General features: G+C 37.1%; 1 non-coding gene across 1 annotated transcript; it reads right to left on the bottom strand.

Annotated features, from left to right (window-relative positions):
* Positions 1-71,887: 71,887 nt before the first annotated feature.
* Positions 71,888-71,994, bottom strand: LOC131615299 (small nucleolar RNA R71). Its single transcript, XR_009287722.1, has one exon. It is a non-coding gene; the product is annotated as a small nucleolar RNA R71 (small nucleolar RNA).
* Between the last annotated feature and the right edge of the window lie 95 nt (positions 71,995-72,089).

The raw sequence follows: 72,089 nt of genomic DNA on the forward strand, positions 1-72,089 counted from the left end.
TGGATTCAACACTTTCCCACTTTTTAATAAAAATGGTCAATTATATTTATTTTCAATCCAATTATGGATGCATATCCCTTGAAGTTATTGTTGCACACATTGACACGTATGACATACACCCTCCGTCCCATATTATAAGCAAGTTTCATCTTTTTAGATTCATTCAATAATTAATGTATATAGTCTATATATAGTCCAAATATATTAATTATTGAATGAATTTTAAAAAGGTGAAATTTGCTTATAATATGGGACGGAGGGAGTAAATTTTAATTTCAAATAATAATTTAAAATATAAAATTTAAATTTAAATCATTCGATCAAACATTTAGACTATCTCCAATGGTGCAATTCATTTTTGAGTTCTTTATGGATCCCACCAGCCATATCATCTTAAACTAATTTATTTAATTTTTATTTTATTAGTGTAATTCTAATGGGTCCCACAACTTTACCTGATAACTTAATTTGATTGGGAACCACAATTGTTTACTAGTTGCATTGCAATGCAACTGTACTATGACATGGCAAAATGTTTTAATATTTAATTATTATATTGATGTCCAGCTGGAGAACTCAAAAGAAAATATTACCATTGAAGATGCTCTTACGTTGCTGCAAGGAATATGCATCCACCTGTTGTCTAGTAGAAGTTATTCCAATATGTTTTTTATTAATTTAAATAGTAAGTTTAAAATCAAATAATTTTTATAAAATATTCGATTAATTATTTTAATAAAAATAAAATCACATAATTTTCATAAAAGATACATTTTTAAAAGAGAATTTCTTTATTGACCCCCCATGGGGTGAACCCCAGCAAAATTCCCAAGTTGCCCCTGCTTCGGAGATGTATCTCCGAAGTATTTTTTTTAAAGATTTTTTCAGACTTCGGAAATGCACTTCCGAAAATGTCAAATGGAGGGTGTTTTCGGAGATGCACTTCCGAAAACACATTTTTCACATTTTAGGGGATTTTCAGAAATGCACTTCCAAATTATGCAAAAATTGTGTTTTTTTCATGTTTTTCTTAACAGTCTCGTATTTTTAATTAAACGAAAAAATGTCGAATAAAATAAACGACATATGAACATAAAATACTAATATAATAAATACAATCCGAATAATATATACAAGCCGAATAAAATAGTAATAGTGTGCGAAATACAAGTCGAATACAAGAAAAATAATCTGGAACCCCTACTGTGTATGCCTTACCCTATCTCCCTGGGACCTTCTCTGCCTCCTATATGCCGCCGCACGGCCCGCATCACCGACCATCTTCTCCATCACGGCGACTGCCTCTGGACTGCCTTGATCAATGATACCTCGCTCCAATGCATCCCGCCCAAGCATCTCTATCCGCTGGCATATCAACAGGACATCAATGGCATGGTCATCCTCGGCCTACTGGTTCTCCAGGATCTCTTCATATGCTGGCCTAAGAGCGTTGGCTGTCATCAGAGGATGTGAATTCCGATAGAACCGTGTGACGTATCCCTCTACATAATGCCAGTCTTGGGTGGCCTGAATGCGAAGATACTCCTCCGGGACCACATGACATTCCCAGTCTGCAAATATGACAGTGAGCTCCACTCGGGTAACTGTGTCGGGAGCAGCCTCAAACGGTGACCTCGGTATCATCTACGCATGTCCAAACTGCCGCATGCACCGCTCAGGGAGATACCTCACCATGGTGTTGGTCCCGCATGCCAACCAGCCAGAATATAGCGCGATGCGATCAAAGGGGACAACAGCAGTGTAGTCACTGAATGGCCTCCAACGAATGTCATCGTGAGTTGTGCGGTCGAGGTACCCACGATATGGTCTCACTGCATTGTTCCCCCTTTGGAGAACGTATCGGGCAGCCCTAGGCATGGTGTCCTCGTACGCAGGATCAATGGCAAAGCCGTGGATGTGGGGGAAGTAGGGGATGATCCAGCCCTGAAACACAAACACGATAATGTATTAAAAATAAATACGAACCATAAATAAATGTGAAACAATTAAAATAAAATGTACCTTCAGGAGTGTGGCGGATCCGGTCATCTGCCTAGTTCTCTAGAAGGAGACTTCATTCAGCTTCTGGTATAGGTATACCGGAATAGCTGACCCCCAGTTCCACTGGTGAATGGTAGTCACATCCATGAAGTAGCAGAGGTAGGTCACGTCGACGTATCTTGCACTCTTGTCCACAAAGAGTGCAGTTCATACCAAAAACATGAACCAGCACCGGAGAGCGCAGGCACGGTGATACTCCATAAATAGTACGTTACCCGCGTCCTCGGAATCGGCCGCCGCCACCAAGTGGTGGTCATACTGGTCACTCAATATGGAGAACCGGATATGAGGCCCATTTGTCGTCCGACACACAAAATCATCCATATTTGGGTCTATACCCAGATAGATCGCCATCCACTCGATCGCATCGACCCTCTGGATCCGGGAATGGTTCAGTAGCATCCCCCTAATCGGCAAGTGGAGAAGACAGTGCACATCGTGCAAGGTGATCGTCATCTCCCCAACCGGTAAGTGGAAAGAAGACGTCTTCCTATGCCACCGCTCCACAAAAGCCCCCTGCATGCCGTGGATGATGGTGGTATACCCGATCATGCACAACCCACCTAGCTCAGAAGCAGTCATCGCATCATTAAACCACTTCTCCTCTGGTTTAAAGAGACAAAAAATCTTCTGCGCGTGGTTCACCATTTTTAAAGTCGGCCTTTCCTGTTACAACAAAAACAAAAACAAAAAACATTGTTAATTAGACCGTTAAGAAAATATGAAATAAAAAGCTAAATAAAAAACGGTTAAATAATGAAGTCAGATAAATTATAAAAAATACCTCTCCCTCCCAGACACGTCAGGCGACGTGCTCGTGGTAGGAAATCAGCACGGACGTGTTCCTAGGCCCTCCCGGGTAGCCCTCATCCTCCTCCTCCTCCCTGTGTGGAGGTTCAGCATCAGGTATCTCCTCATCTGCCTCCTAGTATGTCACCTCTTCCTCCTCTCGTACCTCCTCCTGACGGGAAGAAGATACCCGAGTCAGCCGACTCCTCGATCCAGACAAGGAACCAGACTCATCTGTCTGTACGGTTTCTCGTACTCCATCATGTCCCCGTGTCGATGCAAGTTGCGCCGCCCGCTTGCGTCTAGCCGACGCTGTCTGTGTCTCTCTCCCCTGTCTGATACGTGCTGGGTTGCCTGCCATATTCCTGAAATAATTGAAATCTATAAGAATGCAAAAAAATTAAGAAAATAAAAAAAAACTATAAAAATAATCATAGTAAATAATCAAGAAAATAAAAAATGCAAATAATCAAGAAAAATAAAAAAAATACAATTCTGACTCATTTCGGAAGTTCATTTCCGAAACTGGTGAGGGAGGTGTTTTCAGAAATGAACATCCAAAATACCCCTGCGAACACCATTTCTGCAGGTTTCATGGCAGACCCCAAAACACTTCAAAACCAGTTTTTATGCTTCTAAACAACCCTAAAGACTACTAACAGCCTACCCCTATATAACTTTTCTAATTTGTAACAACCCTAACATGCATTTCAATCATAGATCTAAAGTTTTAGAAACTTACAAATTGAAGGTGATTGAGATGCTTTTGAATGTAGTAGAACAAGTAGATGGAGCCTTTGATGTAGCCTTGGAAGTTGGTTTGCATAAAATCTCAGAGAGGTTGAGTTTGAAATTGGTTTAGGGTAAATGATTTTGGGGGTGAGGGGGCTGTTTTGTTTAAACTGCAAAACGCGCAGTATTTCGGAAATGCACTTGTGAAATGGTGTTTTCGGAAATGAATTTCCGAAATAAGAAAAAATGTGAAAAAAAAAGCGTTTTCGGAGATGCATCTCCGAAAACACCTTTTTTATACTTCAGAAATACATTTCCGAAGTATAGGAACATTTAAGAATTTTCACCAAGGATGACCAAGAAGATATGAGTAAATAAAGAAATTTCCTTTTAAAATAATTTCATGAAATACAATTCACAATAACTTCAAATTTTAACGATATTTAAAAAATTTAATATAACCAAAGGACAAAATAATTTTTATTTTTTTAAAAGACTTTTAAATTTATTTTTTATTGGAAATTCTTTGAAATTCTTTTTTAAAAAATAAGCAAAACATTCTAGCCATATTAAAGAAAGACTACATATAGTATATGGAAGGAGTCACTTTAATTTCAGTGCCTTGTCTATGGAGGATGTTGTCTTCTATCTCTAACTTTCATTAAGTTTAGTAATTTTAATAGATGATTGTGAAAGAAAAATTAAAAAAATGGTATTTGAAAAATTTATATGAATAAATGTATGTTTAATACATTTATTAGGTTTTAATATATTTAAATGTAATTAGATATTTTTTGAATTGTAATAAAAAGAAAATAAAAACATTATAAAATAAAATAATACACTATTGTGGTATAATCCAATTTAAGTAATTCAAGTTCAAATTTAAATTAATGAGAGTTTGTTAGTTAGTTAATTTACAAGTCATATATATATATATATATATATATATATATATATATATATATATATATATATATATATATGCAAAATACCATTTTTTGTCCCTTATGTTAACCTCAGGGTTCATTTTGTTCTATTAACTTCAAAAAGTGTCATATTGGTCCCTTAACTCCTCAAAAGGTGTCATTTTAGTCCTTTTTGTCATATTAGCGACGGAAAAAAAAGGGACAAAAAAAGGGTATTTTGCCTATATATATAGAGAAAGATAAGATAAGAGAGCGACAAAAGGCAAGGCCGAAGGATCAAACCTTGCACGCCAAGATTCAAATGATTCAGATGATTTTATGGTTATGGACGCAATTGCAAATGACCATGTTGTAGCGGTGAAATTTCTGAGACTAAAGTCATGGGAAAGACTAAGCTCATTTGTTTTAAACAGAGTCGCCACCGCATTTTATTGTTTCCAAAAAGGAATGGGAGAAAGAGAAAATAAAACCCACAAAAGTTTTTTAAATCAAAACTAATAAACTTATTAGAGATTTGGGTAAGGGGGTTTGTTATACAAGGAGATGGTTTTAAGCATCCCTCATATCCATGGTATCCCATGGGAACCTTTTTAAAAATTGTTATTGTTTTTGTGTATATTAATTTGTTTAAAATGGATATGTGAATTTGTTTAAAAAATATGAAAGTCAGAGCTTTTGTAGTTCTTATTAAAAGGAAAAATAAAAGGGCCAAAATGGTCAAAATCTTTTTGGGTGTTAAGATTTAACAATACTTAACAAGTTTTTAAAATGTTAAGCTTTAACAATGCTTAACAAGTTTTCTTTTAAAAGGTTAAGCTTTAACAATACTTAACAAGCTTTCACAATACAAGGTCAATGGACTAAGAGTAGTTTCATCGGGAATAATTCTTCTCTTAGTACCAAGGTTTTAAAACAAAGGAGTGGTTGAGATTTAACAATACAAAACCAAAAAAAAGGGACCAAGCTTTATCAATACAAGGTCAATGGACTAAGAGTAGTTTTACCTGGAATAATTCTCCTCTTAGTGCCAAGGTTTCCAAACAAAAGGTTGATTGAGCTTTAACAATACAAAACCAATGGTGGGTTTAAAATGGTTGAGCTTTAAAATACAAAACCATTTTTAAAAAGTGAAAAGATTTAACAATACTTTAACACAAAGATAAAAGAGATTGGAGAATAGGTTGAGTATCTTGACAATTTTAGTCAATACTATTCTCATTCCTTTGGATTTTCAACAAACAACTTAAGAAATCAATAAATGGATACCTCTAGTGTGTGTGTGTGTGTGTGTGTGTGTGTGTGTGTGTGTGTGTGTGTGTGATAACATATGCCACTAAATAAAAACAATTAAGTATGATAATCATCAATGATAATGAACAAGGATGTTTATACCTTTGGATGGATTCATATATGAATGAATGATGGATGATGAATATGAAACTCATGCATATGGTTAGATGAACAAGATATATACAAAGATAATATAATGGATACAAGTACAAAACACAAAGATGGAAATCAACAAGTATATGTACAAGTACAAAAGATAATTATCGAGGTAAACAAGTTCATTTAACATGGATAAACAAAGATCAACCTGTTTTTTGAATTAGGGTTTTGAAATTAGAGTTTTAAAATCAACACATAATCCTAATTAATTTTTTAATGATTAAATACCAAATTCTAAAGGAGAATTTGTTTAAGGGTACATGTTAAAGTCAAGGACATGTTATCCTAACCCTAAAATATATTCACAAAAATACACAAGATTGATTTGAAGAAAATATTCAAAAAAGAAATGATTTTTGTTGATTTTTTAACACTTAAAAGAACATGTCTTAATTAATTTTTAAATGGTAAACTAATAAATATTTTTGAGTTTTTTAATCATAATATTAAAATAGGCCACATAAATAAACCATACAAAAAAGAACAAGTTAAAAAAGTTAAGTTTTCTATTTGTTATGATTTTTCAAATTTTGGTTAAAATCAAAATAAACAAGTTATTAAAAAAAATAAGGTTTTGTGGCTTCTAAGGCCTGAACCCACGCCACTGAACTTACCACACAAAACTTACACCACTGGGCCAGCGCGCCATAAGTGATTATAAGGTGAGCCCAACTCAATATGAGAGAAAAAAAGTTGGAAAAGGAAAAAAATAAAAGAAACAAAAAGGTATGGGGCAAGGGGGATTTGAACCCCCAGACTTGAGGGTCACACATAATACACACACTTTAACCAACTGCGCTAGAACGATGTTTCAGAAGCATGTTAATGACTTGGATAGCTTCACTAACTCCCAATGAAGCTAACTGAATGCTCATAAGGGCCTGTAAATGCTTAGAACTTCAAACCTGATATCACCTAAAACACAAGCAAACAACATTGGTGAATGGTGATGGAGAATTTACAGATGCTATCTAATGATCTGGATAGCTTCTATAACCAATATATGAGGTGTTTGAATGTTTGGTTTGGATTAAAATGGGTTGTATGGCTTAACACAACTTCAAGTGCAAGTAAGGTGTGAAAAAGTGGAAATGAGTGTTCAAGGGATTACAGGTCTTGAATGAATGTTTGAATAGCTTCTATTTGATGTATAAAATCTACCTGAAGTGATAATTTGGTTGGTTTGTGTTTGGTTTATGTTTTGGAAGGTTAAGGCTTCAAAAGTATGTTAATGGAGCTGAAAATGGTGATTTTAGGTTATGGGTGTTTTGGGAGGTGGTGGAAGTGATAGACAGCTTCTAAATGATGTTTGTAAGTTGTTGGAAACCTTGGTTGACACCCAAAATTGATAGAACTCAAAATCACTAGAAAAATGCAAAGAAGGAAAAATGGAGAATTTCAAGTGAGGAGTGACTTGGAGAATTTTGGTGTGTTTGATCAAGGGAATGAGGCCCTCTTTATAGGCGTGAATTAGGGTTTGTGGAGGGAAAAATCTCAAAATTTGGAGATCACATGTGAGAGTTGTACCACATTGCTTATTCATGAATAAAGGAGAAAATTGTGGTTCCAAGAGCAAGGTACAACTTCAAGCATGCTTCCATGACTTTATTCTGAGTATGGAGAGGTTGCTTGTGGTATTTGAAATGCTTTTGCCGCAGAAGAAACATTGTAGTGGCTCAGGAGAAGAGTTGTTATGATTAAAGCCTCCTTTTCAAAATGGAAGTGTGATCTTTATGCCAAAATGAATAATGCCTTAAACACTTGGATCATAGCTCAAAAGAGAGTGTAATCTTCTGAGTTTGGTGCCTTGAACAAGTTAGAGGGGTTGTCCTTTGAAGATTCTTTCAGATTTGAAGCAAATTCAAACTTTGTTCTTCATGTTCATCTTCATTTTCAAGTGCCATGGAGCCATATTCATAAAATCATATCTCATAGCTCAAACCATGGAATTTCATGCTAATGGCCTCTTTGGAAAGACCTTGCTACATACTTCAATTCAAATTTTAAAAGTTTTCTCAAACTCTTTTGGGATCATGGAGAAAAATGGCCACAAAATTAGAAAAAATTCAAGTGAAAACACTTAAAATTTTCCATGTTTTTTGAACAGAATCTTCATAGTTCCATATCTCTCAAAATAATCATTTTTTGTTGAAATGAGATTAGTGACAAAGGTGTTTATTTTATCAGGATCTACAACTTTCATGTTGGGAGATTTTTGAGTTTGTAGGTGAAATTTGAAGTTTCCAAAATGAGATCAAAATCACTTAAAAACCCTAATTTTAACTTTTGTTGACTTTTTGATTCTTGATGAATTCTCTTGATTTTCTTTGGTCAAATGTATTCAATAATCATATGTTGATAATTTGAATCCTTAAAAGTTCATAGTTGGCCATTTTTCTCAAAAGTCAAAGGTTGACCTCCACAATTGACTTTTTCATAATGAACTACAGTTTTGTGGATTCCATATGAATCAAGTTCTCCTCTTCAAATGAATGATGTGAATGAATTATAATTTTGGTTTGGATGCCCTTGAATCATGGTTTGATTCTTGGAGCCATGTCTTGATTAAAAGTCAGCATTCCAGTTGAATTAGGTCAAAACCCTATTTTGGGGCCTCAGGTGATCTTGAGAGTGGTTGATCTTGAATAGGGTCATCTTTGGACTTGGATATTGATGAGAGAACCATTTGAACCATAGGAAAATTTTGAACTTCCTTGTGGGCCTCAAAAACCCTAATTTGCTCATTCTCCTCTTTGATCAGTCTCCTGTCTTGGGACACAAGCAACAGGCAACAATTTTTTTGTATTTTTGGTTAGAAAATGATATACGCATGATGATAATGATGATGATGATCGTGCTATTTGGGATATGGTGGAATCTTAGTGGTCAAAAATTGGGGTATAGCTGATCGGTAAAATAGCAAGTGTACTATTTTGCCTCTATAGTAATAAAGGGAAAATTCCCCGAATATCGATCTCAAGGACTGCGTGATATTATAGAGTTAGTAGGAATTCAATTAAACAAAAAGCCTTGGGGGTTTTTGGTTTGGAAATTATACTTGCAAATAAAATAACAGTAAAAGATGTATTTGGCCAAATATGAGTAATCTGCCAGGGTAGGTGTGTGCATTAACATGTAACAATTCTGAACCCTTGTTTCATAACAAAATTCAACTATCACTTACCAGTTCTTAAGGGTGTTTGCTCCTAAGTCCTTAGTGGGCAAACCTTTGAACATTCAATCCTAATCCCAAAGTCCTTTGATATTAGTGATGAATTCAAACATTATTATTATTATCAAGAATGTTCTGGTTACTATAGGGTATCCCTAGTCCTAGGTGATATCTACTATAGTATAATGGTATAAAACCCTAACAATGGAGGTTAATCCTAATTGTCAGTCATAAATCAATGCAGTTGGTCCGACGAGGAAAGCATTAAAAACCTTATACCATTAAATTAACGTAAAAGAGAAATATGTTATTGAAATTCGGAATTCAAAATCATCACAAATGTTAATCAGGGACACCCCCTAGCATTGGGGGGTTTAGCTACTCATATTATCCAAAGAAATTACAAAGATATCAAATAAAGACATTACAATAGAGATGATGAACTTTGATCTTCAATGGCTTCCGCTCATGAGAAGTCTCTACTCTTCTCCAATTGCATATGCTTCTTCTCTCGATCCTCCAATTCTTCGTGTGGCAAAAAGATCCCTAATTCATCTTGAAAACTCTCCTAAATAGTGCAGACTCACTTAAGTTGGTTGGAAATCCCGAAAACACCCTTGCAGGCCAACCACTGAACAAAATAATAAAAATCACTGAAATCAGCGTCATCACCCAACACGGGCCGTGTTGAGCAACACGGGCACCCGTGTTGGTCCCCTGTTATTTATTTTTCATCATGAAGTCCCAGGCTTAGCAACACGGGCACCCGTGTTGCACCAGTGTTTTTCCTTTCTTTCCATACTTCGTACCAGCGCTCTTCCTGACACGGCCCGTGTTGAGCAACACGACCATCCGTGTCAGGCCTCCTGAATCATGCTTTCTGAACTTCCTCAAAACTCTGAGTTTTGCACTGATTTATTACGATTTATCCATATGAGCCTGAAAACATTAAAACACACAACCAAAGCATAAAATGACGAAAAGTAACATAAAACACTAAATAAAATAACTTGAAGATACTTAAAAACAACGGTAAATATATGTATGAAAACCACTGATCAATAGCACATGCCGACTCCAAGATCTAGTTCCTTGACTCAGACAACTCGAATCACATGATTGGTCAAAAAGTGTGGTTAATAGATTTCGATGAGTCGAAGAAGAGTAAGGTCAAACTTGCTGATAATAGATCATTGCAAGCAGAAGGTACTAGCGACATGGTTATTCAAAGGAGTAATAAAGTGAAATCTATGATCAAAGATGTACTCAATGTACTTGGAATAAAGTGCAACCTGCTAAGCGTTGGAAAAATGGTGGAAAAAGGTTTTTTAATGTTCTATGAAAGATGGATGCATTTAAAGCATGCAAATTGTATACGCTAGTGAAGGCAGTGATAATTATAACATCAAAAATCAATGTTGGTGAATGCAGGTCTGACATTAAAGTGCAGCTCTCTAGCATTTTATATGGGACCTGGACATGCTGTATTTTTAATATTCTAGGTAAACAATCTTGATATTCTACAAAAAATTGTTTCATACAATGTATTTTTGATATTTTGGATAAACAATGTAACCATATTTAAAATAACCAAATACAGTAACCCATCGGTTATAGTAAAATAATTTTTTTTACAAAAATGGTTACATTGGTTATCCAAAATATTAAAAATACATTGTATGCAATAAATATTGTATGGGACACGAACATGTTGTAATTTTAATATTATGGATAAAAAATCTTGATATTCTACAAATATTTATTGTATACAATGTATTTTTAATATTCTGGCTAAACAATGTAACCATTTTCGTAAATTTATTTTTACTCTATCCCCTCGGTTGTTTTAGAAACTGAGATGATAGTTAAGTGTTTTTTTCACTATTTTTAATCAACGACCATAAAAAAATATTTGTCGTGCATTTAAAGGTTATCAATGCTAAAGAATCCACCGTTAGTGATCCGCTTGAAACCTAAGGAAACTTGGAAAAGTTTTCTAGGATGAATTGCAAGAGCAGAAAATCATCTGGATTCAAGGTTTGTTCTTTTAATCTTTTATTTATACCGAAAATATTTTTGATTATTTATATTAATTACCTTACCCTTTTTTTCACCACAAACAAATACATGCAAGATCCATAGGAAATATCCTTTAACTAACCCTTTTGTTTTGTTTTGAGAAAAGAGTTTCCTAGTATTTGATCTTGTCCAGAATATCAAGGAATTGAAGATCCAACATATGAACTTCATGGATAATTAATGTAATATTCTGGCAACACATTGTAACGAGTTTTATTAAAAAATGAAATATTATGGTAAACACTATAACGAGATTTATTATAAATAAAAAACTAAGGACCCCTCGGTTTTTATGATAAACCGAGATAAAAAAAGGCGCTAGTTTTTGTAAATAATAAAAGTGCAGAAACTAGGGTTCAAACCCTTGCGATAATAAATCTTTACCTCAGTATTTTAATCATTAAAGTGAGAAGACTTTACATTTGATGATGACCTTATTTACCCCGCTTCTATTGCCGAGGTAAATCGCATTTCACATTTGATGTTAGAAGCATTATTTGTAGTACTGACAATTTTTATTTGATCCTGAAATTGAAAGAACCGCATGCAGAAACATCAATAAGAATATAAAAAAGAAACAAAATCTCAAAAGGCTAGATCTAGTAGAGCCTACTATCTCAAAACCAAGATGATGGTTGAAGTCGACAACAACAGTAACAACAATGGTGGCACGCCATGTGACAATAGTCCCAGACGTCTAGCTAATCTAGCTAAAATGCTATGGAATATACGACAAAGTGAAATGAGAATGGACTTATTAAAAATAATGTATTCTAACCCTTTAGTAGGTTTTGATCATGAAGATTCATACACATAACTCATATAGTTTTACAAAGTTGTTGGTACGGTATGAGATTGTTAGGAGTGAATTATTAGTATTTTTATGTGTTAAAATAACTACCTTTTGATATGAAGTTGAGCTTATTGTATGATTTTAGTGATTTTATGGTTAGAATTGAACTCTAAAAGTTTGATTCTGATTGTAGAGCAAATGGAATCACTTTGGGTGTTATTGGTGCAGGTATTAAAGCTGAAAAGTAAGGATGAGGAAACATGAAGGCGTAGGGACACTAGAGACGCAAAATCACAAAGAAGTAGGATAAAACAGAGGCCGAGCCGCAGCAGAATTGGGCGAGATGCGCCAAACCTTCTGGTCTCAGTTCGCGCCTCGCTACTCCGTGCCGCACCGCGCTTGCTTCGTAAAAAGAAATAGGGCTATAAATAGAAGCTCTAATCCTCATAAGTGATATATCTTTGGTGAGCGAAATTCAGAGAGCATTCATATTCCAGAGCTGAAAACAACATTTGACAGAGAATTCAACATCAATCGAATACATTCCCTTGATTAAGATAAATCCCTCTATGAAGTTTTGTGTGTTCTCCATGTCTATGGAGAGCTAAACCCCATTGTGTTGAGTTTAATGTAGTAGTTAACCTATGAAGATGCATTAACTTTGATTAATTCATGTGAACAATTGTTTAAGTTTTATTATCAATAAAGAACCTTGCTTTTATTTTACATCATTGTTGAACTATCAATCGAGAGATAGGGTTCATACTTTTGCCCTAGGTTTTTATATTGACTTGTTCTTAATTTTCAGAGATGGGATTGTGAATAAGTTTTCATAGATCATTATGTTTAATTCCATTTATCTTTATAGTTATTTTGAGAGATCGAATATAATACCGGTAGAGGTGGCTCTAAATTGATCTTAGACATAATATCTGTTTTGAGGATGAATGAAGATAATAGCATATATAATGGTTCACTTTGAAGGATAGAAAAACACTTAGAAAGGGGGGGTTTGAATAAGTGTAGTTTAAAAACTTGGACGATAAAAATAAATTGCACAGTTATTTTTATCCTGGTTCGTTGTTAACTAAACTACTCCAGTCCACCCCCACGGAGTGATTTACCTCACCTGAGGATTTAATCCACTAATCGCACGGATTACAATGGTTTTCCACTTAGTCCGCAACTAAGTCTTCTAGAGTATTCTGATCACAACTTGATCACTCCAGGAACAACTGCTTAGATACCCTCTAAGACTTTCTAGAGTTTCCTGATCAACACGATCACTCTAGTTACAACTGCTTAGATAACCTCTAAGACTTCCTAGAGTATTCTGATCAACACGATCACTCTAGTTCCTTACAACTTAATGTAATCAAATAAGAGTATTACAAATGCTTCTGAAAAGCTATAATCACATATGTGATATTTCTCTTAACGTTTAAGCTTAATCTCACTAATATATTACAACAGCAATGTAGTGAGCTTTGATGAAGATGAAGTTTCTGAGCTTTTAGTTGAACAGCGTTTCAGCAAGTCTTTTTTGAATATTTTCGTTCAGAGTTGTTAACCTTGCTTCTCATCAGAACTTCATACTTATAGGCGTTTGAGAAGATGACCGTTGGATGCATTTAATGCTTTGCGTGTTCCGTACAGCATTGCATTTAATGTTTCACGCTTTTGTCAACTACCTCGAGCCTTGTTCACGCTGTGTCTACTGACGTTGCCTTTAATAGCTTCCAACGTTCCTTTTGTCAGTCAGCGTAGCCTGCCACTTGTACTTTCTTCTGATCTGATGTTTGAATATAATATTTGAATATCATCAGAGTCAAACAGCTTGGTGCATAGCATCTTCTTGTCTTCTGACCTTGAAGTGCTTCTGAGCGTGATACCATGAGAACTTCAATGCTTCTGCTTCTGATCTCAAGTTCTTCTGATGCTTCCATAGACCCATGTTCTGATTCTGCCTTGACCATCTTCTGATGTCTTGCCAGACCATGTTCTGATGTTGCATGCTGAACCTTCTGAGACAAAGCTTCTGAGCGCTGATTTGTGCATACTCTTTATATATTTCCTGAAAGGGAAATTGCAATGTATTAGAGTACCACATTATCTCACACAAAATTCATATCCTTGTTATCATCAAAACTAAGAATATTGATCAGAACAAATCTTGTTCTAACAATCTCCCCCTTTTTGATGATGACAAAAACATATATAAATGATATGAATTTGCGATCAGAAAGAGCAGACGACTAAAGACAAATTACACAGCTATAGCATAAGCATGTGAATATGTCTCCCCCTGAGATTAACAATCTCCCCCTGAGATGAATAATCTCCCCCTGAAATAAATACTCGAAGAACTTTAATAATAAAAGACTTCCCTGATTATTTCAGTAGAGACGATCACATAAGCTTCTGTCTTTTGATAATTCATAGCTTCTGACTTCTGCTTCCATTGGACAGCTTCAGAACTTGAATTTCTTTAGACCCCTAGAACACTCACAGCTTCTGATTCCTGCTTCCATTTAGGACAGCTTCAGAACTTGAATTTTCTGGATCTTTAGAACATTCACAGCTTCTGATTTCTGCTTCCCTCGGATAGCTTCAGAGCTTTGAATTTCTTCTTACATCACTTCATGCTAGATTGTATCAGAACATTGTTGAATGTACCAGAGCATCATCAGAGCATCTCTACATCCTGAAATGTTACAGAACAAATCTAAACGACAAAAGTCAGCATGAATGAGTTAGAACATAAATTGCTTTTATCAGAACACAAAATATGTATCAGAGCCATATAAGCCATATAGAATATATCAGATCCTTTAGACAATGTATCAGAGCAAATAGACAATGATTTGGATCATATTCTATTATCAGAATTTCTGATCATTCTTCCTTCTTGCTTCTGATTCTGAAGCTTCCTAGCACTCAGCTTGCTTCAAGAATCCAAGAGCTTGATTCATTCTGTTGCTTCTTATGTTGATCTTTAATCTTTGATTCCTGCAACAACACAACTTAAAAACATAGAACTTTGCAAGTTCTGTTAGTAAACGTGGAGCCTTTTTACTCGGTAACTGATAGTATTAATCAGATCATTTATCATATATTTTCTCCCCCTTTTTGTCATAACATCAAAAAGCATAAAAGATTCAGATGCAAAGCAAGAGACAAAAGGAAAGAAACATAAATAACTTTTCATTGATTTCAACAAGAAGGATTACAAAAGGTGTATGCAGAAAACAGATGCAACAAGGAAAGAAAACTACAAAGACCAAAGGACTAAGACCCTAGCCTACGCAAAATTCGCGCCAGAACATCATGAATCCCGTCAGTGCTTGTAGCTTGCCTTGCCATGAAAGAGCGAAACTCAGCATTGGCTGCTTCTTGCGCGTCCAAACGAGAAGCCAGCATAGCTTGATTCTGATGAAGAGCTTCCAAGGTCTCCATCAGAGCTGAGGTTTCACCAGAAGAAGAGGCACCAGAATTTCTGCCAAAAGGGACAGCAATCTCAGCAGGGCGATCTTCTGGAAGGTCTTTAGCTTGTGCATCTTCCATCTCCATATCTGAGTCAGACTCAGAAGTAGCCTTAGCATATTCTGGTTCAGGCAGCTCAGAAGTTCCAGCTTCCAACGCTTGAAGAATAGCTGCAAGGTTTGTTGGAGGAGTAGGACCAGCAACTTCAGCAGGATAAACCACTACTGGAAAGACCATGTGAGGTGCTTTTTCAGAAGGGTTCATTCTGAACCAGTTAAACAGCCACTGAAAATCTCCAGTCAGCACAGGATACCATGGTCTCCACACCACGATGTCTCTGCAGGGATTTTCTTCTTCCAACTCATCTGCAGGTATCCTCTCTTCAAGAACTCTTCTGTTCCTGATGAGATGGTGATAGCTGCTTTCACCAACTTCCAACCGAAGACCACGAACACCAGGTGCTTCAGACATGATCCTTCTCTGAATGTCTGTAGCCCTAACCAGAAAATCCTGACGAAAGGTATCCCAAAGGTTGCATGTAGCATACTCATCCAGATGGTTGAGATGAGCAGCACCCAGAATCTCCAACCAGATATTTACATCAGAATGTAAAACCTCTAGAAAAGATTGAGGGGTTGGTGTTGGAGGGTTGATGGTGAATCTGGAGTCAGGAAACACAAAGCTGTATGGGTTAGGTGTTCTGGTGGGAAAAGGGTGTGAGAGAGATGAGGAGATATCTGTGGGATGGGTTGAAGGGGAGGAGATATCTGATGGTGAAGATGGTGGTTCCAGAGAGGTAAGAGAAGAGAAGGATGTGTTGGAGGTTTGTGAAGAGGGAGGTGATACAGGACTACCATCAGGGGGTTGGTACACACGTCTAGAGTAGTTTCTGGTCATCATAGCTTCAAAGGGGTTCACCTTGACAGGATCGTAGGTGATCTTCACTTTCTTTGGTTTGATTTCTGGTTCATCAGTTGCCTTTCTCTTTTGTTTACGATCAGATTCTTGATTTTGAAAACTTGACGAAGGATTCATGATGAAGTTGCAAAAATGAAAACCGCTAGGGTTTAAAAAATGAATGCAAAGAGAGAGAGATAAAAAAGAAACTGAATTCAAGAGAGAGGAAATATATAGGAGGGAAAAGAAACGTTTGAAGAATATAAAACGAAAAAAGAATAAACTGAAAAGGATTAAAAAAATAAACTGAAATGATGGATAGCATTTAATGTTACGTGACGGATGAGAGATAATAATGACAAAGGAAGTGATTAGCACAGTTACCTAAGTAGACGTCCCCTCAACTGCACGCATGCTTGTCCAGAAATAGTGAACACGTGTTTACCATCTGGATAGCCAGTTACAGCTGTTTTGCTTTTAAAAAAGATTCTGAATCAACTTAGACAATGAAACGTTAGTAATAACTGAATCACAATTTCTAATTGATTTCAATCAGAACTTCTTAAAAAAAAATCCAATATCATTTCAGAAGATACTCATACATAAGATCTTCTCATCTTTTCATTCTGGGCATAAATCCATACTGATATTCTTCAGAATGAACTTAAACCTATCTTCAGCAAGGGGTTTAGTAAAGATATCAGCCCATTGATGGTCTGTATCCACAAAGTTTAAAGATATTACACCCTTCTGAACATAGTCCCTTATGAAATGATGTTTAATCTCAATATGTTTAGCTTTTGAATGTAAGATAGGATTCTTAGATAAACATATAGCAGAAGTATTATCACAGAAAATAGGAATGTTACTCTCATATATCTGATAATCTTCCAGCTGACTTCTCATCCAGAGCATTTGTGTGCTACAACCAGCAGCAGCAACATATTCTGCTTCTGTTGTTGAGAGGGCAATAGTAGCTTGCTTCTTGCTGTACCATGAGATCAGATGACTTCCAAGAAATTGACAACTTCCAGAAGTACTTTTCCTTTCAATTCTATCTCCAGCATAGTCAGCATCACAGAATCCTACTAAGTTGTAATCTTTGGATCTTCTGTAAACTAAACCAACATTAGTAGTACCTTTCAGATACCTCAGAATTCTCTTAACCGCAGTTAAATGAGATTCTCTCGGATCTGATTGGAATCTAGCACACAAGCAAACACTAAAGAGAATGTCAGGTCTAGAAGCAGTTAGATATAGAAGAGATCCAATCATACCTCTGTACAACTTCTGATCTACCTTCTTACTTACCTCATCCTTACCCAGTACACAAGTTGGATGCATAGGAGTTTTGGCTTCTTTGCTTTCAGAAAGGTTAAACTTCTTCAGAAGTTCTTTCACATACTTCGTTTGATGAACATAGGTTCCATCGGAAGTTTGGTTGATTTGAATCCCAAGGAAATACTTGAGTTCTCCCATCATGCTCATTTCAAATTCAGCCTGCATAGACTCAGCAAACTCCTTTCCAAGTGTAGCATTAGATGTTCCAAAGATAATATCATCAACATATATTTGACAAATTAAAATATCCTTTTTAAATGTTTTACAAAAGAGAGTAGTGTCCACTTTTCCTCTAGTGAAATCACTTTCCAGAAGGAAAGAACTCAAACATTCATACCAAGCTCTGGGAGCTTGTTTCAATCCGTATAATGATTTCTTTAATTTAAAAACATGATTTGGAGACTCAAAGTCTTCAAAACCAGGAGGTTGATGGACATAAACTTCTTCATCTATATAACCATTTAAGAAGGCACTCTTAACATCCATCTGATAAAGAGTGATGTTATGTTGAGTGGCAAAAGAAATTAATAGACGAATAGATTCTAACCTGGCCACTGGTGCAAAGGTTTCTGTGTAGTCAATCCCTTCTTGCTGACTATAACCTTGAGCAACCAGTCTGGCTTTGTTTCTTACCACTTCTCCTTTCTCACTTAGCTTGTTTCTGAAAACCCACTTAGTACCGATGATGTTAAATCCTTTTGGTCTAGGAACCAAGTCCCATACGTCATTCCTTGTAAACTGATTTAGTTCTTCTTGCATTGCAATTATCCAGTCAGGATCTTCTAGAGCTTGATCAACAGAAGTTGGCTCGATCAAAGAAACAAGACCTAATTGACATTCTGCATTGTTCTTAAGGAATGCCCTTGTTCTGATGGGATCATCTTTCTTTCCAAGGATCACATCTTCTGAATGAGCTGAAGCAAGTCTAGGTGATCTTCTGATAGTTGGTTCTTCAGAAATCCTAAGATTCTCTAAAGATGCAGCAACTTGATTTTCTGATCCATTGCTTCTGAGACTGCCAGCTTCTGCAGCATTGCTTCTTGGTTCTGCTGCTTCTGATATATCAATATCAAAATCTGCAAAATTCTCAAACTGCTTTGGTTTTTCAAGACCAAGCTTATCATCAAACCTGATATTGATTGATTCTTCTACAACCAATGTTTCAGTGTTGTATACTCTGTAGCCTTTAGAGCGTTCAGAATATCCAAGAAGGAAACACTTTTGTGCTTTAGAATCAAACTTACCAAGATGATCTTTAGTATTCAGAATAAAACATATACATCCAAAAGGATGGAAATATGAAATGTTGGGCTTTCTGTTCTTCCACAATTCATAAGGAGTCTTATTTAGAATAGGTCTGATAGAGATTCTATTCTGAATATAGCATGCAGTGTTAATTGCTTCTGCCCAGAAATGCTTAGCCATATTGGTTTCATTGATCATGGTTCTGGCCATTTCTTGTAGAGTCCTATTCTTTCGCTCTACAACTCCATTTTGCTGTGGAGTTCTAGGACAAGAGAAATCATGGGCAATACCATTTTCTTTGAAGAACTCCTCAAAGAGTCTGTTCTCAAATTCGCCACCATGATCGCTTCTGACCTTTATGATTTTACACTCTTTCTCAGATTGAATCTGAGTGCAGAATTCAAAGAACACTGAATGAGACTCATCCTTGTGTTTCAAGAACTTTACCCATGTCCAGCGGCTATAATCATCAACGATGACTAATCCATATTTCTTCCCTCTGACAGATGCTGTTTTGACTGGGCCAAACAGATCAATGTGCAAGAGTTCTAACGGCCTTGAGGAAGAAACAGCATTCTTAGACTTGAATGCAGGTCTGGAGAACTTGCCCTTCTGACATGCTTCACAAAGAGCATCTGATTTGTATTTCAGATTAGGGAGTCCTCTGACCAGATTTAGTTTGTTAATCTGAGAAATCTTTCTCAAACTAGCATGTCCTAATCTTCTGTGCCAGACCCATTGCTCTTCAGAAACAGACATAAGACAAGTCACCTTCTGATTCTTAAGATCCTGAAGATCTGTCTTATAAACGTTGTTCTTTCTCTTGCCTGTAAATAGGATTGAGCCATCCTTCTGACTTACAGCCTTGCAAGACTTTTGATTAAAGATTATGTCATAACCATTGTCACTTAATTGACTTATGGACAATAAGTTATGCGTTAATCCTTCAACAAGAAGTACATTAGTTATGGAAGGAGAGTTACCAAGACTTATGGTTCCAGAGCCAATGATTTTGCCCTTCTGATCTCCTCCAAACTTGACTTCTCCACCTGGTTTAAGCACCAGGTCTTGGAATGTAGACCTTATTCCCGTCATGTGTCGCGAGCACCCAGAGTCCAGGTACCATGACATTTTGCTGTTTGTCCTCTTTTCCGCCAAGGATATCTGCAACAGAAATTATCTTCTGCTTAGGTACCCACAATTTCTTGGGTCCTTTTTTGTTAGTTCTCCTCAAGTTCTGATTGAACTTGGGTTTAGCAAAATATTTAACAGGAGGAACCGTATGATACTTCTTATTCTGAGTTCCATGATATTTCTTAGGTTGTGTCACATGCTTCTTGGTGTGTGTTATGTGAAAACTTTGTGCATGTGATGTGTGCTTAATATCATGGGAGTGGCCAAATTTAAATTGGTTATACAGAGGCTTGTATGATATTTTCATATCATCCACAGATTCAAGCTTGTATGGGATTTCACCCTTATAACCAATGCCAACTCTATTGTTTCCAGACACAACATATATCATAGAAGCAAGTTGACTTCTGCCTATGCTTCTAGATAGAAATTTTCTGAAGCTCAAGTCATATTCTTTCAGAATATGATTTATGCTAGGAATGGCTTTTTCTGTTTCAGAAGGAGATCCACTATTTTTGGATAGATTTAAAACTTTTTCCTTCAGTTCAGAATTTTCCAATTCCAGCTTCTTAGTTTCAAATTCAAATTGCTTCTTCAGCTTTTTGTATTTGATACTAAGATGAGCTTTGAGTTCCAGAAGTTCTGTTAAACTGGAAACTAACTCTTTTCTAGATAGTTCAGAAAATACCTCTTCAGAATCTGATTCTGATGTAGATTCTGATCCATCATCTTCTGTCGCCATCAGCGCACAGTTAGCCTGCTCATCTTCCGAGTCTGATTCATCTTCTGACTCATCCCAGGTTGCCATAAGACCTTTCTTCTTATAAAACTTCTTCTTGGGATTTTCCTTCTGAAGTTTTGGACATTCATTCTTATAGTGTCCAGGCTCATTGCATTCATAGCACATGACCTTCTTCTTGTCAAATCTTCTGTCATCAGAAGATTCTCCACGTTCAAATCTCTTTGAACTTCTGAAGCCTCTGAACTTCCTTTGCTTGCTCTTCCAGAGTTGGTTTACCCTTCTGGAGATCATGGACAATTCATCTTCTTCTTCAGATTCTGATTCTTCAGGATCTTCTTCTCTAGCCTGAAAAGCGTTAGTGCATTTTTTGATATTTGATTTTAATGCAATAGACTTACCTTTCTTTTGAGGCTCATTTGCATCCAGCTCTATTTCATGATTTCTCAAGGCACTGATAAGCTCTTCCAAAGAAACTTCATTCAGATTCTTCGCAATCTTGAATGCAGTCACCATTGGACCCCATCTTCTGGGTAAGCTTCTGATAATCTTCTTTACATGATCAGCCTTGGTGTAGCCTTTATCCAGAACTCTCAATCCAGCAGTCAAAGTTTGAAATCTTGAGAACATCTTCTCAATATCTTCATCATCCTCCATCTTGAAGGCTTCATACTTCTGGATTAGAGCAAGAGCTTTAGTCTCCTTGACTTGAGCATTTCCCTCATGGGTCATTTTTAATGACTCATATATATCATAGGCAGTTTCCCTGTTAGATATCTTCTCATACTCAGCATGAGAGATAGCATTCAGCAAAACAGTCCTACATTTATGATGATTCTTGAAAAGCTTCTTTTGATCATCATCCATTTCTTGCCTTGTAAGCTTTACACCACTAGCTTTCACTGGATGTTTGTAACCATCCATCAGAAGATCCCATAGATCAGCATCCAGACCAAGAAAGTAACTTTCCAGTTTATCTTTCCAGTATTCAAAGTTTTCACCATCAAATACTGGTGGTCTAGTATAACCATTGTTACCATTTCCATTGTACTGCTCAGTGGAGCCAGATGTAGATGTGTGTTCATCACCAGCCATCTTTTACTGAAGCGTTTTTCTCTTCCTGAATCTTTTCTAAACACGGTTAAGTGCTTGCACCTTAGAACCGGCGCTCTGATGCCAATTGAAGGATAGAAAAACACATAGAAAGGGGGGATTTGAATAAGTGTAGTTTAAAAAACTTGGACGATAAAAATAAATTGCACAGTTATTTTTATCCTGGTTCGTTGTTAACTAAACTACTCCAGTCCACCCCCACGGAGTGATTTACCTCACCTGAGGATTTAATCCACTAATCACACGGATTACAATGGTTTTCCACTTAGTCCGCAACTAAGTCTTCTAGAGTATTCTGATCACAACTTGATCACCCCAGGAACAACTGCTTAGATACCCTCTAAGACTTTCTAGAGTTTCCTGATCAACACGATCACTCTAGTTACAACTGCTTAGATAACCTCTAAGACTTCCTAGAGTATTCTGATCAACACGATCACTCTAGTTCCTTACAACTTAATGTAATCAAATAAGAGTATTACAAATGCTTCTGAAAAGCTATAATCACAACTGTGATATTTCTCTTAACGTTTAAGCTTAATCTCACTAATATATTACAACAGCAATGTAGTGAGCTTTGATGAAGATGAAGTTTCTGAGCTTTTAGTTGAACAGCGTTTCAGCAAGTCTTTTTTGAATATTTTCGTTCAGAGTTGTTAACCTTGCTTCTCATCAGAACTTCATACTTATAGGCGTTTGAGAAGATGACCGTTGGATGCATTTAATGCTTTGCGTGTTCCGTACAGCATTGCATTTAATGTTTCACGCTTTTGTCAACTACCTCGAGCCTTGTTCACGCTGTGTCTACTGACGTTGCCTTTAATAGCTTCCAACGTTCCTTTTGTCAGTCAGCGTAGCCTGCCACTTGTACTTTCTTCTGATTTGATGTTTGAATATAATATTTGAATATCATCAGAGTCAAACAGCTTGGTGCATAGCATCTTCTTGTCTTCTGACCTTGAAGTGCTTCTGAGCGTGATACCATGAGAACTTCAGTGCTTCTGCTTCTGATCTCAAGTTCTTCTGATGCTTCCATAGACCCATGTTCTGATTCTGCCTTGACCATCTTCTGATGTCTTGCCAGACCATGTTCTGATGTTGCATGCTGAACCTTCTGAGACAAAGCTTCTGAGCGCTGATTTGTGCATACTCTTTATATATTTCCTGAAAGGGAAATTGCAATGTATTAGAGTACCACATTATCTCACACAAAATTCATATCCTTGTTATCATCAAAACTAAGAATATTGCTCAGAACAAATCTTGTTCTAACACACTTGTGGATTAATTGATCATTGCATATGAATAGGTTTATGAACTCTAGAACTCAACATATTCATCACCATTGTTACTCATTCTTTAAGCTTTCAGTCGATTAATCATTACTTTCTTATACGCACTTTTAGACTAAATAATCAAAACCAATGTTGTTTACCACTCATTATAATTTGACTATAGAACGACAGTACTATTGACTCAGTCTCTGTGGATATGATATATTAGAAAATATTTACCCAAAATAGTTTCAACAAATCGGCGCCGTTGCCGGGGACTTGTGTCAATATCGCACGCATTGCAATAGTCATATTATTTTTAGTTATTTACTTAATTTTAGATTTTTTGTTTAGTTACTTAATTTTAGATTTTTTGTTTAGTTACTTAATTTTTGATTTTTAGTTTAGTTCCTTTATTTTAGATTTTTAGTTAGTTACTTTATTTTAGATTTTGTTATAGCAATAGTCGTTTAATTTTGATTTTTTATTATTATTATTTTTTTATCTTGTTATTTCACTTGTTTGCTAGTTTTGTAGATTTTTGTTTGTCGGAATGTTGGACCCAAATATAAATGTTGCAATTCATGCTCAAAACAAGATCCTAACTCAACAAATGGAGTATCTCCTTCAAAGTGTGTCACAGTTCACATCTCAAGTTAATTAGTTTCATGATATCGGATGGTGCACATCAGAAGATGCGATGGAGTATCATATGGCTAACCATGATTATCAACAACAAAGGCTTTCACACTATAATCAAGGTTATCAAAGAGGACCCTCTGATTTAGAGGAAAAAGTAACAAAATTCCAAAAGGCTAGATCTAAAAGAGTCTATTGTCTCAAAACAAAGTTCCTGATGCCTTTAAGGAATCTCAAATAAGGAATAAGTTAAGTGAGATCGAGAGATGTTAGAAAATACATTTTCTATGTCTGAGTCTGATTCAAATTCAACTCCTGGATGGATCTCTTCACCGAATCCTCTAATGTTGGCCATATGTGCCACATTACCTTGTTCTTATTTGGAGTCATCTTATGAAGAATCAAAATCATCCCATGTTGTCATAAGCCCTTTCTTTTTGCCTTTGAAGAACTTCTTCTTTGGATTATGTCTTCCGGAGCTTTGGGCACTCGTTCTTGTAATGGCCTGGCTCTTTGCACTCGTAGTAGGTAACTTCTTTGCTTCTACCAAACTTCCTTAGCCCAGAAGTAAACTCGAAGCTACCACCTGCCTTTCTAGCTCCTATGAACTTGTTTCCTTGTTTCCTTTTCCAAAGTTGATTAACTCTTCTGGAAAGAAGAGATAGTTCATCTTCATATTCATAATTATTTTCCGATGAATCTTCTTCCTCTTCATTTTGAAGAGCATCAGTCTTTTCAGACTTTCTAGCATACTTAATAGCAACAAATTTCCCTTTTTTCCGAGGTTCATCTTGTTCCAGCTCTATCTCATGACTTTTTATAGAAATAACAAGTTCTTCAAGTGATGTGTTGCTCAGATCTTTGGCAAGCTTGAATGCAGTTACCGTTGGCCTCCATTTTGTTGGCAAGCTTCTAATAATCTTCTCCTCATGATCTAAAGTAGAATACCTTTTGTTCAATACTTTAAAACCTACAGCAAGAGTTTGAAACCTTGAGAACACATTCTCAATAGTTTCATCGTCTTCCAATCTTGAAAGCTTCATATTTTTTAATCAAGGAAAGAGCCTTTGTCTCCTTTACTTGAACATTGCCTTGGTGAGTCATTCTCAAAGAATAAAATATAGACTTAGCAAAGTCTCTATTTTTCATCTTTTAATATTCCGTATAAGAAATCGCATTCAACATAATGGTTCTAGCTTTGTGATGATTCTTATACTCTTTCTTTTCATGGTCGTTCACACTTTTTCTTTCGACCTTGTTTCCTCTAGCATCAATAGGATGTTCGTAGCCATCAACTACCATATCCCATAGATCAACATCACAACCAAGAACTAAAATTTCTATTATGTCCTTCTAGTAATAAAAATTTTCTCCATCAAAGACTAAAGGTTTAACATTGTAGTGTTCTCTTTCATTGATAACTAGTGACGGTGGTGGTGTTAGATAGGCCATAGTGTTTCACAGAAAAATTCTGGATGTTTATCTGACACGGCTAAGTGTTTGATACTAGAACCAGAGATCTGATACCAATCAAAGCTGTGTGATGTAACACTCAATTTAAATATTTAGTCATTGTGTATTTGTTTGTGAATTATATGGCTTAATTTAGGGTATGTGGTAAGGGTGAGTGTGAGGACTTAATCTTAATGGATTAATTTTTAAATAAAAATTTTAGAATAATATCATAATAATAATATAGTGAATAATAGTATATTATTATTATTATTAGCCTTATTATTATTATTATTATTATTATTATTATTATTATTAGTAATGTTATTGTTAATATTATTATTAGAATTAAGGAAAAAGAAATATATTGAGAAGTTAGAAGGGATTGAGGAAAAAAGAGAGAACACATGAAAAGAGAAACAAAGAGAAGGAAGAAGATCTAGGGAAAGAAGGAGTCTAAGGATTTCTACCATTCTTGAAGGATCAAAGCTCAAAACTAAGGTAAGGGAGAGAATTGATTCTCTTAATGGTGATTGAACATGAAAGGGTAGTGAGGGTTCCTTCTCCTTTAAGGATTTTGGTATTTTATATGAATTCTGAATTTGTATGTATTTTTTGTAAAATCAATTGATGAAATTCTGAATTGGATTGCATGACTATAGTGAATATGCTGTTGAATGGCAAGTGTATGATTTTTCATCTTGATGTGTTTGAATCGATGTGTGTATGTTGTAAAGAATGATGAAATTGATGTGTGAATGTATGTTTGATTGTTTTATGTTGATAAGGAATAGACCCACAATTCAAATACGTATTTTAACCGAAAGGGATTTGAATTTTTGGGTCAATAGGGACTATTTTCGTATTGGAAATTATGCAAAAAATGCCCCTGGCATAGTGTAACCGGTTACGAGTTTTGGCGTAACCGGTTACGAGTTTTGGCGTTGTCATACCCTAAATTTGTCCTACCCTTTAATTCCTAACTGGCTTAGACTTATGCATTTCACAATCTCATGTACATACCTCCCATTAGGTCATATAACGCATCATGCATCCAGTCATCAAATAAACATATACATCGCATGGGATTATTTCCCTGGTCATTTGAATCAAGACCTTTTAATTAGGGTTTTGAGCTCGAGCGCACTTCATCAAGTCTTTTGTTACAATGGTCATACAATATTTCAAGACTTTGACTCTCTCGGGGAGATTGCTTCTATTACAAGTGTTTGGTTTGATTTTAAAGGGTCAAAGAATAAATGGATTGAGTTTCTTAATGTGCTTGTTTGGAAAGGAAATATAGTCATACAATTGAGTCCCTTGACTTAAGCCTCGAAGATTTCTATCTCAAGCACAAGTGTGGCCACTGATACATTGATGAAAAGAGACGTGGAGATTATATGCGAAATTGCCGATTCTTAGTCAAAGTCGGTCATGTGTGGTCGACTTTTTGGACAAAGAACATAGTAAACTACCTTGAGTTGTCATCTCATTGATGTTATGAGATTTAATATTCAAATTCAAAAGAAGAAAAGGAAAAGAAGACTTTGAAATTCAAATTATTGCAAAAAGGAGTAAACTGCATTTTTGAACCCAAAGCCAAGGCATGTCATCATGTGTTGTTTCAAATTCACCTTACAAACTATACCAATGTCCATTCTTTTCATACTTTTGGAACATGGAACAAAAAAGAAAAAGAGACATCATAATTTATTGCTAAACCTAAAAGCTCTAAGTTCCTAAACTCCTTTGAGCAAGCTTTATACTTTCAACTTTGCTTGGCCTTCATTAGGTGTTAGAAGCCCATGAGATATTTGCAATAATGCAAACAGCACCATACCTGCATAAAAGGAAACCACAGATCAACCAAACAGTTTCAAAACAGTCCCTGCAGAAAAACCATACACACAATTAAAATCCAAACCCAGCCTCACACTTCGATTTACTAACTTCTAGAACCATTCCTTATTGTCAAAACAAATACACATTCAATAGAAAACCAAATCAGTCAATCATAAGGTGCATAGTCTACCGGTGGCAGATTTCAAGTGAGTTAACGCACCGGTTCGGATGTGGAATCTTCATACCATAGCCTTGTATTAGTCAATTCCAATGCTGCATATAAGAAGGACCCTGCAGCAGTTCGAAGAAAGAAGTCGGTTCAGAACTCAGCACACCTACATAACAGAACTAACCACCATGTTCTTATTTTTCTAACCACCAATCAATTCTCGAAACAATTCCCTGCATCACGAATAAAACAGCCCTGCATCAAGTAAAGAAAAACAAAATTCTGCATCATAATCAATTCAGCCCAGCATTGTTCATCAACAAAAATAATCCCTCAAAGACCACAACCTAACCAGTCAGGACATGTCCCAAACAGAGGAAAATGACCCGAGTCTTTACCGAAACCGTACTCCAAAAAGCATTGAAAACAGCCACTAAACATTGTCCTAGTTATTTCCTTAACCTACTGCATTCAATTCAGTCACCAAAACAACATTCAAACAGTTTCTAACTATTAACCCCTGCAATATCTAAACCCCACATTCATACCTACAGCTATTAACAACTTCTAACAATTTCAAACTAGTTCAGTTAACAAAAATTTTCCATCCTAACTAACTTCACGAACTAACTTTTTCCCCCACCTTTCAATTTCAAACTATCAGTAACTACCTCCAAACTTCTATAACAGAAACTAACAACCTAGTTACAAATTCAGTTACAAACCTAACCGATTCATAACAGATTCCTAACCACCACCCTAACCACTTAACTAACTTAACAGAATAAAAAATAACTCAAAAACAAACTTCAATCCTCACCCTCCAATTCATAACCGAAAGTCATCATCTAATGGCTCAGAATCACCTCCCTCTAACTGAATTCAACTTCTCTCTTCAACCTATATAACTGAACCTCTCTCACTGATTCAACTTTCACGCCATTTTCCACAACTCACTCTTCATCATTCATCTTCCTCATTCAACCTCTATCTCTCCCTCTCATTCCATCATCTCTCTCCCTCACCTTCACCAAAGCTCATCACCACCATTGTTGGAGTTTCAACCTCTGAAACTTCTTCAACTGAGCTCAACCTTCATCCCTTATCAACCACCTCCATAACTCTCTGAATAACTCCGTATCAAGCTTCACTATCTCTCACGCTCAAGCTCTCATTCTCTGAACTCAGAATAACGACACAAACACCGCAATAGAACTCACAGAGAAAAATCAAAGAAAAGAAAAAGAAGAAGGAGAAGATTCGCAGGGTACCGAATTTAAGAGAAGAACGAGCACCGAGGCATACCTGAGTTCCACTGAGTCATAAACATCCGGTGACCGCTCCGAAGCACCGTCGGAGCAACTCTGACCGGTAAACTTTCTCCCACACATCCTCTCATGGTTCCGTGTTGTTCTTATTGAAAACGATTTTGAGGCAAAGAGACGAAGGAGGCGCGATGAAAATTTGATCCGGAGAATGGCGTCGTCGCGTCTGAGGCAGCGAGATGAGAGGCGATGTTGATTCGTTTCGATCGTTCACGGAGGAGACTTGGAGAAACGAGAGGGAGAGCCAGAGCCGAGAGGGAGACGAGGACGTCGTTATGGTGGCACCGATGGAGTTCGTCGGAGAAGGTTGAGAAGAACACTCGCCGCCGCTGCTGAAGGAGAAGAAAAGGATCTCGTTCGAAGAACTTCAAAGGTCACTCTAACCAAACCCTATCTCCTCTTTCTATTCCATTTCTTTTTCTGTTTATTTATTTAATTTAATTAAATTTGATAACTGAAAACAAAAAACAATAAACCATGGGCCCTGTATCTGAAATTGCTATGCATACTCTCCTAAGCCCAATCACATCCTCTGTTTTTGTGTGTGCTGAATTGAATTAGGCCAAAAATCTGAACAAAAATAACACTTCTTGGGCCACGAATTTACTGACTGCACCCCCTGGCCCGATACTACACTTTTTTGGCATAAGAGAAAAGCTGTACAAAAATTCTGAGGGACCAATTTGTCTGGGCCTTACGCCTCATTGCTGACTACACCATTATGTTCTATTTTCACCCCCCTGACCACATGTTTTTTTCTTGTTAGAATTTAGATATTGACATAGTTTTTTCTTATTTTTCTTAGTGATAAAAACAATAAAATCAATAAAACTTGTTAGATTTTTAGGCCATTTTTTTTAGGGTTAATCTTAGTCTTTGAATTGCTTCATAAAAGATACACAAAAATAGTAGTATTTTAGTCTAATTTTGCACTAATACTTGAATCATTTTCTTTATGTTTTGTACCATTTCCATGCTAATTTTTGTATAATTTTTGTGTGACTTTGTTGCTTAATTTTGGCCTATTTTGGTATCATCTCCATGCTCCTTTCATAGTATTTTCCATCACCATGTTAACATTAGGATTTAGATAAAAACAACAATAACTCTAGGCTTAGAAATTAGGCTAGTATCCCCCTTTATCATTTCTTTTTCTTTTACAACATAAAACATCTAAAAATACTTGAATAAATTCCCCATAAAAAAATACCAAGAAAACACTAAAAAACATTAATAAAAAAGTGAAAATCATTAAAAAGGGAATGGAAGCTTGGATCTCCCTTGCTTTAGGGAATCATTCGAGTGCCTGGATTTCCCTTGCTTTAGGGTTCCATTCGGGCGTAAGTTCCCAAATTCTAAAAAACACAAACCATAGAGCAACTCGAGTTTCCCTTGCTTTAGGGATCTCCTCGAAACGCTCAAACTCTCTCTCTCTTCTCTCTCCTTTCTTAAGGGCATTGTTATCTCCGCTCTATTGCATCCTAGGCTGTCCCCTTATGCAAGAGCGCGAGCGTTAACTCCGCCCAACTAAAAAACACAAAAACAAACAGAAAATCGTGAGCCGAACTACGGCGCTCTGATTCCTGAAAAGGATACGTAGGCATCAAGTCGCGGGGCTTGAACGAGCACATTTGTAAATATTCCTTCTTTTCCCCGTATTTCTTTTGCATTCATTTCGCATTTAGGTTTTAGACATAGATCACACCCTTTAGATAGAAACAAACATAGGCGGATACCATCGAGTACGATGGGCGTGAGGGGTGCTAATACCTTCCCCTTGCGTAACCGACTCCCGTACCTAGATTCTCTGGTCGCAAGACCCTGTTCCTTCCTTTGTTAGGTTTTCTGATATTCCTTTCCCTTATGGGATAAATATATTGGTGGCGACTCTGTTCATTTTTCGCGAGCGTGCGACAGCTGGCGACTCTGCGGGGGATTGCCTAAGCAAGTCGATCCTAGCCTTTGTTTGTTTTATTTTATTGGGTGTTTATTTGTTTTATGTCTATATCTTGTATATATGTTTGCATGTTTATTTTCTGCTTGCATATCATGTTTATTTCTGCTTGCACATCATGCATCTGGACTATATTATGGGTCCCCGTGGGGGCCACATATTTTTCTGCTTTGTTTTGCAGGTGGGGGTTTGTGTGAGGTAAAAGGCCCACTACCCAGGCCAGTGACACATAGGATTAGCGTGGATGCTCATGTTGACTCCCGTGGCTCTTGCTACGATCGAGCTTGACATGGGGTACCACAACTGGGCGAGGTTCTTTCATGGAACACTGTGTCTGGCACGCTTGTTGCCTCAAACACTTTGTACCCCATGGGAACTGTAGACCCTAGTGACCATTAGGGACCACTTGTCCGTGTCTAGACTTCATACCCGTGAGATTGGGGTGGGACAGGAAACCTTGACTCCTACATACCATTGCTTCTTCAGAGTTGAGGTCGGACCTTTATTTGGTCCGTTCTCATGGTGCTTGATATTCTAGTATTCAAAAAGGCGTCGAACCTTTGATCCTGTGACACTTGGCCTGTACAGAAGCTTCACATCAGTTATTCAGAGGATTGTGTGGTGGTTACTCATATCATATGGACCTTGATCCCATGCTTGCATTGCATAACATCATTGTTTTATCCACTTCATTTGTGAGGAATTCTAAAGTCTATTTCCAAAAAAAAGAAATGAAAAGAAAAAGGAAATAGAAAAGAAGGAAAAAAGAAAAGAAAAGATATTCTATAAAAAAGAAAGCTTTGGTTTCAAAAAAGGATAAAAGAAAGAATGTGTGAAAAGACTTTAGGATTCCTCGGAAATGAAACATTGCTTTCATATCATCATACATTTCATGGTTCTCTCAGAAGCTTATGGGGCCCTTTCTACTCAGATTCTGACTGCAGCAACAAAATTGACTTCTCACCGCTATGTGCTTGAAAGTTAACAATGGAACAACTTCGTGGGGTTTTGACTGAGATAAGAACGGAAATAGGGGCTGACATGAATCAGTGTATGGAGGTTATTCAAGCCTTTTCTCTTTGACAAGAAGAATTGAGACAAGTTCCTCAGAGGCCGAATGTCAATGTTAATCTCATCCATGAGAAGGTCTTATGAATCAGAATGTTTGAAGTATTGTTGAGATTCCTATTCTTGGTAAGGAGAATTCACATCATTGAAGTATTCAAGTTTCCGAGTATTGAAATTGACAAAAGGTTCCACCTCTTGGAGGAAAGATTGAAAGCCATAAAAAGTCGTGACTCCACTGATTCAGATGTTGTTGGTTTGTGCCTGATGCCTGATATCAAGAAATGCAAGGATCATCCACTCTCACTCCTAATGATGGATATTGAAGCTAAATTGGTAATCATCTCCTGTACATGTGTGGAAGTTGCTTGGGGCTCCCGCACGAGGGATAAGCAAGACACACTCTTATCTTGAGCATTGCATCATTCGCATTGCTCGAATCCCTAAAGCATTACAAGTTCTTGGGTGACTTCGTCAGAATCTTCTTCCGTGTGATAATCAAGAGTGTTCTTCACAATGCTTCTCATTCTCAAGGTTCTACTTCATATATCAGTTGCCTTTTCTCAAGATCTCCTTGCTAGTTAACAGAGACAAGAAGAACATGAGAAACAAATTGATGTGATTCTATTGCCTTGTGCTCATTCGTTTCCTTGTTTGTTGGAATCACAATTGGTTAAGATTCTAGTATTGGGTCTTCTTCACCACAAGTAGCTCTCTTGAGTTGATGATCATACACGATTCTTCCCATTTATGATGGCGATTACTACTCTAGCAACTATGCTTGGGGCTCCCGCACGAGGGATAAGCAAGACATACTCTTATCTTGAGCATTGCATCACTCGCATTGCTCGAATCCCTAAAGTAAGGCAAAAGTTTACAACTCATGGGTGACTTCGTTGGAGTTTTCTTTTGAAGTAATCTGAAGTATTTGGAAGGAACTGCAAAAAGTATTCAAGATCAATAAGTCCAGACGGAGTCAAGTCTCCTCAACAATGACATTCACTTAGTTTCTTTATTGCATTCTCATTTGTAACATTTCATTGTTTGTTTAAGCATTGTTAGCATGTAAAAACTTGTTAATTTCTGAATGAAAATCATAATACATTGTTTATGTTTGTCTTGAAGAAATCCATTCGTTTTCACTCATAAAATGTTTTTGGCATTACGATACCAACTTTACTAATTGCTTGCTTATGCAAAAAGCTGAGGGAGAATGATGAAAGATAAAAACGCAAAAATCTCTAATCATGTGTTTTTGAATAAAAAACCCTACTGAGGATGTACAGGCATTGCTTCAAATCCCCAAACACCGGAGATATAAGGGAGATAGACCCTCGATAACCCCTTTGAGCCTTGAAGTAGGAGTTTCTTTTCTAATCATAAAGACCCTTATTTTAACCTTGGGGCAGGGTAGTGTTCATTTAACTTGATCGAGTGTTCCAAACTCACCAAAAGAGTATGCATCTAAGGATACAACAATGGTTATCCTCCAAAAGGTTGAGGAATGTCAAAACCGCAATGATCATCCTTATTCCATCAAGAGATCAATAGATGATGATACCAAAATGGTAATCCTTCATCAATCAAAGAATGAGGCAGTCGCAATCACCTCCAACGAATCAAAGACTATGCGAGGTCACACGACTTGTTAAAAAAAAAAGAGAGCAAAAAAAAAATGGCGAAAAAATAACGAAAAATAAAAATAAAAAGATGAAAAGAAAATGGCAAAAGAAAAATGATGAAATTGCCAAGCAAGAACAAAGTCGTGTGATAATGAATCAGAAGAATAAGAGGTGAGCGACCGCCACCTTCCCGGCCTAGCGATGAAGATATCACTACGAACATCAGAGGATGAACCAAAACTTGTTGGCACGGGAACGTCCTCGGTGGTCCACCCTGGATCAAAGTTATTACTTCTGATAGAAATAATGACTTGGGGGCTCCTGTTCTGGTCTAGGCTGAGCAGGCCCAATACCTAGATAGTAGACCAGCAGACCCAGATTGCCCTCCAAGCCTAATTGATGTCAAGCCTCTTGCTGACCGTTATGGCTACAACCCACGTGTTGCACAAAGAGAAAATGGTGAAACCCACTATTGTAGGATCCGGTCAACTCCTTCCGAATCCTACAATCCGCTCATTCAAGATACGCGTCACTTGCTGACTCAGTCCTACCACGTAGGATCCTAGCAGTTTCCTCTTTTTGGGCCTCCCACAAATCTAACCCAAGAGAGGAAATCTTGGCCCAACACTGGGGGATATAAATACCTTTCTTCATTAGAGGGTTAGGTATTCAAAATTATTCACTCTCATACCATACTTTTGTACTTCCTCTCCTTGCTCATATTCTCACTTTAGCATTGTAGTACCTTGTAGGTACACCCCCAAGTTCACAGTAGATCACAGTTGTAGGCCCTGACGATCCATTCTGATCAGGTATGATCAAGCATTAATTCAAGTAATTCAATTCTGGAAGCCGCATCTTTTTTCCTTTCTTGTAAGATGGAAGAGAGTAACTTTTGTTTTCTCGACATCCTCATTGGTTTGAATCCGAGGGAGGTGTCGACTTGGAATCCTCTTTTGCTCAAGATGAAGAAACGTTTGGAGGTTGGAAAAATCGGTTTCTCAATTTGGGAGGTAGAATCACTCTTTTGAAGTCAATTTTAAGTTCTTTTACCATTTTCACCATGTCTTTTTACAAAATTCTGATGAAGGTGGCAAAAGAGATTACTAGGCTACAAAGTAACTTCTTATGAGGGAAGTGGAGGAAAAGAGGAAGATTCATTGGGTTAGTTGGAAGGATGTTAACTTACCTTTTGGGAAAGGGGGTTTAAGTGTTCAAGATACTTTGGTGTTTAGTATATAATCTAGCCCTCCTTAACAAATGGAGATGGAGAACTCTACAACGTCAAGAGTCCTTTTGGTACAACATTTTGAAAACTCGTGTAATATGGTGTTGGAGAACGGACTTTTTGTTTTGTTTTTCGTAAAACATGTTTCAGTTAGCAAGAGTCGCCATTGACTTTTATTTTATCCAATTTAGGAAAGGCATAAAAGAACAGGAAAGACCTTTGCAAGATTTTGAGTTTGGGGGGTAGGTTATACAAAGGGGAGGTATTAGCATCCTTTGTATCCATGGTTATCCATGGGCTCTTAATTGCTAAGCCCACTTTGTTTGACTTATGTGTGTGTATGTTTGAAAAATATTTGGAGTGCCAATAGTAAGGCATACTTTGTAATGATTCTTGTACAGATGTATACAAAGTGTTGTCTGAAAATATTTTGTTTGAAAAAGTGAGGTGTGAAAATGAATTTGGGAGTGAGCAAGCATATAGGAGAACCTACCCTCTAAGTAATCATTTTTTATATTCTATGTCTTTTCTGTTTTGGAGATAGTATTATCCATACCATTAGTTGGTAGGAAATCCTATCTATTGGATGTGAAGCGACAGGCGTAAGGTCATCAAATGGTCATAGAAGTGAACTTGTAAGGATATCATAGCGTTCGAAGGGACTGTCATCATTTTTGTAGGCAACTCGAGGGACTATATCATATTTCATAGGAAACATCGAAGGGTCATCGCGAGACTATGATCTTTAGATCGAAGGGACTATGGTGATTTATTCGTAGGCAACTTTTCTAAAACATCCTTACGCTCGAGGGACATGACCAGATGATCGAAAGGCAACAAGAGAGGTTACCCTAAAGGTGGAAGTGTGCAAGTGTGTTGATTCATATATTTAATCTTGGATTAGAGTTAGCTATGCTCAGTTTTAGTCTTGCCATACAATCCTATTAACCATACATCTAACAGTTATATAACAATTATAATGTGCAGAAAGTAAAGTGCTGAATGTAAAATCCTACGCTATTACATGGCTTTGGGAGAGTTACATAAGTATAAAGAATGCGAGAATATAAACCCTAAACTATTACATCTTGTGAGCAATTACATAATAGATAAAAATGCGAGGAAAATAAATCTACGCTATTACAATGCTTCGGGACGGGGGGATTACAATTTGCCGAATGAGGATGAAAATAAAAGCGGAAATATATATAAAAATTAAAGAAAGGGCTTGTAAATGTCCATGAAAGAAGAGTCCAGTTGCCAAAATAGTACCTCACATAAACAAGAAAATGTTATTACGGATATATGAAATGATAATGAGAAATGATAAAATATAAACAATTATTGATTAAAAGAAAAAAAAAAACTAAAATAGCCATATTAAATTCTAAAGAAGGAAATATTAAAATTAAAACAAATATTTTTGGTATTTTTTATATGAGAAATTAAACTAACATTTTTTTTTGTAATTTTAGATCATTGAAAATAAACAAATATTAAAGAATAGAAATACAAGAAAATAATAAAAAATGAATTAACTAAGAAAAGAGAAATGAGGTGCAATATAAAATTTATTGGGCTTGATAGTGAAGTCCCAAAAGCAAAAGAAGTAAACTCCGGGAAGGGGTGAGTTTGCTGGTAAGGGTGATATGAATAGCAAATCAGTTGGATTTTGTGAAGCCCACACTTGATGTAGAGGAAAAACGGTCCGCTTCTCCTCTCAATTGGTCATCTTTATCTCATTATTTCTACATGGTTTTTTTCACAACATAACAAACTCTCCTCACATATCTCTTCTTCACTCACAAAACAAAAATATTCATCCAGATTCAATCAAAGCAATGAACACAAAGTATCAAAACATGAGCAATATCAAAACAGTAAAAAAAAACAACACACGGAGACGAGGTGTTATCGAAAAGCAGCAAGTTAGAGACCACGGATCTAACGACGGCAGTTGCGGCTCAGTGGCGGGTTCGATTGGAGAGCGGCGGATGTAGATCTGGAGGCAAAGCAGGTCGGATCCTCAAGTTCGATCGTGGTTCACGATGGTGATCTCGCGTCAGAGTTTGGAGCTCGTGCACGGAGGTGCTGCGTACTCCGGTGAGCGGCTGATTGTTTAAGTTCCTTTTTTTGTTCTTATTACAACCTGTAACTGTGTATAAATTGTATTGAAATTATGTTATGAGTTTAATTGGAAAATAAGTACCCTTGAAGACAGGCGGATTCTCTCCTTGGAAGGTAGCCAAACTGCGAGATCGAGCATTCTCACCATTGCTTGGATGATGTTCCAAAGCCTGAGCCATCGCTTCCAAAGGAGCACCATTTGCAACATAGTTTCTTCCAGCCATCTCAACTTATCACTACAACATAAATAGCAATTAGAAGACAATTATCAATACTCGATTGTTAAACTAAATTACGACTCGATAAATTGGTCAGATGGACCGACCTGCTCTGATACCACTAATGTAACACCCCAATTTACCTAACGCTTATAATAAAAATCAGAGTGCAAAAGTTCCAAACAACATGAGGCATTATATTTCCAGCCTTAAAGCAACCACATAAAAGCTCATTATAACATATACATAACACATAAACAGGGAGGAACTTATAAGAAAAAATTAATCTTCAAAGCCAAATCAACTTTAATAAAACAATGCAGCGGAATTCACAACTCATAAACTTCAAATAATAGCATCTTTGTCTAGCTTGAAAACAACAAGAAATAAATTTCTCCATAAACAATCAAGGATTCAACTTAAACATAACAAATAACAAAAACAAGCGCCAATCCCTCCCCGAGTGCTACATATTAGAGCAAAAGACACCAACTCGAACTAATAACGGTAACAGCTACTCCTCATTGTTACTTGCACGTTACCAACAGAGGGTAACATTCAAACACGAGGGGTGAGATATCAAACAGTATAAAGGAACATATGATAATAATTATAGCGAAAATAAGATCATACACAATTTTCCACTTCATACAACATTAGCATCATTCACGTTCAACAACACATCATCAATCATCACTAACAATTAATCCATCAATCATAACATAACCATGATAATACAATGCAATCGACTTCCTAATATGCATGTGGTACCAAGGGCATCAAGCCACATCACTTTGCCAATTCAGGGCATAATCAAGCCAAGCTCACGTCATTTTGCCAATTTAGGCCACATCATCGTCATAATCAATGCACTATGCAACATCTACATGTGACACAGAATAATAATGCAACACAAATAATACATCACATCACTGCCGATTCGGCTAATCACAAGTAGTTGTGCTATAAGACAATCTGCAATTCGTCATCGTCCATCGTTTAATCATCACGTCACTTTCAACCAAAACAACATCAACTAATATCAATGAGGAACAACCTCCAACTTAAATGCCAATATTCAGCAGCAACAACAATTTCATTACTATTATAGTAATTCAATCCTATCAATCACATCCAGATGATATACCAGCATACAATAACATTCAACTTCACATTATTTCACGATACCAGGAAACATACAACTCAAGAAAATGTTATCAAAAGTTAATCAAATCAATTTCATTAGATAGGAATTAATTTCAGCGTTCCGGAAGTTCAAATGTTGCGTCAAACGGACACCCGAGTCAAAAGTCATGGTCCTTTGAAGTTTTTAAGATAATATTTTAATTTTACTTAGTGGAACCCGGTTCCTGAAAACTGGGAACCGGTTCCCATCCAAGAAAATAAGCTAATTGCGCAACAGAGGTGTCATACTGATCCGCTGTCGCGCGCGAATCAAAAACGAGTATTTTGAAAATATAGTGTAACGGTAACGACAACTCGGATATCGTTCTCACAAGGATTCTTGTTTTGTTACTAACTAATATAAATAAAATTGGGGGTTTATGGTTTTAGAATCAATTTGTAAAACAGAGTAAATAAGTGATTAACAAAATAAGCTAAACGGCTAATCCTACTAATTCGGGTTCTGACTTATCATCGGTTATAATAACACCAATCCCTAAACAGCTTCGATCCTATTCGATTATGAGATTAATCAGACAAGCGCTTATCAAAATCATACGAGTTATGTTCCTGTTTACCGAATTAAGCAAACGGTTAAGAATATGACGAGTTAACGAATTAAGCAAACGATAACACGCAATTAAATTTAGGAACATGCATACAATCGAATTTAATCAATTTTATCCTATGAACAACAATCGAATTAAGCAAACAATTGTAATCAAATTAGGCAAATGATTTCATAGAAAAGAATTGAACAGAAATTGAATTTAAATTAGTATTAGAATAACCTCAAAGCAATGGAACCCATAAGCAGCAGGATTTGCCTTCGGGAATTAGTTCTTCATTCTAATCATGAAACCAAAAGTAAAATTTGTGGCAAAAAAGGTCTCTCGTATTCTAGCGGCTGCCAACCCTTATAAAACAAAAACATAACCCAGGCCCATAAACTAATGACCCAAAAACAAATTATTCTAATGACTGAAACTTCAATGAAATTCTGGGAACTATGCATTTCGAATTTGCCTTTGACTCCAACATGAAAGATGTAGCTCTTTCTCTTAACTTTCCGGCAATTATTAGAACGCGTTGATCCGATTCCCGAAGCTCCAATTATGATCATTTTAGTGCAGACTGCTAATGCTGAAAATAGAGTGCGAAAATCAAATAAGTGCAAAAATAAACTGATTTATAAAATCACATTAAAATAGAAAAATAACCAAGGTAAAGTAAAGAAATGCCTAAGTAAAAATATAGGAGAATGTGCATAAATATGCACTGATCAAATTCCCCCACACTTGAACTTTTGCACTCCGAGCAAAATAAAATCAAAACAAAGAAAGCACAAACACATCAGCAGTTACTCATTTCAGGCTACAACTCATCTTCGGTTAAGTTTGCATCTATAGGTACTAATATAGCACACTAAGGATATCGTAAGAACACTAACCACAGTTATGCAGACATAATCCTCCTAAATACACAAACCAATTCAAAACTTATTATTATACCTTAACCTAACTTACTCATCCTTTTTGCTTTTTTTCATTCAGGCGCAATCACATTAAGCCCGTTATCTCCACACACTTATAGCAAGACGACCGGTTAGTGACTCTGATCCTTTTATACACGGGGTTCTGGTACTTATGTGGCATAACCCTTTGTTTACTCAATTGTAGTTGCGGGGGATCAGACCGTAATCCTCCCTACCAAGTTCAGCACCAGAAACCGCTGAACCAACTAACAAAGAGTCTTATTTTCAACTTTTTCTTTTGAAGATTCCACAACCGTTGGGTTAAGTGACCGGGTGAGGGTCACCAAACTTAGAAGGTGCATTCCCTTTTTATTTTTTTATTTTTTTCGGAACACTCACTTATATTCATCGGCTTCCCTGCGTAAAGTGTGTGAGAGATGGTGCCGACTGCTGAAATAAACTACTCAAGAGCTGTCAGATAATGAGAATTTAAAGCTAAAACATAATAAAAAATTCAAATCAATTTCCATATGCAAGAGACTCACGGTGTTAAAACGATACTGATCTTGTGAATTTTTCCCAAGTCTCCACAAACTCGACTCAAATCAGTCTATAGCCCAAAACTTTAAAAAAGATTCCTTTTTTTAAGAACGAAAACAAAGGAAAAAAAACAAAAACAAAGAAAATAAAGAAAATAAAGAAAATAAATTATTCCCTCCCCCAGACTAAAAACATGCATTGTCCTCAATGAAAGAACATAAATATAAAATAAGAGTGAGAGAAAGGAAAGAACACACCCGAGGGGTTAAGGTGGAATGTAGCTTTCATGTCTGGTGGTTTTGGTGGAGGCCTTTCTGCACTACGAACACATGAAATAGGAAAAAGTAAATAGCAAGTAAACTTGAATATTAGTAAAAAATCTGGTGGCTTAGGAGGAATAGTCTGCACATATGGTAAACCTGCAATAACAAAAATATGAAGAATAGAAAATTCACATTTAGCTAGTGAGTTTGATAAAATAGGTGGAAGATATGCATAAATGGTGAAAGATAACTCCATGTTGTTTGGCTTAATTAGAGTTTCCACCAAAAAAAGTTCTGCTATGGGCAATGGTTGCTTATGGCAAAAATCCACATTTTTTGTGTCAAATTCAAGAGTTGTTGAATTTGCTAGAATTTCTACACAAGTGGTTGTCAGCATCAAACTATCTTCACCTAAAATGGCTGCACTGATCTCAAGACAAACATTAAAAACACCACATTCACAAGCAAAAATTTCAAGAGAGTTATCTACTTCAAGAGAGGTATATAATTCATCCAAATCAGATTTCAAGAAATTTTGTGGCATAATCTCTTTCATGCATTCACTTGAATTTTTGTTTCTTACTATGAGTTCATCATATGAAACAAACACGATTTTAATGGGCTTACCTGGAAATTCATCAAGGCTGGTATCACATCGTGTTAACTCTAATGATGCAATAGGTTGTACATCATCATGAAACATCGCGTTCTCTTGAATTTGATGGACACTTGAGATTATTTGTTCACCTTGGAATTTTTTAACTGGAAATATAGATTGCATATGTTGTTGAAATTGCAAATTATTTTCAGTCATTCGCTTATTATTTTCAGCCATTTCCTTAATAATTTCTTCCAAATATGATTGTGTGTCAGCTTTCAATGATGCATTTTGTTGAAATTGTTGATATGACCAAATAGGCTGCTCTCCAGTGTATGAGTATTGTCCTTGAAAATCACCTACCATTTGGGCCTCACCATAAAAATTAGTATCTAACAACATAGGACATGCATCATTACCATGCAAATTTGAAGAACAAATATTGCAAATCGCAAGTGGAATATGATTTTGATAGCACGATTGATGTTCTCTTGCTTCCATCAAATTAATAAGATAAGCCAACTGATCCAATGAGTCTCCCATTTTTTTTTACACGAAAAAACAAATATGACTAAAATGAATTCAAAAAAATACAAAAGCACGAAATTTAATCTAATGAAGACAAATACAAATTTTGAGAATAACAACACTATGCCTAATATTAGTTAATAACAACAAGAATCCCCGGCAACGGCGCCAATTTGATTTGCTGTCGCACGCTTAATCAAAAACGAGTATTTTGAAAATATAGTGTAACGGTAACGACAACTCGGATATCGTTCTCACAAGGATTCTTGTTTCGTTACTAACTGTCATACCCTAATTTTTGACCCCCCTGAGATGACATATCTTCAGGATTTTCATCAAGTCAAAGCAAGTACCCAGAGCAGCCTGGCATTCAATCGAGGGTATTCAAAGACAAGAAAACTCAGGCAAAGGATCAATCAATAGAGGGATTAGTCTCTAATACAATCATAAGACTCAAAAACTTCATTTTTCTCATCTATGATTGAGTAGACATCCAGTCATCTGAGTACAGGTTTACTCAGGTCACCAAACTAGGGTTTTGAGCCTATCAAGGACTGAAATCAGGGATCACATTTGGGAAGCCCTAAAAAACCTCAGGGGATCATTCAAAGACATCAATCATCTTCAAATATCTCATATTACAAGATCCACCGGACATCACACTTCAATTCAAAGTCTACAGTCATTATTTTCACATGGTCGACAAATTAGGGTTTTGACCTAATTCACCAAGATAGTGGACTTTTAATCAGGGCATGAATCCAAAACTCAAGACATGATTCAAAAATCTCTACTACCTCAATATAATCCATTTACATCATTCATTTGAGGAGAAGATCTTGTTTCTACACAAAAGCCCAAAAATTCACTTTGTCAGGGAAAAGTCAACTGTGAAGGATCATCATTGACTTTTAAGGTTTTTGGTCAAATAATGATTTTCAAAGATCAATATCATCAATATATGGATGTCAAAGTCATTTGACCAAAGAAATTCAAAGAAATTCATCAAGGAACAAAAAGTCGGGAATTAGGGTTTTTGAAGGCATGGTGAGAACTCAAAATTTCACCTACACAACTCAAAAAACTTCCAACATGAAAGTTGTAGATCTTGCAAAATAAAACAACATCTTACAAGGGAACTTTTTTCAAAAGATCAACCATTTATGAAGTTTTGGAAATTTTGAAGTTTAGGTCATAAACACAGAAATTTTTCTAAGTGTTTTAACCTAGTTTTCATCCAACTTTGGGCTCATTTTTCACAAATTTCCCAAATGATTCTGAAGAAGACATAAACTAATGATTTGAAGTAGATGTTTAGGGCTTTCCAAATTGTGTTCAACCTTCTCCAAATTCAATTTGAGCTAGGAGTTATGCTTGTTCAAAGTTGGCCTCATGAAGTAAAATTATAGGTCATGTGCAAATTGGAACTTTGCAATTTTGTGCATTTTGCTTCATGAATGGATGCTACACGACCCATAACATGTCTGAAACAATACCATGCATTCATTTTCACCATGGCATGAAGATTGAAGAAGATTCCCAAAAGCAAGAACATGTGATTATGTAATCATTACTTTTGAGAATTTATGATAAGCAATGATTCACCAATTGGAATCTTCTCCTAAGCCAATAGAAACTTGCTACATATCAGAAATGTTCCCTAAGATCCTGCAAGATCAATGGATAGGGGAAGCTAGCCCGAAAATGCATCATTGCATTTTGGAGATTCTTTGAATTTCTTCATGGCTAAGAAACCAAACTCACTACACTAAGCAAGCTCACCACAGCCAATTGATCTGCATCCATTTGCCTATAAATAAAGGCCTCATTCTCATTCAAAAAACACACCAAAGCAACAGAATTCTTGCTTTCTCTTTTCTTTCTTCATACTTAGTTTTTTCAAAGGTCCTTTGGCAAGAAGACTCGGATTCTTCAAACCAAAGCTCTCTCTTTGAAAATAAGTATTCAAACACATTGAGGGAGGCATTTGGAGGTGATCCAAACCTCTGGAACACTGCTGGGCGTGGAGAATCATCATCTCCACCTCTCATTTGGAGCACTTGCAGTTGGAGGACCACAGAACAATTCAGGAGGTTTCAAGCCAAGCCAATCATCCAGGCACACTCCTCAGGTCATAGTGAAGCTAACCAGATGGCTGCAGCTCATCTGTAACTCCAAATTCAACAACCTCCATGTTCACTTGAAGCTGAAATCGAGGGAGGTCCATAGAACAATTCAGAAGGATTCAGGCTACAATAAGCATCCAGTTAGCATCATTGAGTCTCAGGGAAGCTATTGAGATCATTCATTCAAGCCCAGGTGGTCTCTATCATCCTCACGACCTCCATTTTCAGAGGTAAGTTTCTGAACCTCACTTCTCTAATTTAAGTACTCTTTGTGAAATAGCTCGATTCTATCTTGTTCAGCATCATCAGAGGATTGAAAACCCTCTATCATCATCCATTTATCTTTCAGTATAGTCATTTAATTTGATTTTGAAATTTTAGGGTTCTTCACGATTTCTGGTAAATTAGTTAGATGTAGTTAATATTAATTCATGTTAGTTACATATTTAGAATCGTGAGTGAATTTAGAGCAAGTTTCATGTTTACATCATTGCAAATGGTTGAGAGTTGAGAGAGTTCAGAAATTTGAATTGATGGAGCTTGAGGTTGAAGACGAAGATGGAGGGTGGCGCCATTTTTCAAATCTCTGAGCGAAGTTTGTTTTATTTTTAATGATAGGCGTTTCCTTAACGAATGAATAACTTGCCCTAGTGGCCACACATGCGCTCTTAGTCTCCTCATGCCCTAGGTCTGGGGTTCGAATCCCCCTCGCCTCAGACCTTTTGATTTTATTTTCTTTTTTCCACTCTATGCACTAGACAACACACATATTGCAATGAAATGCCCTCTATAACACCATGCGCGCGTTGGCTGGTTGGTGTGTGTTTTGATTGTTGGCTTCAAGGGCGTGGGTTCAAACCATGGTGAGGCCAAAATATTTTTTTATCACTTTTTCTTTTCATTTTCTTCACAACTTCACATAATTAATTCACTTATCAAATTAAATCATTTTCACTTCATTTTTCACACACTTTTTATTTAACATATCTATTTTGTGAATAATCAAAAAAATCATAAAAATATTATTTATTTCATGTATTTTTATTAAGTTTAAAATAGTATGTTTTAGGTGTTTTCTTAAATACTTTAATACATATTTTCACTTTGTTTTAACCTAAATCATTTTGTAAATAAAGTTTATGATAAAACCCTAATTATTTAGGTCTTAATTAAGTAAAAAATCTTTATTTTTACCTTAATTAAGTTGACTTTTGTCAATTCTCAAAACTGTTTTCAATCTCCGAATAAATCAAATGATTAGGGTTTTCAAACAACAAAACCTTGTATCATTCAAAATCATTTTCAATTGCTTTTACACCAGTACTGTAAAGTACTGGGCCTCTAATAGAGTGTAAGTCCCAAAAAACCTTCTCTTCTTAGCTTGTTTTCAAAACTGTATTTTCAAAATCTTCTTTCTGTTTTCAAAACATTCTTCTGGTATTTGAAGGGCATTATTCCCGGTGAAACTCTTCAGATACCTATGTGACCTTTGTCCATCTTCACTTCTTCTGTTTTCAAAAAACCATTAACTGTTTATCATATATATATTCAACTGTTATCAACAAAACAACAAAAATTACTGTTGAGGCTCTGTACATACTTCTTCAATGGCCTCCACTCCATCCAGGTTAGGCTTTACAAGCTTTCAATTTACAGTCTTTATTTAAATTACTGTCAAATATAAACTGTGCATATATTAGTTTAGAACTACGTTTGAGTATAAACCTTAGGACAGTTAAACTATATATATATTATAGGAATATGACCTAGGATTGAGAATGTCTTCCCGGTGAAGGCTCTTTCCTAATTAGAGATCTGTAGTTCAAACCCCCAAGATGAATTATTCCCGGTGAAACATCTTGGTAAAAACCTTAGAATCCAAATAATAGGACACATCCACCCAAAGAGGAATTATTCCCGGTGAAACCTCTTACCCATTTGCTTAGAGCCAAAATAAGTTCAAAACTACATAGCTTTCTCTTGTGCTATAACAAGGACCCTCGATTAGCCTCCTCTTGGGCTTTGTACAAGGACCCACAGGCTTCTTAAAAGCATTTCCAGCTTCCTCTTGAGCTTGTATACAAGGACCCATCAGGTTTCTTATAAACATAGGAACAGGTCTTTAGCCACCTTTTAGCCTACCCTGATGAGTTTCTTCCAATTTAAACCAGACTTTAAACAAGCTAAGTTTGTCTCAATTTTGCATTGAGTACACCTTTTGGAATGAGAGACATGGACAGTCTCTGTCACCCTTATCTTCATCAATCTTCCTTAGCAGAGTCTAGGATCCATGCTTTGGGTCATCCTTAGCATTGAGTCAGCCTTCATCTTGGGCTTTAAACAAGAAGTCTCCATTAGATAATCTTTCTTCCATTCATTTTCAACAAAACCCCTGGAAAGGGTTAGCCTCCAAAGTCAATTAAAATCAACCTCCATTTCAATAAAACCCTGGAAAGGGTTAGCTTCCACACATTCTTTCATTTTTAATAATACCCCTGGAAAGGGTTAGCCTCCAAAGTCAATTAATAAAAACGTCAAAAAAATAGAGATTCATTTCTCTTAGGAGATAATTTCCCCAAAAGAGTCAAAACCCCTGGAAAGGGTCAGCCTCCAAAAAACATGATAAAGTCAGTCTTTTAACAGACAAATTCACCAGCTGAGTCAAAATCCCTGGAAAGGGTTAGCTTCCAAAGAAAAACAGTCTTTTAATAAATAAAACCTCCTCAGTAGAGTCAAAACCAACAAAAACAGTTAGCCTCAACCTTGGGCTTCATACAAGGCACCCAAACAATAAAACTCCCCTGTTAAGAGTCAGCCTCAACCTTGGGCATTGTACAAGGCAGATAATAGAGTCTCCCCAGTGAGTTCTTCATCATTCAGTAGCCACAACCTTGGGCTTTGTACAAGGCAGATAAACCATACTTTCATGTGTCAAAGATTCCTAACACCTAGGATCTTTTCCCCTTAGAGTCATCCATACTCAATTCATTTATTTAAGAGTCTGCCACAACCTTGGGCTTTGTACAAGGCAGAAAATAATGTTTTCCCTAGCTAGAGTTAGCCACAACCTTGGGCTTTGTACAAGGCACATAAAATAGAGTCATTCATTCAATTATCCTCAACAGTTAGCCACAACCTTGGGCTTTGTACAAGGCACACAAATAGAGTCTCCCTAAGTAGAGTCAGCCTCAATTCTGGGCTTTGTACAGAACACAAAAATACCCTGTAATTAATCCCCAGTGGAGCCATCTCCCAAAGTCAATAATAATTAATAAGTCAATCAAAAAGCCTCAAGCTTGGGCCTCATACAAGCCAGCTAAATTCAAATCTTTTATACAGTAGATAGACATAGCTTATCTCTATAGAGAGATATTTTTACTACTCTACCACATTCAAACAAACAAACATTTCAATTTCAATTTCAATCAAAGTCTCCCATTTAGGACTCTGAAAGACATGCTCTGGCACATCCCCAGACTTGTACACTTTCCCTAATTTGGATGAGCATCTTTCTTTCATTTTAGAGGCACGATGGCTGTCATACTTGATCAACCAAGTAGACTCCCCTCTTGAATGAAATGAATCCAGTTATTCTGTCACTCCGTTAAATGTTTGTGGTAGAATAGTACAAATACCTCTCTGTAGAGATGATTTCATGTCTCTTTACTGTAAACAGAGATTTAATTCCAAGCTTCAACCTTGAGCTTCAAGCAAGGCAAAAAAAAACAGTTAATTTCCCTAGTTAGTTCCCCGAACTACATTAAGCTCTGACTTCCACTAGGGATATGTAGGCATGAGGTTCACAAGGAATCTCAGCGAGCTAATAAAATACCAAAAATAGTCAGTCTGTCTGTCTGTCTGTCTTTTCAAATCAAATCAATTCCTTCTCCTAACACAAAGGAGAAACTTTCCCAATCATTAGCAGCAAACACAATCACAAATGACACAGAGAAGGTTCCTGTAGAGTACTACAGATATGTAGGGTGTTTAAACACTTCCCTATGTATAACCAACCCCCCGGACTCCAGAATTTCTAGTCTAGGTGAAATCCCCACACTTAGCAAACTCCTAGGGTTTAGTTGAGATCTTTTTTCCCCTTTCCTACTCGTAGGACCAATAAGAAAGTTCGTGTGATATCGTAGGAAGAACTGAAATAAAATTCATCCCACCACGGGCGCATTCTCCTTCCAAATTTCGCGTGAAGGGTTTAGCGTGCCGTCCTCCCAAGTGAAACGGGGAGGTAAAGAAAACGACACCACACTAACTAATATAAATAAAATTAGGGGTTTATGGTTTTAGAATCAATTTGTAAAACAGAGTAAATAAGTGATTATCAAAATAAGCTAAACGGCTAATCCTACTGATTCGGGTTCCGACATATCATCGGTTATAATAACACCAATCCCTAAACGGCTTCGATCCGATTCGATTATGAGATTAATCAGACAAGCGCTTATCAAAATCATACGAGTTATGTTCCTGTTTACCGAATTAAGCAAACGGTTAAGAATATGACGAGTTAACGAATTAAGCAAACGATAACACGCAATTAAATTTAGGAACGTGCATACAATCGAATTTAATCAATTCTATCCTATGAACAACAATCGAATTAAGCAAACAATTGTAATCAAATTAAGCAAATGATTTCATAGAAAAGAATTGAACAGAAATAGAATTTAAATTAGTATTAGAATAACCTCAAAGCAATGGAACCCATAAGCAGCAGGATCTGCCTTCGGGAATTAGTTCTTCATTCTAATCATGAAACCAAAAGTAAAATTTGTGGCAAAAAAGGTCTCTCGTATTCTAGCGGCTGTCATACCCCAAAATTTACCCGATTTAATTTGCATCTGTCAATTTATTAAGGGCGTTAAAATTAGGAGCCATAGGGTTTAGTATACCTATTATTAAACTCGCTCTCCTATAAAATTCCCTTATAAATTGGTTGAAGTAAAATGGAGGTGTGAACAGCAAAAATTTGAGATCCAATTTGTTTTAGGCCAATTTGTTTCATGTAATCATTTTATCTTATTGTTACTAACTATAACGTTATTAGCATTATTAATTTTAACTATTAATTAAGATTAGTATTAGGATTATTAGTATCAAATAAATATTATTTGGTTAGTTTAGAATTATTGCTTATATTAGTATTAGGTTTAAATATTCATTTGAGTTTTAAAATAATTAGTTTTTTAATCTTAAGATTATTATTATTTACGTTAATATTAGGAATTATTATTAGGACTGCTATGGATTAGGATTAATATTATTTTAATCAGTCTTAAAATTAGTGTTAAGTACTATTAGTGTTAGTATTTAGGAATGTTATTATTATTATCATCAGTAATAATTAATTAAGTAATAGATTGATGGGCCAGGATACACTAGCAGGATCGGGCCCTAAATAAAACTCGTGAGTCACCAAGGGAGTGGACCGGGTCAAACCGACCCGGCCACTATTCATCATCTCCTTCAGCGCCGCAGACATCAAGCAAACCCAGCCAAACCCTAACGGCGGCCACCATCTCCAACAACAGCCAAACCCTAATCTGCATCTAAACCCAAGCCCAGCGGAATCGAAAAAGGATTGAATCTCGAGCAAAATCAGAATCAAATCTTAACGGAAAAAGAAAATCAATCTTAAGACAAAACAAAATCAAACTTTTATTACAATGAATCAGAAATCAAATAAGATTATATTACAATCAATGAACAGATCAAATGGAAAACGAATTGAATCTTTCCTAACTAAGATTTAACCCTAACTATATAACAAAACATAATCAGAAGGGAAGGGGGTCGGGGAAAAACGAAGAACGTTGCCGCGAAGGCCGAACCTCTGAGCTTCAATCCTCGACCTCGCACCTGCAAAAAAAAGTCACAGAGAAGAAGGGGGATCGAGAGAAGGAGAGAGCGAACTCCATCGTGGCGCTCACAAGGTAGTTGACCTGGAAAGAAAGGAAGAGGAGATTAGCGAGAGATTAAAAGAACATACGGAAAGACATCACGGCCATAGAGGTATTCGCATAATACTCAGCTTCTTTTTGTTTATCTGTTGCGATTTGTTGCATGCATGTGCTTCTCCGAGTGAAAATCTGGAAGATTAGAGTTAGATTAGGTTTAGGGTTCATGATATCTAGGATTTTTGATGAAGTTTAGGGCTACCGATGAACATGTTTTCTGGGTTTGAGGAAGGATGGTGGTTAGAGAAGATGAAGATCACTCGGATCTTCATCGGTTTCTGGAATCTATGGTGGTAGATGGGGTGGTTTACGGTGGGAGTATGGGTTTGTCTTGGTTTGTTTTGTTGTCTGGAGAAGATGAAGAGGAGATAGCGAGAGAGTGAGGGAAGTTGAGAGAGCGAGAGAAAAAACGTGAGGGGGGGAGAAAAAAATCTGGAAAATTGAAAGGGAGAGAATGAGAGGAGACCGAGAGTGAGTGGGAAGAGATGAAGAGTTTTCTTGGAAATATAATCTTATCTCTCTGCGTCCAACCACAGCGCGACACGTGGCCACCTACGGGCCACGTGATTGGTTCATCAAGTGGTGATCCCCTGTAGGCCCTTTATCATACTCCCTCAACCAACTACACATGCAGTCCTTCAGATCTGGATCGATGGTCCTAATTGCTGCGTTCCACCCAGAGCCATACACCCTCACTACACTCGATCAAACAGACCTCATATGCAAGTGGGCCTAGTCCAATTTTATTCACACCCGCCAGATCACTCACCAAACATAAGATACACTCCCCCTGAATAAATTAAAAATAAAGTTTAATTAATAATTGTAATAAATTGTCTAATTGTTTTTTACTATTATTCAATTTTCTCCTCGAACCGACTATACCTATTAGTCGTATTAGGCGAGAAATAATTTTAATTGATCTAGTTTATTTGGTAATATAAATTTAATTAGTTCTGATTTAATTTTCTCCTCGAACCGACTAAATCTATTAGTCGTATTAGACGAGAAATAATTTTTGATTATTTAATTTATTTGTTAATAATAATTTAATTAATCCTTTGCTTAATTCTCTCCTCGACCCGATTAAATCTATTAGTCGCATTAGACGAGAGATAAAAAATACATAAAATTCAAAACACATTTAATTTGCTGCCCGCGACGATCAATCTATCGATCTGAGTAACTAGCAATGCCCCTTAATCCGTTAGCTATACTGACCAAATCTATTGGTTATCACATCTAACGGTGCCATATCAAATCAGGGTTGTACGCCCAAACACTTAAAATACACCAAACCACTAACCACAGATTTTCATCCCTTCGAGCAGGAAATTCAAAATGCCTTGCAATACACAAATTCAAAACTACGAAGGTAATTCAAAATACCTTTTCGAAACTGCGAAACGGTAATTCAAAATACCGTCAACACATTCATATCAAATTCTAAGGCGTACAACCCTGTGTGCGAACTACGTTGACTCTGATTCTCCCTAAGGAGATATGTAGGCACTTGGATAACCAAGGCGAGCCCCCCTCCCTAAAATCTCAATTTTTCCCTTATTCAATTCCTTAGCTATTAACCTTAACTTTTAGCCATAAAACTTGACCCTTAGATTCAAAGCCAATAGGAAAGGGTTGAGGGTGCCTAACACCTTCCCTCGACCTGATTATAATAACTTACCCTAAATCTTTATACTGCGTAGGGTTTCCTATTCGCCCTTCAGAATAGGTGGCGACTCTGATTTTTAGGGCAGATTGCTACAGCTGGCGACCCTGCTGGGGATACACTATAGGTGAATTATTATGCTCCTAAGGCTTGAGAGGGTTTAGGTTTGTGGTTAATGGTTTAGGTTTTTGGCGCGTTTTAGGGTTTGGGGAAGGTTTATCTTTTTTTAATAATAAATATTTAATTATTTATTTATTTATTTATTGTTTTTATTTTCATTAAATATTTATTTGCCATATTTGTATAAAATGCTTAATTGTTATAATTTGCACTATTGGGTTTTATATGTGATTGTTGTTCAGCCTAAGCGTGGGAATTATAATTAAGACCAGAAGGGAACTACATCGCCTACGAGTCTTGTTATAATTCCACTCAGAGTGGGCTAAATATTCAGAAAGGTCTAATACGAGGCTCGACCTTGTTGAGGGCTGGACTGGGTATTTAGCTGATCTCTCTGGGAACCTACCCCCAAAACTCGAACCTCATGGATAAAATGAGTTGTTCTAAAATCCAAAGAGACAAAAAGTCTCGGCGGCTACGAACGACCCCATGAGACCTTCTAGAACATACCAATGGGAAGGGTAGCACCCTAAGCCGTTACGTCGAACCTATGAACTTAGGGCTTATGTGCTTATGTGCTTATTATGTGTTTACAATTTGTATACTGCGAGCGTCTTGCGTTTTAATTTTTGCAGGTATTCCTATGCGTTCCCTGGCCTGCAGGGACTCCATTTCTAAGACCATGTCCTTCCCACGAAGGACACCTCCACTTATGCATGTTGATTGGCCTCTCGATGGCCATGAGACTTAGTGACTGTCATGAACAGTCACCCCATGCTTACATCCACGTATTCCCTAGCCTATAGGGATCCTATTTCCAAGACCACGTCCTTCCTACAAAGGACATCTACATTTATGCACGTTGATTGGCCTCTCGATGGCGATGAGACCTGGTGACTGTCTTGAACGGTCATCATGTGCCCGCTCCTACGTGTTCCCTAGCCTGCAGGGATTTCCTATATTGTGTCATAGTCCCTAGCCTGTAGGGATTTCCATCTATCTATCTTTTTCCACAGCCCTTAAAGGTTTTCCTTGGGTTTATCCCTTCAAATGTGTGGGGCATCCTTATTGTAACCCCCACTCTATACCACATTGCATTGCATGAAAAAAAAACCATAAAATAAAATATATTCATATACCATTGCATCATATGAGTTTATCATTCATACATGACATGCATTTCTACAAGGAGCTCATTCGCAACGTAAACTTGTATTTGGAATCAGAGACTGCGAAATTGATTACCCGACATTTGAGGTTAATCATGGAACAAATTCAGACAGACATGGCAGAGATTAGGGCTCAGATAGGGACTACTATGGGTCAATTTTTGGAAGCTATCCAAACCGTTACCCGTGGACAAGGAGAGTTAAGGCAGCCTGTTCAGAGGCCGGATGTTGCTGTTGATCCAAGTGGCGTTCATCAAAAAGTCGTCAATCCTACCCAAGAGGTCCCTTTGAATCAGAATGTTAGAAACACTATGCGAGTTCCCGTCAACGAGGCTCCGCACCGTGAGAATCTTTCTGTTTCATCATATGATACTTTTAAGTTTCCGATGGATGAAGATGAGGGTAAGCTTCGTCTTTTGGATAAGAGATTGAAAGCTGTTGAGGATCGTGATTGCCTTGGTTTGGATGCTGCTAGTTTATGCCTGGTGCCTGATATCAAGATTCCTCCTAAGTTCAAAGTCCCCAACTTTGAGAAGTACAAGGGTACCACTTGCCCAATAATACACATCAAGGCATTTTGCAACAAGATGGCTCCTTATGCAGAAAATGATAAACTTCTAATGCACTTATTTCAGGATAGTCTTAGTGGGGAATCTCTTGAATGGTATACCCAGCTTGAAAGGACCAATATCCGAACTTGGAAAGATCTATCCAAAGCCTTTCTCAAGCATTACAAACATAACAGTGATATGGTTCCTACCAGAATTCAACTTCAGGGTTTGACTCAGAAGGTTGACGAATCCTTTAGAGAGTATGCGCGAAGATGGAGGGAGCTAGCTGCCAGAGTTCAACCTCCCCTTTTGGAACGAGAACTTATAGACATGTTCATGGACACTTTACAAGACCCCTATCTGGATCGGATAGTTGGATGTGTCGCTTCTGAATTCTCAACTTTGGTTGTCAAAGGAGAAAGAATTGAGCATGGTCTTATGACTGGTAAGATTCAGAATACTGCCACTAATTTTGAATTCCCAGAGCAGGATGGTGAAGAAACAAGTACAACTTTCGAAGGTGAAGAGGAAGATCATGCTTATTCTCCAGTTCAGATTCCATGCTATCAGATGACAGAAATTATTCCTAATCAGGATGCTCCACAAATTTGTGCTGCAACTATTAGCCAGCCACCAGTTCAATTTGTGTAACAAAAGCCTGTTCCGTATGATCAATCAGTTAAGTACGCTCCGCAACAACAACAGAGATATAGACAAAATCGCCGACCACAAGGTGGGCAGAATCTGAGAAGGCCAAGAAAGGTATATGAACCAATTCCAATACCGCATAGTCAGTTGCTCTCTCATCTACTCCGAAATTCTTTAGTGGAATTAAAACAGCTTGGGCCTCCTCCTTTTCTTTATCCTGAAGGATATGATCCCAATGCCTACTGTGATTTCCATTCAGGGGCACCTGGCCATTCGATTGAAGGTTGCAACGTATTAAAAGGCACAGTTCAAAACCTCATTGATTCCAAGGCAATCTGCTTCACGCCAAACGGTCTGCGCAAAAATTGAATTTTCCACGCCTGAGTAGAGGTCGAGACTGCAAGATGTACCTTCCGAAGCAATAGATCCAGATGGAGTAAAGTCACTTCAATGTTGGCAATCTGTGTTTTATTCTGCATTCTCATTTGTAATTTTCTTGTCTCGTTCAACACTTTCTCATATGCAAAACTCATTTGTTTTTGAATAATAATCATAATACATTGAATATTTTTGTCTTGAAACAATCTGTTCGCTTTAATTTTCTTGATGGTGATACTCAACTCTTGTAAAAAAAATTTAAAAAGAGCAAGTAACTCTGGAGGGAGGATGATGAGCGTGATACCAAGAATTTCAAACGGTGCGCTTTTGAATAAAACCTTGCTGATGATGTACAGACATTGTTTCAAATCCCCAAACACCGGATATATAAGGGAGATAGACCCTCGTTAACCCCTTTGAGCCTTGAAGTAGAAGTTTCATTTCTATTCAGAAAAGACCTTCATTTTTAACCTAGGGGCAGGGTAGTGTTCGATTAATCTGACCGAGTGTTCAAAACTCATTAAGGGTATGCATCTAAGGATACAACAATGATTATCTGTCAAAAGGTTGAGGACTGTCAAAACCACAATGTGTATCCTTCATTCTTCAAGAGGTCAAAAAATGACAATGCCACAACGGCAATTCTCCATCAATCATGAAATGAGGTAGTCGCAATCACTTCCAGCAAATCAATGCAAATGCAAAGTCACCCGACTTGTCAAAAAAAAATATAGAAAAAAGGAGAGGGAAGATGATGAAAAATAAAAAAAAAAGGTGAAAGGCAAAGGAAAAATAATGATAAAATTGCCAGGCAAGGACAAAGTCGTGTGACTACAAGTTCAAAGAAGAAAAGGTGAGCGACTGCCGTGTCCGAAAAGTGTAGATGTTTTGATTGGCTGCATTTTGTGGTAAAACATTCATGTGTATTCTGTTGTCTTGACTAAGGTCATGACATGTGGTGTGTAGTGTTAAAGGTTATGCAGGTTCTGGTTGTGTAAGCTAATACATGCTGTGAGTTGGATGCCATGCTCGACGTCATGACATCAGTGTTTGACAGCAGTAGCTGCTACAGTTTCTATTCTATTTCTATTATGTTTCCTTATTTATCTTAGTCTTTATTTTGGGAAACTAAAGATTATGTTGATTGTACATCAGTAATAGAACAAATCATGGGCTGTCTTTTTGGCATCCTGATATGTGAGAAGCAGAGAATTGAAGTGAAGAATACTGTTTGCTGTGATTTATGCAGAACAGGTACAGCATCAAGATGTTCTATGGAATGTCACGGCATGCTCTGTGACATCAGTATTTGACAGCAGTTACTGTTATATTTAGCTGTCACGCGCCTGCTGAGCTGGAATATAAAGATTCAGTAAGTACTCAAAAGATGCAGAATATTCTATGGAATATTATGCAATCCTATGTGGCGCAGGTTTAAAGGTCAAGAGAATCAAGATTAGAATATTCGAGAATTATGCAGTTTCTAATTATGAAGATAAATTAGGAAACTTATGATTGAAGACCTTGTTTGTAGCAGAAGAAATCTGCTGATTTGTAACAGCATGGAGTGCTGCGATTTTAAGCCCAAGTCCAACTAGGATCAGGTTATATATAGGTATCTTTGTAGCCTTGTAAACCTAACGATCATAATGTAGTCATTAGGGTTTGTTGTTTAAGTGAACCACCCAGGTTGTGGGATGGTCACTGATTTGTGCCTCGAAGCCTGTAGGTAAGAGGTTTGTTTTATTCACTCAGAAGCTGTGAAGCAATGAGTGAAAATTGTGTTCTTGGAACTACTCCATTATGTATATTTAAGTTGTTGGTGATTAAGCCGTCGATGCAGTGGCTGAGTTGTTGACTGCTAGACATCGTTGCGATGATTGGGAGTGGAATGGAGATATTCCATATCTAGGGAGAACCTAGGTAGAAGGGTCATTGGGTAGTGATTAAGTGAGGAGTTGTAAACTGGGAGTTTAGCTCTGAATTGATACTGCTAATAGTGGACTTCATCCCTGGCTTGGTATGCCCCCAGAGTAGGTTGATTAAACCGAACTGGGTGAACAATTCTGTTGTGTTATTTATGTTTCTGCATTGTTTATTTGTAAGTTCAGTTTGGATGTCATAACATCGTGCATGACATCAGTGTGTGATTTAATGACTGTGCTAACACAGAATCTCTGCAAAGCAGATTTGTTTATGTTAACTGAACTGATATGTGATCCCAACACTTCCAGACTTCTGGATGTTAGAAGTAATAAAAAATTGGGGGATCTGTATGTACTGCCTCAGCTAAGCTGATGACAGAAAAGATGTCGTGACATTGTGTATGACATTCTGAGTCTGTCTTACCAGAATTTCAATTGGTATCAGAGCAGGCATCCTGTCTGTTTCTGGATGAGATCCATGGGAGATACTTTCTGGTTGTTGGAGGTAGTTGATTGTTTGAACATTCATGTTCATATTGAATGGTCCCTAGAAGTGGAGGATGGACCTATGTGTGGAAGACTGGACCAAACTGACCAAAACAGGTGTATTCTCTTGGCAAGGGAAGATGGTGTTACTGGTTTCAAGGATATCCAAATGATTCATGCGGGAGTGAAGAATTTGGGGTGTTTTATTCAGCATATAGCAAGGTACAGAGAAGAAGATTGTCAAAACCTTCATGCGGGAGTGAAGTTAATGATAAGGTATTCTTTGTGCTTATCTGTTTCTTTCTGGTCAGAATATTGGTTAGGTCTTGTTGTGTTGCTTGAAGAAGAAGCAAGCATATTGTTGGATTGTTCAGCTGCAATTCTTGGATGTCATGCTTACAACTGGTTCTGGGAGTAAGCATTGTGTAATCTCTGTTGATATATGGCTATTTTCTGCTGCATAGCATCTGATGCATAATCCTATCTTTGAAAGAAGATCTCTAGCGTTATATGGTTTTCAACAGAATTTGTAGCAGATTGTTTTCAACTTTAGTACAAGTGTCAAAGATACTTGAGATTTTTTCTCAAGTCCACTCATAAAGGCATGGTTATTGAGGTTGAAGAGGTTCATATGATCAGTGTTCCTCATGTTCATCTGCAAAGTTGTTTGATAATCCTCAAGATTGTCAAGAATTGTGTGTTCCAAGAAGAAGGAACTGATGGCATACTGGTATGCAGCTACCAGTTGAAGAACAGATGTTCTGGTGCTAAACTTATGTAGTGTGAGTACATTTGTTTGGAACCTACTCCTGATCTGGAAGAGGAGACATCTGCTTTTTGTGTTGATTGGTCAGAATACAATCAACTGAACCTTCCATCCCAAATGTCAGTTTATTTCAGGCATAAGCTTATGGGAGTTGGAAGTAGAGCTCAGTGCAAGTGAAAGGATTCATTCAGGTTTTCTTTTCAAGACCTCTATGAAAATTCAAGATGAGCTTATATCTGGTATGTTCTTTTGATCAAAAGAACCAGATGTGTGAATTATTTTCTTAACCATAGAACAGTTAGTGGTGAAAACTGAATACTGTGTGTCGTGCATAGTGAAATATGGTTTTGAATATTGTGTGATGATTCAAGGGAGTCAGATTACTGTGTGGAATCTGAGGTATTTTCAGGAGTTATGTCATAAGTGAATCTGTTCCAGAAACCTTGTTGAGGGAATCTCCTCATGGGGTATAGATTGTGGCATCCATTATCTCAAAGTCAGAAGAGAAGTCTGAAGAAAAGCTTATTGAGATATGGCATATATTATCCCTTAATCATGACTGATGTGTAGCTGAGCTGATGGTGTTGGTCGTGCTTTGTTTGTCTTTCCCCTTGTGTCATACAGGAGATGTTGAATGAGAAATCCAAAGAGTCTAAATGAATGATGTCATAACAGATGTTGTAACATCATTGTCAATGCTTTCATGAATGAAGAAGAGATCATTTAGAAGGACCTGGTGTGAGCAGCAAATTCTATCTGAGTGACTAATAGGTGCTTTGACGGGAGACTTAGTACTTATTGGATGTACAGCCTGAATACAGATTCATATACTCTGTCGGGAGCTAAGTATGTATATGAAGTGTCCATGGTCTGATTTGAACTATGCATCAATTATAGTTCTGTGTTATCTTCAATTAAGCATTAAGAAAGGCAATGGTTGGCTGGTGAGTTGATTCAAGAAGAAGAAACATATAGGAGATGGTGAGTATCTTGATGGGAGCTGGATATTTACATCAACTATGTGGAAGAAGATGAAGAAGATGTATGTGATGCTTTGTTTTGTATGTTACATCACAACACTTGAAGACACCAGTAAAAATTAGGTTCAGACCTATCTGTTGAAGAGATGTTCAAGAGCTATTTAGAAGTTTCTTCTATTTCAAGGTACATGAAGTGGCAGTCTGGATCTTGTGTAGCAAGCAAACTAAGGATTCCAAATTTGGAAAGTGTGGCAGTTCCAAATGAAGAATGCTTCAGGTTAAGGACAATTATTCAAAACATCCTTATGTTGTAATTCTCAGGGGGAGTATGAAGTATGACAAGACATCAATCAGTGTAGGTGGTGGAACCCTCAGAGATATTGATGAGATTTCAAGTCTGATAAACTAATGTCTTGCGTGATGTCACAACATCATTATATCTTGTTGGTTTGGAAAATTATCTAGAATCTAGCATGTGAAGGATGAAGAAGCAACATTAAGTCTGAAGTGACCGTTCTAACTTAATGTGGATTAGAATGAGCAGATTCTGATCTTGGTGATGGTAACATGTTCTGGCAATTCGTGGTTACCTTCATGATGAAGACTTCAGTAGTGAGTATGACTATGAAGACAGAAGTTTGGTGAGATGATCAACATAGTTGTGGATAAAAAGGATTCTTCTAATTCTAATTGGAGAGTATGTTAATCATTATGAGAAACATCATATCAAGGAGGATTTCAAATTATCTTGGCAGACCATGATCAGAGTGCAACTTGGTAGGGTTATGATCAACAAGTGGAAGAAGTGGCAGTTCTTTATGTTGAGTTTGTGGCAACCTTTCTATGGAAGCATCAAGTGTCAAAGGGTTATTTGTTGATTATTTCAGGTGGAGATAAGGTGGTAGACTTGAATCTGTTGAAGAAAGAGAAGTGGAGTTAGTTGAATGTACTGAACTGTTCAACTGTATCTTAATGTTATACAAGATGTTATAACATCTAAATTCTGATGTGAGTATCTTTTGTAAAGGAGTTACTTTGTAATAGTGAAGTGTGTCAGCTAGTTAGTTGGGCAGAGGGTGCGCTCTTGAAGATATGAAGATGCGTCTTATATTTTCCATTCATCATTACAAGTTTTCCTGTATGAAGCACAAATTATCTCAGATAGGGGAGTGTCTTCTTAGTTCAAGATATAATTCTAGAAAATTATCTTGGTCTGTTATACTCTATCATCATAATGAAGGTGGTCCAAGTCAGCAGGAGCTTTTTCAACTTAGTTAGAGGAAGTTTCTTATGAAAAGGTTTATTTAACAAGATGTATCATTACAGTCAGCTTTTCTGGGAATGGTTGAATCTAATCATGTGCGTCTGGTATCCACAAATCTTGAACTCGTCTAGTGGCTGCATGTCAACAAGTGTTGGAAGGCTCTTCACAGTTGCAATATACAGTCTCAAGGTGGTCATGTCATGAAGAGTAACTTTTAAGGGGGAGATGTCCGTTGCTTTGGCAACATTTATGGCCAAACAGGGGGAGAAGAGATTGTCACCCCAGATCATATTGAACAAGTTATTTCTATTCATGGTATGTGATAGTGTAGCTTGTGGAACTTATTCAGCAGGTCTGATGTTTTGATGTGCTTTAGCAATTCTGCATAACTGGTAGTTTGCTAGTTGTTTTTGTGCTGCTGTGGTGACAGAATGTTTTAGCCAAAAATTTGCCAAAGGGGGAGATTGTAGATGTTTTGATTGGCTGCATTTTGTGGTAAAACATTCATGTGTATTCTGTTGTCTTGACTAAGGTCATGACATGTGGTGTGTAGTGTTAAAGGTTATGCAGGTTCTGGTTGTGTAAGCTAATACATGCTGTGAGTTGGATGTCATGCTCGACGTCATGACATCAGTGTTTGACAGCAGTAGCTGCTACAGTTTCTATTCTGTTTCTATTATGTTTCCTTATTTATCTTAGTCTTTATTTTGGGAAACTAAAGATTATGTTGATTGTACATCAGTAATAGAACAAATCATGGGCTGTCTTTTTGGCATCCTGATATGTGAGAAGCAGAGAATTGAAGTGAAGAATACTGTTTGCTGTGATTTATGCAGAACAGGTACAGCATCAAGATGTTCTATGGAATGTCACGGCATGCTCTGTGACATCAGTATTTGACAGCAGTTACTGTTATATTTAGCTGTCACGCGCCTGCTGAGCTGGAATATAAAGATTCAGTAAGTACTCAAAAGATGCAGAATATTCTATGGAATATTATGCAATCCTATGTGGCGCAGGTTTAAAGGTCAAGAGAATCAAGATTAGAATATTCGAGAATTATGCAGTTTCTAATTATGAAGATAAATTAGGAAACTTATGATTGAAGACCTTGTTTGTAGCAGAAGAAATCTGCTGATTTGTAACAGCATGGAGTGCTGCGATTTTAAGCCCAAGTCCAACTAGGATCAGGTTATATATAGGTATCTTTGTAGCCTTGTAAACCTAACGATCATAATGTAGTCATTAGGGTTTGTTGTTTAAGTGAACCACCCAGGTTGTGGGATGGTCACTGATTTGTGCCTCGAAGCCTGTAGGTAAGAGGTTTGTTTTATTCACTCAGAAGCTGTGAAGCAATGAGTGAAAATTGTGTTCTTGGAACTACTCCATTATGTATATTTAAGTTGTTGGTGATTAAGCCGTCGATGCAGTGGCTGAGTTGTTGACTGCTAGACATCGTTGCGATGATTGGGAGTGGAATGGAGATATTCCATATCTAGGGAGAACCTAGGTAGAAGGGTCATTGGGTAGTGATTAAGTGAGGAGTTGTAAACTGGGAGTTTAGCTCTGAATTGATACTGCTAATAGTGGACTTCATCCCTGGCTTGGTATGCCCCCAGAGTAGGTTGATTAAACCGAACTGGGTGAACAATTCTGTTGTGTTATTTATGTTTCTGCATTGTTTATTTGTAAGTTCAGTTTGGATGTCATAACATCGTGCATGACATCAGTGTGTGATTTAATGACTGTGCTAACACAGAATCTCTGCAAAGCAGATTTGTTTATGTTAACTGAACTGATATGTGATCCCAACACTTCCAGACTTCTGGATGTTAGAAGTAATAAAAAATTGGGGGATCTGTATGTACTGCCTCAGCTAAGCTGATGACAGAAAAGATGTCGTGACATTGTGTATGACATTCTGAGTCTGTCTTACCAGAATTTCAAAAAGCCTCATTGATTCCTCAACCATGCCAAAATTTCTTCGGAGGGATGAACACTCATGTCGAGTTAATTGAACTTAGGATTGGCGAACATCATGGAGAATGGGTGGGCACCAAATATTTTTTAGCCTTAAGTCCTTTTTTTTCTTAAACCGCGAACCACGACCACGTTACAACCTTCAAAAGTCCTAATTGAAGCAGGGTTAATTTGAAAGCATACTGTAAACGAGAGTACGGTAATCTGACTCCTATGAGGCTTGATAAAACTTTTGAGTTGGTGTCATACGACCTTTCATAAAAAAAAATTCGATGTTACTACATCATTTCAATAAAAAGTTTCTTTAAATTTCAAGACAAACATAAACTTTGCATTAGAATTATCATTCTCATTATGAACATCCTTGGCATATGAACGAGTGCGTGACATCCAAGAAGCTTCCATAATGAACTCCTGATGAAAAGGTGTATCTTCCCGAAGGACAAGTTGTCTTCATAACTCCGTCAAGTTGGGGGCAAATATATCTCAAAGTGGGTTACCCTAAGGGGCAAAGAAGCAGTTGAATACTCTGTTGAGTAAGAATGCAGTTAATATGGAGGCTATCATTTCTAATAAAGGCTCTTGAATGGGGGAACCACGTCCAGGGGGTTCTCCTAACCAGGGGCAAAATCCCAATGATCACAGGGGTATACAAAGATCCTGTTAACTAGGGACATCCACCCTAAGATCCAATCGACTTGGGTCGAGTCTCGAAGCAATAACACTCAGGGGCATATCTTTTAAAAACCCAAAAATGGGGCAATCACTCAAGATTCGAAGAAGGTCTCAAAGTATTAAGTAATCAGGGGCTGTTATTCAAGCATGGGTGAAACCATCTCTAAACTTTGATTAGTCAGGGGCACTATTCCATAGTCCATAACACTGGGGCCTTCTATCTCGATGGCACAGATCTCTGAAAATCCTCTCGAGGCGATCTCTTCGAAAGCCTTGTCGACTAAGTCTAGATAGTAGGCAGGGGCATCTCCTCCTTTTCAATTATTTGATCCAGTTAAGTTCAGGCGCAGGCTAAAACAACTTGTGTATACAAAGAGAATATCGGGAAGTCATGATCTTTACCCTCAGCAAGAGTCGAGATTTAAATCCAGATGATTGGCGTTCCTCAACAGTCAGAGACTTCATCCTTTGTGCTCCTGATAGATATCATTGCATATGGCATTGCATCCTCCAAAATGCATAGCATTTCCACTCAGGTGTAGCATTACATTTAGTTTTTAAAAAACATGCATCGAAGCATAAGCCAGATTCAAGTTTTGTCAAGTACCCTTCACATCCCCGGTTAGGTCAGTGTCACTTCTCCAGAAGAACTCTTTATTCCTCAACTATCCCGAGCAGTATTCCCCACAAATCATTTATTCTTAATGGTGCTGTTTGCAAGCTTTCCCGACCTTATGCCACTTTATCCCCTCAAATACAAATTTTTTCCAAAGAAATCAATACCAAAACCATACAATTTGGAGTTTTCCGGTAACCATACCATCGTCAGTAGTTTTACTGTTTGTCCCGTTCCAATCACCTGATTGATGCTTTCCGGTAACCTTACCGATGCCAGTAACCTTACTGAGATATTCTTTCCAATCACTTGATTGGTGTTTTCCGGTAACCCTACCGATGCCAGTAACCTTACTGAGATTTTCTTTTCATTCACCCTATTGATGTTTTCCGGTGACCCTACCGATGCCAGTAACCTTACTGAGATTTTCTTTCCAATCACCTGATTGATGTTTTCCGGTAACCCTACCGATGCCAGTAACCTTACTGAGATTTTCTTTTCAATCACCCTATTGATGTTTTCCGGTGACCCTACCGATGTCAGTAACCTTACTGAGATATTCTTCCCAATCACCCGATTGATGTTTTCCGGTGACCCTACCGATGCCAGTAACCTTACTGAGATATTCTTCCCAATCACCTGATGTTTCCCGGTAACCTTACGGATGTTAAGTAACCTTACTGTTTGTTTATCTTCAATTGCCTGATTGGCGTATCCTGGTAACCTTGCCGATGATAACAACCTTGTTGTTCATCCTTACTCATAGATAAACTACGCATAGGCATTATACACAAGCACTATCATACATACTCATTCGCGTACGCGCAACATTTACATATGTGAACATGCACACATTTGCATTGTACAGACAACATGATCATATGCAAACACATGATGCATACACATTTACAAGACAATCCTCTATACAGGTAAACTTGTCCGAACCAGGGCATATAACTCCTATTGATGCAGGCGAACTTGCTAGAATTATAGCAAGTAATCCTTCTGGGTTGCGCAAACTACGAGAAACTTACTAAAACTATAGTAAGTGGGGATCATAAACTGCGAAAGCTTGCTAGCACTATAGCAAGCTAATCACACAACTAACTGCAGGTCATCGCTATGTAAGACTCAGGCTTTAGCAGGACGATTCTTTTCTCTCATATTCGAGCACAAGGTAAATTTAGGGGTCTTCCAATATTTAATAACTCTTCGATTCGAAAAGCGTGAGATCTACGTATTCTCACGCCATTCAATCCAAGATAATTAAATAGGGGAAGCTGTCATACCCCAAAATTTACCCGATTTAATTTGCATCTGTCAATTTATTAAGGGCGTTAAAATTAGGAGCCATAGGATTTAGTATACCTATTATTAAACTCGCTCTCCTATAAAATTCCCTTATAAATTGGTTGAAGTAAAATGGAGGTGTGAACAGCAAAAATTTGAGATCCAATTTGTTTTGGGCCAATTTGTTTCATGTAATCATTTTATCTTATTGTTACTAACTATAAGGTTATTAGCATTATTAATTTTAACTATTAATTAAGATTAGTATTAGGATTATTAGTATCAAATAAATATTATTTGGTTAGTTTAGAATTATTGCTTATATTAGTATTAGGTTTAAATATTCATTTGAGTTTTAAAATAATTAGTTTTTTAATCTTAAGATTATTATTATTTACGTTAATATTAGGAATTATTATTAGGACTGCTATGGATTAGGATTAATATTATTATTATCAGTCTTAAAATTAGTGTTAAGTACTATTAGTGTTAGTATTTAGGAATGTTATCATTATTATCAGTAATAATTAATTAAGTAATAGATTGATGGGCCAGGATACACTAGCAGGATCGGGGCCTAAATGAAACGCGTGAGTCACCAAGGGAGTGGACCGGGTCAAACCGACCCGACCACTATTCATCATCTCCTTCAGCGCCGCAGACATCAAGCAAACCCAGCCAAACCCTAACGGCGGCCACCATCTCCAACAACAGCCAAACCCTAATCTCCATCTAAACTCAAGCCCAGCGGAATCGAAAAAGGATTGAATCTCGAGCAAAATCAGAATCAAATCTTAACGGAAAAATAAAATCAATCTTAAGACAACACAAAATCAAACTTTTATTACAATAAATCAGAAATCAAATAAGATTATATTACAATCAATGAACAGATCAAATGGAAAACGAATTGAATCTTTCCTAACTAAGATTTAACCCTAACTATATAACAAAACATAATCAGAAGGGGAAGGGGGCCGGGGGAAAAACGAAGAACGTTTCCGCGAAGGCCGAACCTCTGAGCTTCAATCCTCGACCTCACACCTGCAAAAAAAAGTCACAGAGAAGAAGGGGGATCGAGAGAAGGAGAGAGCGAACTCCATCGCGGCACTCACAGGGTAGTTGACCTAGAAAGAAAGGAAGAGGAGATTAGCGAGAGATTGAAAGAACATACGGAAAGACATCACGGCCATAGAGGTATTCGCATAATACTCAGCTTCTTTTCGTTTATCTGTTGCGATTTGTTGCATGCATGTGCTTCTCCGAGTGAAAATCTGGAAGATTAGAGTTAGATTAGGTTTAGGGTTCATGATATCTAGGATTTTTGATGAAGTTTAGGGCTACCGATGAACATGTTTTCTGGGTTTGAGGAAGGATGGTGGTTAGAGAAGATGAAGATCACTCGGATCTTCATCGGTTTCTGGAATCTATGGTGGTAGATGGGGTGGTTTACGGTGGGAGTATGGGTTTGTCTTGGTTTGTTTTGTTGTCCGGAGAAGATGAAGAGGAGATAGTGAGAGAGTGAGGGAAGTTGAGAGAGCGAGAGAAAAAACGTGAGGGGGGGAGAAAAAAATCTGGAAAATTGAAAGGGAGAGAATGAGAGGAGACCGAGAGCGAGTGGGAAGAGAGGAAGAGTTTTCTTGGAAAAATAATCTTATCTCTCTGCGTCCAACCACAACGCGACACGTGGCCACCTACGGGCCACGTGATTGGTTCATCAAGCGGTGATCCCCTGTAGGCCCTTTATCATACTCCCTCAACCAACTACAGATGCAGTCCTTCAGATCTGGATTGATGGTCCTAATTGCTGAGTTCCACCCAGAGCCATACACCCTCACTACACTCGATCAAACAGACCTCATATGCAAGTGGGCCTAGTCCAATTTCTATTCACACCCGCTAGATCACTCACCAAACATAAGATACACTCCCCCTGAATAAATTAAAAATAAAGTTTAATTAATAATTGTAATAAATTGTCTAATTGTTTTTTACTATTATTCAATTTTCTCCTCGAACCGACTATACCTATTAGTCGTGTTTGGCGAGAAATAATTTTAATTGATCTAGTTTATTTGGTAATATAAATTTAATTAGTTCTGATTTAATTTTCTCCTCGATCCGACTAAATCTATTAGTCGTATTAGACGAGAAATAATTTTTGATTACTTAATTTATTTGTTAATAATAATTTAATTAATCCTTTGCTTAATTCTCTCCTCGACCCGACTAAATCTATTAGTCGCATTAGACGAGAGATAAAAAATACATAAAATTCAAAACACATTTAATTTGCTGCCCGCGACGATCAATCTATCGATCTGAGTAACCAGCAATGCCCCTTAATCCGTTAGCTATACTGACCAAATCTATTGGTTATCGCATCTAACGGTGCCATATCAAATCAGGGTTGTACGCCCAAACACTTAAAACACACCAAACCACTAACCACGGATTTTCATCCCTTCGAGCAGGCAATTCAAAATGCCTTGAAAAAAACACAAATTCAAAACTACGAAGGTAATTCAAAATACCTTTTCAAAACTGCGAAACGGTAATTCAAAATACCGTCAAAACATTCATATCAAATTCTAAGGCGTACAACCCTGTGCCCGAACTACGTTGACTCTGATTCTCCCTAAGGAGATACGTAGGCACTTGGATAACCAAGGCGAGTCCCCCTCCCTAAAATCTCAATTTTTCCCCTATTCAATTCCTTAGCTATTAACCTTAACTTTTAGCCATAAAACTTGACCCTTAGATTCAAAGCCAATAGGAAAGGGTTGAGGGTACCTTCCCTCGACCTGATTATAATAACTTACCCTGAATCTTTATACTGCATAGGGTTTCCTATTCGCCCTTTAGAATAGGTGGCGACTCTAATTTTTAGGGCAGGTTGCTACAGCGGCTGCCAACCCTTATAAAACAAAATAAGGTTTTCTTCTCTACTAACTCAAACTGGGTCAAAAACATAACCCAGGCCCATAAACTAATGACCCAAAAACAAATTATTCTAATGACTGAAACTTCAATAAAATCTGGGAACTATGCATTTCGAATTTGCCTTTGACTCCAACATGAAAAATGTAGCTCTTTCTCTTAGCTTTCCGGCGATTACTAGAACGCGTCGATCCGATTCCCAAAGCTTCAGTTATGATCATTTTAGTGCAGACTGCTAATGCTGAAAATAGAGTGCGAAAATCAAATAAGTGCAAAAATAAACTGATTTATAAAAATACATTAAAATAGAAAAATAACCAAGGTAAAGTAAAGAAATGCCTAAGTAAAGTTATAGGAGAATGTGCATAAATATGCACTGATCACATACCCCAAAATTTTCCCTCCTCATTTCATCCTCAATGATTCAAGGTTCCAGGGACTATTCAAAGCAACATTCTCCTAATCGAGGGCCTCTTAAATTAGGGTTTGTACTTTATCAAAAGAGTTTGAATCTCTAAGGCCTCAAAGGGATCTCAAGATGTCTCATATGTCTCCAGGTATCTCCATGTCAATTACCAAGCTTCAATCCCAAGGATTTCTCATTCTAATGCTCAAATGATCCACATTCGACTAGTTTGATTTAAAAGTCAACTTTGGGCAAAGTACAGTCAAAACTCCTGACTTTTGGTAAACATCAAGTATTGGAGGCTATATCCATCATTTGATCAAAGGTTGATCATGATCCATTAATAAAAACTCAGAAATGAACAAAGTCAAAAGGTTCAAATTAAGGGTTTTTTATAGGAAAAGTCAACTCAACTTTGACTGGTCATAACTTCCACATGGAGTGTCAGAAATTTCTCACTCAAAGCCTAATTGGAAGGAAATTGGATTCTCTACAACTTTGTATCTCACAAGCCAAGGCCAGAAATCCACCATTTAAGATATATGGTACAAAATATTATAGGTCCTTTTCAAAAGTCAACCAAAAGCAGTTTTTTGTCAAAGGCCATATCATCAAGATAAAATCTCCAAATGAAAAATATGTTCCAAAGTGTCTTATAGAGGACATCTTGAGGTTTCCAAAAAGTCCTAGAACTCTCTCATATCTTAAAAATTGAGGGAGATATGCCTCGTCAAAGTTGGTCGATTTCGGTGGAAAATGTGAAGCAAATAAGGGTCAAAATTGCATTTATTCTAAATGGGCCTAGCTTTTTATGCTTGAAACCTATTCCTAATATGGCCCACGACCTCCAAGCTCATCCTTGCATTTTTCCAATATTTATCTTATTTATTTTGGATTTTTTATTTGTTAAAATGCAAATTAAATCAAGATTAAATCAAGTAAAGATTAATTGAGGAGATTGAAGGGTTTAATTTGACCAAAATCAAATCAAATATTGGTCTTAAAAGTTAAATGGAATATTGGAATGTGATTGATAATATTGGATGCAAGTATAGAAGGTTTTGATGGAGTTTAAAGATCTCTCTCAATCACATGCCAATCTTCATAATTTGCAAGATTTGAATGATAATTCTAAACCTAATTCATATTACAATAAAAAGAGAATTCATCCAAGGCATTAAGGGGTTGGTTTTAGGGGAGCAGCCCAGAAAATCGTGTGAAGGGATTCAAGAAATTCAAGAATAAACCAATTTTGATTTTGGGATTATATTGGTTTTCAGGTCAATTTGAAGATCAAAACACGTTCTTGGGAAGCCGAAAGCAATTACGGAAGCCCAAAGCATCCTGAATCACGCAATTACTCGCCTCGGTTTGCATCTCTTTTCCAAGCATCGATTTCTATGATTTGTGCATTGTAAACGTGTTTTGATTGTATATTCATGTTCATAATCTTGTTTGCAAGCTTCCTGGATACTTTAATTGAATTTTAATCACAGGTATCAAGATTTGCCATAGCTAGGGTTTATGTTCTTGATTTTGGGGAAATTGTTTATAAGTAATTTTAGGCTGAATAAAGGTGTTTATAGTGTTCGAGATGTTCCTTATATTCAATTTGGGTTCCTATTTGCGAGTTATTGTGTTGGTATTGTGAGTTTGGAATTTGCAGATTAATGGCCACGGAAATAAAGCGTTGTCGTATTTCTGTATGTCGCGAGGAAGAAGACAAGCTAGGCCACGCGCGTTTCTTCTAAATTCAAATTCTAGTTTTTCTTATCTAGATTTTGTATCCATTATATATCAAACATTAGCGCACATCTCACATGGTAACTCCCATCTTCAGTTGACCTCAATTGCCTGAGTTCGATTCCAGGCTAAGACAAGTATTATTTTTTTACCCTAACACTATCATTTAATCCACTGCGCATTTGCTATAAGAGCGTTCGGCGCACCCTCACGTGGTGACTGTAGGATCATCATCTAGCATGATCCAACGTAGCTGGAAGCACAGGTGCATCGTGGGTCTCATCAAGCTGACCACACTCAAATAAAATCCTGGTTCTTTTCTATATACTTGATAACACGATTTTATATCGTATATTTAGCTTAAAATCCATAGATATTTATAGCATTTTCCATTTATTATGTTAATTTGTTATGATATTACGCTAGTATTTGCTTTGTTTCAGGTTTTACACTCTAATTACGACTATTTGCGAAAAGGAAAGAAAATGGAGCTTAAATGACCAATATTTATGCCTAAAAGATGAAAAAGGAGTGCTGAAGTGAAAGAGGGGTGCAATTAGGACCCAAAAGGCCCAAAAGAGACAGTTCAGCCCACTATGGAACCAAAGGCGCGTGGCCCAAACCTTCCCAGCTAGTGGAGACGCACGTCTCCAACGTTCCAAGGGCCACCTCAGCAAAAGGAGACGCACGTCTCCAAGCCTTCCTACATCTTCTCCACTTGAGACGCACGTCTCAAGTCAGTCAAGGCCGCTTCCTGAAGAAACGGAGACGCACGTCTCCACACCCAGTCTGCAAAGTCCCCACTTTTCACGCAACGTCACAGCAAAACCTCTCCTATAAATAGAACCTGCTACCTCACTTCCAAAGAGTCCGATTTCCTGCCAACGAAGTGCTGCCGAAATTGTACCGCGAACCGTATTTCTTTATTCTGCTTTCATTCAAACACTTATTTTCTCACAACGATTTCTACACCGGAAATTGTCGTGAACTTTTTATAAATCTAGCCTTACGTTAGATTTATCGCTTTTATTTCCTTGTTTATTTTTTCTGTCCGTTAAAATTCTGAAGAACGATCCAGCCAACCTGTGGTGGAAGTTCAGTACTCGAAGATCCAATTACCATTTATTTAATTCAGGTTTTTTATTTACCGCCTTATTTATATTTATTTGCATGATATATTGTATGCCATTTAACATGCCTATTATTATGAACCGAACCGATTTATGCATGTTTAACCATATTAATATGTCTGGCTAAATTACTAAGATATCGGTATGTAAAGTAAGTTAACCGTAGGGATCCGAAATAAATTGGCTTAATTATGTTTTATTAACTATCACTTGTTTTTGGTTTGTATGTCTAATTTAATTAGTAAGTCTTAAAACCAATAGAGCGAAAGTTTGAGGTCTTAAGACGGTCAAAGGTTAAAATCAATAGAGCGAAAGTTTGAGATCTTTAACTGGATAGTAGACATAGGACATTAGTTTTAAGGATGGCGAAAGCGTATTAAAACTAATTAGAACTTATTTATTTTCAAAAATTGTTTTTACACCCGAGCGGGATGGCGAAAGCGTACGTTAGGGATATTAGCATGTTCCGAGTCAACAGAGCGAAAGTTTGAGATTAGGAGATTTAAATAGATAACAACTTCATAAAACGGGCATTTTATTAATTACGTTGTTTCCAAAAAGCTTTTCTAAAATCTAATGGGATGGCGAAAGCGTACATTAGGATTAGGACAGTAATCTAAATCAACAGAGCGAAAGTTTGAGACGAGGATTTTTAATCAATTGAATTAGTAAAGATTTTTAATTAAATTATGCAAAAGCCAATGGACCTTCGGATCACCTTAAGTTAAACGAAATACATACTGATATCTGTCTTTTATTATATTCTTTATTTCTCACTATCACTCTCCCTTAGAAACAATCAAAATTTTAGTAGCCCTAGCTTTACATAGTAACCTTAGATAACGGTAGATCGATTCATAGTCCCTGTGGATTCGATATCTTTTAAAACTACACGACACGACTGTGCACTTGCAGTCATCAGATTTATAGACACGTAAAGTCGCGATCAAGTTTTTGGCGCCGTTGCCGGGGACTATTTAAGTCGATATCGTAACTCACTGTTACACCGTAGAGACTAGGACAATTCTTCCTTTTCTTTCTGAACGATTGTATGCCAAATACTCGTTCACAAGGAGGAGATTTAATACAACGAATTAACGAGATCGAACGTTTCATTAACGTCAAACGTCGAGCTCGCAATCTTCCCGAAGTAGCACCAATTCCGATTAATCAGGAATTGACTTTTACTGATCAAATCAATCAAATTATCCCGAAGTTAGAGATGGCTGCTATTCGTCCTCTTAGAGACTATGCCGCTCCTTCGCGCGCTGAACCGCATTCAAGTATCGCACCACCTGCGATTGAGGCAAACAATTTCGAACTGAAACCTTCGCTGGTTCAAGCTGTTCAACAGAATCAATTCTCTGGAAGCCCTGTAGACGACCCCAATCTCCATTTATCCGTGTTCGTGCAATACGCCGACACTATCAAAGCCAACAACGTTAGTTCCGAAGCTATTCGATTACGTCTCTTTCCTTTCTCCTTGAGAGATAGAGCGAGAGCGTGGCTTCAATCCCTGCCTTCTAATTCCATAACTACGTGGGACGAATTGAAGAGAGTATTCTTAGCGAGATACTTTCCGCCTAGCAAAACTGCTATGCTTAGAGGTCAAATCAACGGATTTACCCAGAAAGATAACGAATCACTCTTCGAAGCTTGGGAACGTTACAAGGACATGCTTAGAATATGCCCTCATCATGGACTCGAACCATGGATGATCATCCATACTTTCTATGGTGGTCTCTTATATAACACTAAAATGACTATAGATGCCGCTGCTGGCGGAGCATTAATGGACA

Source organism: Vicia villosa, linkage group LG6 (assembly GCF_029867415.1).
Source record: "Vicia villosa cultivar HV-30 ecotype Madison, WI linkage group LG6, Vvil1.0, whole genome shotgun sequence".
Classification (NCBI taxonomy): Eukaryota; Viridiplantae; Streptophyta; class Magnoliopsida; order Fabales; family Fabaceae; genus Vicia; species Vicia villosa.